This window comes from Triticum aestivum, chromosome 4B (assembly GCF_018294505.1).
Source record: "Triticum aestivum cultivar Chinese Spring chromosome 4B, IWGSC CS RefSeq v2.1, whole genome shotgun sequence".
Classification (NCBI taxonomy): Eukaryota; Viridiplantae; Streptophyta; class Magnoliopsida; order Poales; family Poaceae; genus Triticum; species Triticum aestivum.
Genome location: NC_057804.1, coordinates 94,322,030 through 94,394,118, shown reverse-complemented (window position 1 = coordinate 94,394,118; position 72,089 = coordinate 94,322,030). Strand labels below are relative to the sequence as shown.

General features: G+C 46.6%; 2 protein-coding genes across 3 annotated transcripts; one reads left to right on the top strand and one right to left on the bottom strand.

Annotated features, from left to right (window-relative positions):
* The first annotated feature begins 42,525 nt into the window (after nt 1-42,525).
* Nucleotides 42,526-52,826, top strand: LOC123091231 (protein STICHEL). Of its 2 annotated transcripts, XM_044512680.1 has the most exons (10): nt 42,526-42,809; nt 42,935-43,006; nt 43,246-43,342; nt 44,223-44,427; nt 44,968-46,931; nt 48,222-48,438; nt 49,657-50,217; nt 50,541-51,261; nt 52,145-52,220; nt 52,312-52,826. In XM_044512680.1, exons 5-10 carry the CDS (start codon nt 45,015-45,017, stop codon nt 52,342-52,344), a joined length of 3,525 nt encoding a protein of 1,174 aa, XP_044368615.1. In that variant the 5' UTR covers nt 42,526-42,809; nt 42,935-43,006; nt 43,246-43,342; nt 44,223-44,427; nt 44,968-45,014; the 3' UTR covers nt 52,345-52,826. The 2 variants fall into 2 exon arrangements, with proteins under 2 accessions (XP_044368615.1, XP_044368614.1); XM_044512679.1 differs by lacking the exon at nt 44,223-44,427.
* LOC123091233 (uncharacterized) lies at nt 52,807-54,245 on the bottom strand. The gene has a single exon (XM_044512681.1). The coding sequence runs from the start codon at nt 54,071-54,073 to the stop codon at nt 52,928-52,930; it is 1,146 nt and encodes a 381-aa protein (XP_044368616.1). The 5' UTR covers nt 54,074-54,245; the 3' UTR covers nt 52,807-52,927.
* Nucleotides 54,246-72,089: the final 17,844 nt, after the last annotated feature.

The window sequence follows — 72,089 nt, the reverse complement described above, 5'->3', positions numbered from 1 at the left end:
GCTACCCTGGATCTCACTACTATCATTGCTATGCTAGTTGCTTCGTTCTATCGCTATGCTGCGCTACCTATCACCTGTTTATCAAGCCATCCCAAATTGCCATGAACCTCTAACCTTTGACACCTTTCCTATGCAAACCGTTGTTTGGCTATGTTACCGCTTTGCTCAGCCCCTCTTATAGCGTTGCTAGTTGCAGGTGAAGTTGAAGATTTCTCCATGGTGGACAGGATTTTGGTTGGGATATCACAATATCTCTTATATTATTAATGCATCTATATACTTGGTAAAGGGTGGAAGACTCGGCCTTTTGCCTAGTGTTTTGTTCCACTCTTGCCGCCCTAGTTTCCGTCATACCGGTGTTATGTTCCCGGATTTTGCGTTCCTTACGCGGTCGGGTGATTTATGGGACCCCCTTGACAGTTCGCTTTGAATAAAACTCCTCCAGCAAGGCCCAACCTTGGTTTTACCATTTGCCTCACCACCACCTACCCTTTCCCTTGGGTCGGCCAACCCGAGGGTCATCTTTATTTTAGCCCCCCCCCCGGGCCAGTGCTTGTCTAAGTGTTGGTCCGAACCGAGCAGACTGCGGGGCCACCTCGGGGCAACTCGAGGGCTGGTTTTACTCGTAGGCTGACTCATCCGGTGTTGCCCTGAGAACGAGATATGTGCAGCTCCTATCGGGATTGTCGGCGCATCGGGCGGCTTTGCTGGTCTTGTTTTACCATTGTCGAAATGTCTTGTAAACCGGGATTCCGAGTCTGATCGGGTCTTCCTGGGAGAAGGTCTATTCCTTCGTTGATCGCGAGAGCTTGTCATGGGCTAAGTTGGGACACCCCTGCAGGGTATAATCTTTCGAAAGCCGTGCCTGCGGTTATAGGCAGATGGGAATTTGTTAATGTCCGGTTGTAGATAACTTGACACCAGATCCGAATTAAAACGCATCAACCGTGTGTGTAGCCGTGATGGTCTCTTCTCGGCGGAGTCCGGGAAGTGAACACGGTTTCTGGGTTATGTTTGACGTAAGTAGGAGTTCAGGATCACTTCTTGATCATTGCTAGTTGACGACCGTTCCGCTTGCTCTCTTCTCGCTCTTATTTGCGTATGTTAGCCACCATATATGCTTAGTCGCTGCTGCAGCCTCACCACTTTACCCCTTCCTTTCCCTTTAAGCTTTGCTAGTCTTGATACCCATGGTAATGGGATTGCTGAGTCCTCGTGGCTCACAGATTACTACAACAACAGTTGCAGGTACAGGTTTGCGATGATCATGACGCGAGAGCGATGCTTGCTTGCGTTGAGTTCTTCTTCTGCTTCTTCTTCGATCAGGGATAGGTTCCGGGTCGGCAGCTTGGGCTAGCAGGGTGGATGTCGTTTGAGTTTCTGTTTGTGTTTCATCCGTAGGCGGATGATGCTCTGATGTATTGTGATGTTGTATTCGTGTGGCATGGTATGCCTCTTGTATGTATCCCCGTCTATTATGTAATGTTGATGTAATGATATCCACCTTGCAAAAGCGTTTCAATATGCGGGTCTATCCTTAGTGGGACCTTCGAGTTCCTTTTGGATAGGGTCGCATATTGGGCGTGACAGGGTTCCTTTCCCTGGGAGGCATGCCCTAAAGTGCATGTCCGAACTGCGAGGAAAAAGCAGAAAAGCATCTAGGGGCAGATAAATAAACAAGAAAAATCATCTTTTAGTTCACCGACCGAATATTCCCTTAAGAACGCTAGCTTTCGGCTTCACCTAGTCTGACGTACACATCCGGCTGACCCGGTAGTAACAATCACAGAGGTGCTCCCTTTACCACCTAGCTGAACAAACGGGAACGTAGGGGTAAGCACAGGAGCCAGGCAACCCAGCTTGGCCAAAACTTAAGTCATATCGATGCATATAATGGTGTATGAAAGGTTCATGCGGAAGTGTCACACATGTTTTGGGCATGAGGCCCGTTTATATAAACTTCTGATAAAGAAGCCCCCAGGTATAATGAGCGCGAGTGGCGCATCAAGTATGTGCGAACAACGCGCAGGCAAGCCCCTAAGGGCTTGGGAGAAAAAGGTAGGGAGAAGGAGAGAAATACCAGGCAGCTAATTTGAAAAAAATAAAAAAGGGGACAGAGGAAGGAGACGAACACGAAGTCCGGCGCTAGGCGTAGAATCTTCGTAGGCGTGCTGTATTCCATGGGTTCGGCTCGAGTCGGTTGTCCGATGCGTTTCACAGACAGTACGCTCCACCAGTCAGGACTTGGTCGATTATGAAGGGACCCTCCCATTTGGGCTTTAGTTTGTCCTTTTTCTTGTCCGGCAGGCATAGAACTAGTTCGCCAACGTTATAAGTTTTGGCTCGTACTTCTCTGCTTTGATATCTTCGAGCCTGCTGTTGATAGAATGTGGAACGGGCTTTTTCCACGTCGCGCTCCTCCTCCAATCCGTCCAAGCTGTCCTGCCGATCGAGCTCGGCTTCTCTTTCTTCGTAAATGTGCACGCGAGGTGAGTCATGAATTATGTCGCAGGGCAGGACTGCCTCTGTGCTGTATACCATAAAAAATGGTGCGAATCCAGTAGTGTGATTCGGCGTGGTCCGCAGCCCCCAGAGTATGGAGTCAAGCTCCTCTACCCAGTGTGTGTTAGATTCCTTGAGGGATCGCACTAGTTTGGGTTTGATGTCGCTCATGATGAGATCGTTGGCTCGCTCGACTTGACCGTTGGTTTGTGGGTGATAGACTGAAGCGTAGTCGAGCTTAATGCCCATGTTTTTGCACCAGAGTTTAACTTCGTCGGCCGTAAAGTTTGTGCCGTTGTCAGTGATCATGCTGTGGGGGACGCCGTAACGGTGTACAACCCCGGATATGAAGTCTATCACTGGTCCGGATTCTGCCGTCTTTACAGGCTTGGCCTCTATCCATTTGGCGAATTTATCCACCATGACCAGCAGGTATTTTTGCTTGTGGGTTCCTCCTTTAAGGGGTCCAACCATGTCAAGCCCCCAGACCGCAAAAGGCTAGGTTATGGGTATGGTTTGTAGGGCGGTAGGCGGCATGTGGCTTTGATTAGCGAATAATTGGCAAGCGACGCATCGCTGGACTAAGTGCTGAGCGTCTGCCCGGGCCGTTGGCCAATAAAATCTAGTACGGAAGGCCTTGCTTACAAGGGCTCGGGCTGCGGTGTGGTGCCCGCCGAGTCCGGCGTGAATTTCCGCCAGAAGGTTCCGCCCTTCCTCTTCGGAGATACACCTTTGAAGGACTCCGGTGGTGCTTTTCTTATAAAGCTCTCCTTCGTGGACTTTATAGGCTTTAGATCGTCGCACTATGCAGCGTGCCTCATTTTGGTCCTCGGGGAGTTCCTGCCTAGTTAAGTAGGCTAAGAATGGTTCTGTCCACGGGGCAATTACTACCATTATTACATGGGCTGAGGGTGTGACTTCATTGACGGAGTCTTCCGTTGTGTCATGGTGTTCGGGGTCAGGTAATGCGGCCTGGTCCGGTTTGTTAATTCCGGATTCCCCTTCCCACTGTACGGATGGCTTGAATAACCTTTCCAGGAAAATGTTGGGGGGGCTGCATCGCGCTTTGCGCCGATGCGTGCCAGGACGTCTGCTGCCTGATTATTTTCCCGGGCTATATGGTGGAATTCCAGCCCTTCGAACCGAGCTGACATATTTAGGACGGCATTGCGGTAAGCTGCCATTTTCGGATCTTTGGCGTCAAAGTCTCCGTTTATTTGGGATATCGTGAGGTTCGAATCCCCACGCACCTCTAGGCGTTGAATGCCCATGGAGACTGTCATCCGGAGGCCATGTAGAAGGGCCTCGTATTCGGCTGCATTGTTGGAGTCCGTATACATTATCTGGAGTACATATTGGACTATATCTCCTGTTGGGGACGTCAGGACAACGCCAGCCCCCAGACCTGCCAGCATTTTGGAGCCGTCAAAGTGCATGATCCAGTTGGAATATGTGTCGTACTCTTTAGGGAGTTCGGCTTTAGTCCATTCCGCGACAAAGTTGGCCAAGGCTTGCAACTTGATGGCTCGTCGTGGCTTATATGCTATGTCGAACGGGAGGAGCTCAATGGCCCATTTGGCAATCCGGCCTATTGCGTTGCGGTTGTTTATGATATCGTTAAGAGGTACTTCGGAGGCTACTATTATCGAACACTCTTGAAAGTAGTGTTGTAGCTTCCGGGATGCCATGAACACTGCGTATGCTATTTTTTGGTAATGCGGGTACCGGGACTTGCATGGAGTGAGGACAGTGGACACGTAGTACACTGGTTTCTGGACAGGGAATTTGTGTCCGTCCGTTTCTCGTTCGACGACGAGGACTGCTCTTACAACTTGGTGAGTTGTCGCGATGTATAACAACATTGGTTCGCCGATGTTTGGCGCGGCCAGGACAGGGTTTGTTGCCAGTATGGCTTTTATTTCTTCGAGTCCGGCCATGGCGGCATCCGTCCACTCGAAGTGTTCGGTGCGCCGGAGGAGGCGGTAAAGGGGTAATGCCTTTGCCCCCAAGCGGGAGATGAAGCAGCTTAGAGCCGCCACGCATCCAGTCATTTTTTGTATTTGCTTGAGATCTTTTGGGATATCCAATTGTGACAGAGCTCGGATCTTGGCTGGGTTTGCTTCAATTCCCCTACCGGATACAATGAAGCCCAAGAGCTTTCCGGCCGGTACGCCGAAAACGCATTTTTCCGGGTTAAGCCTAATGTCATATGTTCGGAGGTTATCGAACGTGAGCCTCAAGTCGTCTATTAGAGTTTCGGCATGTTTGATTTTGACGACCACATCATCCACGTATGCTTCAACCGTTTTGCCGATCTGGTTGGCCAGACATGTCTGAATCATGCGCTGATATGTTGTGCCGGCGTTTTTGAGCCTGAAGGGCATTGTGTTGAAGCAGAATGGGCCATATGGGGTGATGAATGCCGTTGCGGCTTGGTCTGACTCTGCCATCTTGATTTGGTGGTAGCCAGAGTATGCGTTGAGTAAACACAACGAATCGTGTCCTGCAGTGGCGTCGATGATTTGATCAATGCGGGGGAGGGGGAAGGGATCCTTTGGGCAAGCCTTATTTAGGTCTTTAAAATCGACGCATAGGCGCCAGGATTTGTCCTTCTTTGGTACCATCACCAGGTTTGCTAGCCAGTCCGGATGTTTTATATCTCTGATGAATCCGACTTCCAGTAGTTTGGCTAGCTCCTCTCCCATGGCTTATCTCTTGGGTTCGGAGAAACGCCGAAGAGTCTGCTTAATGGGCTTGAATCCTTTTAGGATGTTCAGGCTGTGCTCGGCCAGCCTGCGTGGGATTCCTGGCATGTCTGAAGGGTGCCAGGCAAAAATGTCCCAATTTGCTCGTAGGAATTCTCTGAGTGCGGCGTCTACATCTGGGTTTAGTTGTGCCCCGATGGAGGCCGTTTTTGTAGTGTCCGTTGGATGGACTTGGAACTTGACTATTTCGTCTGTCGGCTTGAAGGAGGTGGACTTGGATCTTTTGTCGAGTATCACGTCATCCCTGTCCACCGTGGAGCGCAACACAGTTAGTTCCTCGGCCGCTAGGGCTTCGGATAATGCCTCGAGGGCCAGTGCGGCTATCTTGTTTTTGGCGCGGGGCACTGTGTCCGGATCACTAGCCAGAGTGATGATTCCGTTGGGTCTGGGCATTTTGAGCTTCATGTACCCGTAATGGGGTATAGCTTGAAAAATTGTGAATGATTCTCGCCCTAACAGAGCGTGGTATCCGCTATTAAACGGGGCCACTTGAAATGTGACCTCCTCGGATCTGTAATTATCCGGCGTGCCGAACACCACATCCAGTGTGATTTTCCCTGAACAGCACGCTTCCCGGCTGGGGATTATTCCTCTAAAGGTTGTGTTGCTTCGCTCAATGCGGCTCCAGTCTATTTCCATTTTTCGCAGGGTTTCCGCATAGATGAGGTTCAGTCCGCTGCCACCGTCCATGAGTACCTTTGTAAGCCGGAAGCCATCCCCTATCGGACTGAGGACCAGTGTGGCTGGTGCTCGGTGTCGGTGTCAAAACCGGCGGATCTCGGGTAGGGGGTCCTGAACTGTGCTTCTAGGCGGATGGTAACAGGAGACAAGGGACACGATGTTTTACCCAGGTTCGGGCCCTCTCGATGGAGGTAAAACCCTATGTCCTGCTTGGTTAATATTGATGATGTGTGTTACAAGAGTAGATCTACCACGAGATCAAGGAGGCTAAACCCTAGAAGCTAGCCTATGGTATGATTGTCGTTCGTCCTACGGACTAAAGCCATCTGGTTTATATAGACACCGGAGAGGGCTAGGGTTACACAGAGTTGGTTACAATGGTAGGAGATCTACATATCCGTATCGCCAAGCTTGCCTTCCACGCCAAGGAAAGTCCCATACGGACACGGGGCGAAGTCTTCAATCTTGTATCTTCATAGTCTTGGAGTCCGGCCGATGATGATAGTCCGGCTATCCGGACACCCCCTAGTCCAGGACTCCCTCAGTAGCCCCCGAACCAGGCTTCAATGACAACGAGTCCAGTGCGTATGTTGTCTTCGGCATTTGCAAGGCGGGTTCTCCTTCGTGCTTCATGTGTTTGTCGGATAGTGTCCGGTTGCTTCATAAATGTTGCGCTCCTTGGCTTCTACGTCCAATAATGGCCTTCTTCCACGTGTCGTACGAATGCAAAAAGCCAGGGTATTCTTATGTTTTACCCCTTAGCTGCGCGAATAAGCTGCCTATAAGAAAGGCGTGGATCCAGATCCAAATCACACCATCCTCCTCCCGCAAGTACTCATCGAGGCGCCTCTAACAAGAAATCCATTCCAACATGGACAGTCGACGCGGCTCCTCTTTTCGCGCTCCCAGTCCCCAGCCAGGAGATTGGAGGAGATGCTCAGTCCCGCATAGCGAGTTAGTGACGCTCCAAGCAGAGGGATACCTTCCCCCGGCCTTTATGGTTCTGGTTCGAGCCGGACTGGTCACCTATAAGGGTGGGAAGCAGGCGGAGAGCATCCCCAATCCCTCCAAAGGAGAGCGGGTATGCTTCATCCCCTACTTAATAAGGGGACTCGGATTTCCTATACATCCGTTTCTCCGGGGGCTCCTGGAGTTTTATGGACTCCAACTTCACCACCTCACGCCTGCCTCCATTTTGCACATCACGGGTTTTGTAGCTCTTTGCGATCTGTTCTTGGGCATAGAGCCCCATTTTGCACTACGGAAGAGGCTATTTTACCTCGTACCCCGTTCTTACGAGGGGTCGATATATCAAGTGGGCGGAGCCGAAATATGGCGCATCGCCGGGACCGGATATCTATCCGGAACCCCGAAGAAGGCGTCCGAAGACTGGCCTTCGGAGTGGTTTTATATGGAAGACGCTCCGCTGCCGGATCCAGTTCGGATCGGCCTCCCGGAGTTTAGAAACACTCCTCTGAAGAAACGCCTGAGTTGGCGCCCATGGAGCCCTCAACAGGAAGATGACAGGAGCGTCCACTATCTGATGGGCCGGATACGGTTACTAGCCCATTCCGGATTAACCATGATTGGAGTCATGGCCACATGCATTATGCGAGGGGTGCAGCCGCTCCAATATAGGGGCCACCCCATGTGGGATTTCAACGGGGATAACGACGCCACCCATCATGGCCGCACGGGGCCGGGATCGGCCGCCGATCTGGTGAAGATTCTATCCGGCTTGTACAAGGGGGAGGAGCAGGACTTCCTCCGCACGAATCCATTGAATGGATTCTCCATGAATAACCCTCGGAGCTGGGTAAGCAGACGCTTATATATCTGATCCGTGCTATCAAAGATAAGTGTCTTACTTCATGATTTCGACGCAGGAACTACGCTAGGATGTGGAGGGCATAGAAAGCCCAGCTCCACAACCCGAGGATCCGGAAAGATCCCTTGATCTGGCCTCTGAAGAGGATCTAGACATAAAGGTGGATTTGATTGACGGGGTGTTCCACCAGCTCGGCATAGACAATGCTTTAGTTGCCATTACGGCTGACTACCCCGGCTTATATCCGCCTTCCCAGGTGAGTACGACCGAAGTCCTGACACTGTTACTTTTTTAGTGTTTATTCCTGACCACCGTGTACCAATGGCTCCTCGTAGGAGGTGCCTTCACAGCGGGAAGCCGAGCCCGCGGCGGCTAACCAAACGAGGTCAGTGCGGCCTAGCAGGCGAAAGAGGAGTGCGGCGTGAATCGAAACGTCGCCGCAAAGGTATGATGCACCTTTGTCTTTTAAGGGAAAGACTCCTGGGAGGCATATTAATGCTCATGATTCTTCCAGGAGAAAGAGCGCTCGCTGGACTGAGTCCGGAGAAGGTGCCCACCAAGCCTCCGCCAGCCAAGCTCCAACGCCTGGTCCGGAGGGGGAGGCGAGCGCAAGGCGCGAGCCGGATGCTCCTCCAACGGAGGATGCCGACAGGTTGTCTGCCACCAGGTCTGAGGTGGGGAGCGCCATGAATCACAGGCGTCGTCGGACAGTTCTTCGTGACGCGTGTTTCTCCCCTGAGGCGTTAAATGCCTTTAATGCGGGAGACGCGCACCTCCGTGCTGCTCAAGATGGTTTAACCAGAGCCACGGAGCAGTATGTAAAGGACATACGGGTGAGGAATTTTAATAGGTATATATGCCAGTAGCCCCCGAGACTTAAAATAGTTAAACTAACTGATTTAAGGATCATTTGTTATGCAGGATCTTACTGAGAAGAATACCCACCTGTCTCAGGAGCTTCAAGAATGCAAGGCCCAACTTGAGGCCGCACTAGCCGCTGCCGGGGGAGCCACGGAGACCCCCTCTGGTAATTCATATTTTGAAAAAGAAGTAGTTTATGAAGTGCGGCGTGTGTGTATAGTCTGACAATAATATTGCAGAGGGTGCCGGACTAGATCCGGACAAGCAATAGCTGCTGCGCCAGTTGAAGGCCGGCAAGAGGGTGCTTATGAGGGTGCAGCAGGAGAGGACAAACTCCAAGATGCCAACACCCAGCTGGGCGAAGAACTAAAAGGTGTTCGGGTCCAGCTGTCTAACTCCGTAAAGGAGAATCGGCGGCTTCATCGCGGCATTTATAGTAAGTGCTTGAGCAAACTCTTTTGAACAGAAGAGTTCGGCGAGGAAATCGATTGACAAAAATGTGTCTGTAGGTGTGCTCACGGGTCGTCCGGCGGAGGGGATGCCTAGTTCCACGGGAGACCCTCTTCCCGAGCTGCTGCAACTACACGAACGTGTTCGGCAAGCGATGAGCGGCGTTGTCCAGGCTTTATGGCCTTCCGTCTCCCTACCTGAGGGCCTTGGAGGGCTTTCCGAGAAGCTTCAGGGAGTACGGAGACGTTTCCGTCTATGGAAGATATCGGCCTGCCGTCAAGGCGCCAGGGAGGCCTGGGCCATGGTGAAGACGCGGTACCCGAAGGCTGACCCAAACCACATGGCCGAGGTCGGACCTGCGGGGCCCGATGGGAAGGAGATCCCTGTGAGCTTGATGTACGGCCAAGTAGAGTTGGCCGCGAAATATTCCCAACAGGACTGTAAATTAGACAGCCTGTTAGATGGGATTGAAGAGGAGTACAATCAGTCAGCTTGACGATGTAATTTTAAAATGACATGTAAAATGCCTTCTAGCCGGATTGTAGATCGTTTGTCTTTGCGGACCTTTTCGCTTCGACCTCGGGACCCGACAGTCCGGAGTGTGTCCGAATACCCTTACAGTTATAAAAGAACCGGGGCATGCATGGAGACAAGGCGTAGGGGTCATAATTGCTTTATCAGACAAGTGCCCAACTAGCTATGTTATATTACCTGGTTAGTAAGAAACATCTTCCAGGGAGAATAGTTTCGTTAGGGGTTCCTTTCCCTGGGAGGCATGCCCTAAAGTGCATGTCCGGACTGCAAAAATAGCAGAAAAAGCATGTGGGGGCAGATAGATAAGTAAGTAATAAATCATCTTTCAGGTCACCGACCGAATATTCCCTTAAGAACGCTAGCCTTCGGCTTCACCCAGTCTGAGGTACACATCCGGCTGACCCGGTAGTAACAATCGCAGAGGTGCTCCCTTTACCTCCTAGCCGAACAATCGGGAACGTTGGGGTAGCACAGGAGCCAGGCAACCCGGCTTGGCCAAAACTTAAGTCATATCGATGCATATAATGGTGATCAAAAGGTACATGCGGAAGTGTGACACATGTGTTGGGCATGAAGCCCATATAAATAAGCTTCTGTTAAAGAAGCCCCCAGGTATAACGAGTGCGAGTAGCACATCGAGTGAGTGCGAACAAAGCGCAGATCAGCCCTAAAGAGGTTTTGTACTGAAAGAGGGAGGAAGAGGGAGGGAAAACAAAGACAGTGAAAAAATATGAAAGGTGGACGGAGGAAGGAGACGAACCCTGAGTCCGGCGCTAGGCGTAAAATCTTCGGAGACGGGCTGCGTTCCATGGGTTTGGCTCGAGTCTGTTGTCAGATGCGTTGCGTAGACGGTATGCACCGCCGGTAAGGACTTGGTCGATGATGAAGGGACCTTCCCATTTGGGCTTAAGTTTGTCCTTTTTCTTGTCCGACAGGCGTAGAACTAGCTCGCCAACATTGTAAGTTTTGGCCCGTACTTCTCTGCTTTGATATCTTCGAGCCTGCTGCTGATAGAATGCGGAACGGGATTTTGCCACGTCGCGCTCCTCCTCTAAAGCGTCCAAACTGTCCTGCCGATCCAACTCGGCTTCTCTTTCCTCGTACATGCGCACGCGAGGTGAGTCATGAATTATATCGCAGGGCAAAACTGCCTTAGTGCCGTATACCATAAAAAATGGTGTGAATCTGGTTGTGCGGTTTGGCGTGGTCCGCAGCCCCCAGAGTACGGAGTCGAGCTCCTCTACCCAGTGCGTGTTAGATTCCGTGAGGGACCGCACTAATTTGGGTTTGATGCCGCTCATTATTAGACCATTTGCTTGTTCCACTTGACCGTTAGTTTGAGGGTGGTAGACTGAAGCGTAGTCGAGCTTGATACCCATGTTTTTGCACCAGAGTTTAACCTCGTCGGCCGTGAATTTGTGCCGTTATCAGTGATGATGTTGTGGGGGACGCCGAAATGGTGTACTACCCCGGATATAAAGTCTATCACAGGTCCGGATTCTGCCGTTTTAACCGGCTTGGCCTCTATCCATTTGGTGAATTTGTCCACCATGACCAATAAGTATTTGTGCTTGTGGGTTCCCCCTTTAAGGGGTCCAACCATGTCAAGCCCCCAGACTGCGAATGGCCAAGTGATGGGTATAGTTTTGAGGGCGGTGGGTGGCATGTGGCTCTGATTATCAAAGAGCTGGCAACCGACGCATCGTTGGACTAAGTCATGAGCGTCTGCCCGGGCGGTCGGCTAATAAAATCCTGTATGGAAGGCCTTGCCTACAAGGGCCCGGGCGGCGGCGTGGTGCCCGCCGAGTCCGGCGTGAATTTCAGCCAGGAGATTTCGCCCTTCCTCTTTGGAGATACACCTTTGAAGGACTCCGGTTGTGCTTTTCTTATAAAGTTCTCCCTCATGGACCTTGTAGGCTTTAGATCGCCGAACTATGCAGCGGGCCTCATTTTGGTCTTCGGGCAGTTCTTGCCTGATTAAGTAGGCTAGGAATGGTTCCGTCCACGGGGCAATGACTGCCATTATTTCGTGGGCTGAATCTGTTATTTCATTGGCTGAGCCACCGATTGTGTCAGAATGTTCTGTGTTAGGCGATGCAGTTGGTTCCGGATTGTTATTTCCGGACTCCTCTTCCCATAATACGGATGGCTTAAAGAGCCGCTCCAGGAAGATGTTTGGAGGGACGGCGTCGCGTTTTGCGCCGATGCGTGCCAACACGTCTGCTGCCTGGTTATTATCCCGGGCTACATGGTGGAATTCGAGTCCTTCGAACCGGGCTGACATTTTTAGGACGGCGTTACGGTAGGCTGCCATTTTCGGATCCTTGGCGTCAAAGTCTCCATTTACTTGGGATATTGCGAGGTTTGAATCCCCGCGCACCTCTAGGCGTTGAACACCCATGGAGATTGCCATCCGGAGGCCATGTAGAAGGGCCTCGTATTCGGCTGCATTGTTGGAGTCCGTGTACATTATTTGAAGCACGTATTGGACTGTGTCTCCGGTTGGGGACGTCAAGACGACGCCAGCCCCCAAGCCAGCCAACATTTTGGAGCCATCGAAATGCATGATCCAATTGGAGTATGCGTCGTACTCTTTAGGGAGTTCGGCTTCGGTCCATTCGGCGATGAAGTCAGCCAAAACTTGCGATTTTATAGCTCGCCGTGGTTTGTAGGTTATGTCAAATGGTAAGAGCTCGATGGCCCATTTTGCAATCCTGCCCGTCGCGTCGCGATTGTTTATAATGTCGTTGAGAGGTACTTTGGAGGCCACCATTATGGAACACTCTTGAAAGTAGTGTCGCAGCTTCCGGGATGCCATGAACACCGCGTACGCTATCTTTTGATAGTGTGGGTACCGGGACTTGCATGGGGTTAAGACAGTGGATACGTAGTACACTGGTTTTTGAAGAGGGAATTTGTGCCCTTCTGTTTCTCGTTCGACGACTAGTACCGAGCTGACAACTTGATGTGTTGCTGCGATATATAATAACATTGCTTCGCCCAGGTTGGGCGCGGCCAGGACCGGATTTGTTGCCAATACGGCTTTGATTTCTTTGAGTCCGTCCGTGGCAGCATCCATCCATTCGAAATGTTTGGTGCGCCGGAGGAGGCGGTAGAGGGGCAGTGCCTTTTCTCCAAACGGGATATGAAGCGGCTTAGAGCCGCCACGCATCCAGTTAGTTTTTGTATTTGCTTGAGGTATTTTGGGATATCCAATTGTGACAGAGCTCGGATCTTGGCTGGGTTTGCTTCAATACCTCTACCGGATACAATGAAGCCCAAGAGCTTTCCGGCTGGTACGCCGAAGACACATTTTTCCGGGTTGAGCTTAATGTCGTATGCTCGGAGGTTGTCGAATGTCACCCTCAAGTCGTCTACTAGAGTTTTGATATGTTTGGTCTTGATGACCAGATCGTCTACGTATGCCTCGACTGTTTTGCCTATCTGGGTGGCCAGACATGTCTGAATCATGCGCTGATATGTCGCGCCGGCGTTTTTAAGTCCGAAGGGCATTGTGTTGAAGCAGAATGGTCCGTATGGAGTAATAAATGCCGTTGCGGCCTGGTATTTTTCCGCCATCTTGATTTGATGGTATCCGGAGTATGCGTCGAGGAAGCACAATGAATCGTGCCCTGCGGTAGCATCGATGATTTGGTCGATGCGAGGGAGAGGGAAGGAGTCCTTTGGACAGGCCTTGTTAAGGTCTTTAAAATCGACACAGAGGCGCCAGGATTTGTCCTTTTTGGGTACCATTACCAGGTTGGCTAGCCAGTCCGGATGTTTGATATCTCTGATGAATCCGGCTTCTAAGAGTTTGGCTAGCTCCTCTCTCATTGCCTGTCTTTTGGGTTCGAAAAATCGCCGAAGAGCTTGTTTGACTGGCTTGAATCCTTTTAGGATATTTAGGCTGTGCTCTGCCAGCCTGTGTGGGATTCCTGGCATGTCTGAAGGGTGCCAGGCAAAAATGTCCCAATTTTCCCGAAGGATTCTAGTAGTGCGGCTTCTACATCAGGGTTTAATTGTGCCCCAATGGAGGCCGTCTTTGTGGGGTCCGTTGGATGGACTTGGAATTTGACTATTTCGTCTGCTGGTTTAAAAGAGGTGGACTTGGACCTCTTATCGAGTATCACATCGCCCCTATCCACTGTGGAGCGCAGCGCAGTTAGTTCCTCTGCCGCTAGGGCTTTGGATAATGCCTCTAGGGCTAGTGCGGCTGTCTTATTTTCAGCGCGGAGTGCTGTATCTGGATCACTGGCGAGAGTGATTATTCCATTGGGTCCGGGCATTTTGAGCTTCATGTACCCGTAATGGGGTATAGCTTGGAAGATTGTGAATGCCTCTCGCCCTAACAAGGCGTGATATCCGCTGCCGAATGGGGCCACTTGGAACGTGACCTCTTCGTACCTGTAATTGTCCGGCGAGCCGAACACTACATCTAGTGTGATTTTTCCTGTGCAGCGTACTTCTCGACTAGGGATTATTCCCCTGAAGGTTGTGCTGCTTCGCTCAATGCGGCTCCAGTCAATTTCCATTTTTTGAAGGGTTTCCTTCGTAGATGAGGTTTAATCCGCTGCCGCCATCCATGAGTACCTTGGTAAGACGAAAGCCGTCCACTATCGGACTGAGGACCCTGGTGCTCGAGCTGTTCGGAATTTAGGTTCGTCGCTGGCATTGAAGGTGATAGCCGTGTCGCTCCATGGATTTGTTGTTGCTACTTGGTAGACTTCAGCGAGGCTGCGGATTGTTCGTTTCCACATGTTATTTGATGCGAAAGTCTCGAAGACTGTTAATACCGTACTGGTACTGCTGGGCTGGTTGCTCGGGGCTAAAAAGCCTTAGCCACTTTTGGCCACCTGCCGTAGTATCCAACATGCTCGAAGGCTATGTGTTGGAGTGGCGCCCTCCGTGCTGTGGATTTTGTAGGGTCCGTTGAGCCATCCCTCCAGTACGGTTCCGTATCCTTTAGGGGTTTTTTGCTTTTTGGTTTTTAACCCAGGTGCTTGAGTATGACGCACTCTTTTATTTTGGACTGGGGTTGTATTCAGGGCCGGATTGTCCCAAAACCTAGTTTCGGTTTTCCAGGCACTCTCCATCGCGCAGTATTATTGTACAATGGTCGCTAGGTCGGCGAAGCGTGTAACTTCGCGACGACTGATGGCGTTTATGATTCCCTTGTCCGTGCAATTGTTGCAGAAAATTGAAATCACGATTTCTTCATGGCAGTCCTTTATCCTGTTCATAACCAGGAGGAATCTGGCCCAGTAATGATGTACTGTTTCATCGGGCTCTTGCCGTATTTGAGATAGATCGCTTATGTTTGGGTGGGCGGGTGGAATTAAGTTCGGAACCCCGCCCGATCTGAGGCTCAAAGGCCAAGAAGCTTCCGGATTTGGAAGCTTGATTTGTTGGATGCTTTCCAACGAATCTGGTCTGATGCCTGACTTTAGGTTCAGTATTTGATTGGCGTCCGTACCTCCGCGGGAATCCGTCATGGAGGGATCGGGAATCCGGACATAGTTGGTTTTCAACATAGAAGAAGAGTCGCCGCATTGTTCCTCTACCACAACAACGTGGTGGGTAGCCTGGGGAGAGTTAATTTCTCTCAGATCGGTTTTAAGCCCAATCTGATCGTAGTCGGTAGCGACTCCCAGGGCGGCGATGCGATCCAAGAGCTCGTTTATGGAGGAGAGCTCCATCGGATCTAGCTCCTCGGCGAATTCCGAGCTGACGTGAAGATCGCTTTTGATGACCTGAGAGGTCATCATCGGAGCGGTGGCCGTACAGGTGGTCATAAGAAAACCACCTAGCCGGATAGTTTGGCCGGCGGCCAAGGCTCCCTTGGCGACGGCACCGTCTTTAAAGACGGGAAAAGGCATCCTTCCTGATTGCGACGGCACAGAGGAACTCTCAATGAAAGCACCAATGTCGGTGTCAAAACCGGCGGATCTCGGGTAGGGGGTCCTGAACTGTGCGTCTAGGCGGATGGTAACAGGAGACAAGGGACACGATGTTTTACCCAGGTTCGGGCCCTCTCGATGGAGGTAAAACCCTACGTCCTGCTTGATTAATATTGATGATGTGTGTTACAAGAGTAGATCTACCACGAGATCAAGGAGGCTAAACCCTAGAAGCTAGCCTATGGTATGATTGTCGTTTGTCCTACGGACTAAAGCCATCCGGTTTATATAGACACCGGAGAGGGCTAGGGTTACACAGAGTCGGTTACAATGGTAGGAGATCTACATATCCGTATCGCCAAGCTTGCCTTCCATGCCAAGGAAAGTCCCATCTGGACACGGGACGAAGTCTTCAATCTTGTATCTTCATAGTCTTGGAGTCCGGCCGATGATGATAGTCCGGCTATCCGGACACCCCCTAGTCCAGGACTCCCTCACTCGGGCTGTTCGAAATTTAGGTTCGTCACTGGCATTAAAGGTAATAGCCGTGTCACTCCATGGGTTTATTGTTGCTACTTGGTAGACTTCGGTAAGGCTGCGGAGCGTTTGTTTCCTCGCATTGTTTGATGCGAAAGTCTTGAAGACTGTTGACATCGTACTGGCGTTTCTGGGGTGGTGCTCTGCGGATTCTGGAGTTAAAAGCTCCTCGCCACTTCTGGCCACCTGCTGGAGTATCCAACATGCTCTAAGGCTATGAGTTGGTGTGACTTCCCCTGAACTATGAATTTTACAGGGTCCATTGATCCATCCCTCCAGTACGGTTCCATACCCTATAGAGGGTTTTTGTTTTTTGCTTTTTGTCCCAGGTGCCTGGCGATAATGCGCCCTTTTGTTTTGGACTGGGATTGTATTCAGGGTCAGATTGTCCCAGAATTTTGTTTCGGTTTTTTGAACGCTTTCTGTTGCACAGTACTTTCGTACTATGGATGTCAAGTCGGCGAAGCGTGTAATTTTGCGATGACTTATAGCGTTGAGGATTCCGATGTCCATGCAGTTGTTATAGAAGAATGAAATTGCATCCCTCTCATGACAGTCCTTTATCATGTTCCTAACCAAGAGGAATCTGGCCCAGTAATGGTGTACTGTTTCCCCGGGCTCTTGCCAAATTTGGGATAGATCCCTTGTATTTGGGTGGGCGGGGGGATTTAAATCCGGAACCTCGCCCGATCTAAGACTCAGGGGCCAAGAAACTTCCGAATTCAGAATCTTGTTTTCTTGGACGTTATTCAATGAATCAGGCCTGCTGCCTGACTTTAGGTTCAGGGCTTGGGCGACGTCCTCCCCTCCGCGGATGTCCGGCTCGGAGGGATCAGGAATCCGGACACATCTGGTCCTTAGGATGGGCGAAGATTCGCCGCATTGTTCTTCCACCACTTCAACGTGGTGGGTGACCTGGGGAGAGTCAATCTCTCTCCGATCGGGTTTAAGCCCAACCTGGTCGTAATCTGTAGTGACTCCCAGGGCGGCGATGCGATCCAAGAGCTCATTTAAGGAAGAGAGCTCCATCGGATCTAACTGCTCGGCGAGTTCCGAGCTGATGTGGAGATTGCTTTCGATGGCCCGAGAGGTCATTGTCGGCGCGGCGGCCGAACAGGCGGTCATCAAAAAACTGCCTAGCCGGAGAGTTTGGCCGACAACCAAAGCTCCTTTAGCGACAGTGCCGTCTTTAAAGACGGGGTGCGGCATCCTTCCTGACGGTGATGACACAGAGGAACTCTCAATGAAAGCACCAATGTCGGTGTCAAAACCGGCGGATCTCGGGTAGGGGGTCCCGAACTGTGCGTCTAGGCGGATGGTAACAGGAAACAAGGGACACGATGTTTTTACCCAGGTTGGGGCCCTCTCGATGGAGGTAAAACCCTACTCCTGCTTGATTAATATTGATGATATGGGTAGTACAAGAGTTGATCTACCACGAGATCAGAGAGGCTAAACCCTAGAAGCTAGCCTATGGTATGATTGTTGTTGGTCCTACGGACTAAAACTCTCCGGTTTATATAGACACCAGAGAGGGCTAGGGTTACACAGAGTCGGTTACAATGGGGGGGGGAGATCTTCATATCCTATCGCCAAGCTTGCCTTCCACGCGAAGGAAAGTCCTATCCGGACACGGGACGAAGTCTTCAATCTTGTATCTTCATAGTCCGGGAGTCCGGCCAAAGGTCATAGTCCGGCCATCCGAACACCCCCTAATCCAGGACTCCCTCACCCGCCGTTTGGGCTATTGTGTGTATTGGCTTGCAAGGTGAATTCTTTGATGGGAGAGAACTAAACCGTGAAGCTACCGTGGAAGAGCTGAAGATGCTGCAATACAATGCTCAAGCTTGTGATATCCTCTTCAACGGATTGTGCCCCGAAGAATTCAACAAAATTAGTCGTCTTGAGAATGCAAAGGAAATTTGGGATACTTTGATTGATATGCATGAAGGGACCGACTCCGTCAAGGAATCCAAGTTGGATGTGCTTCAAAGTTAGCTTGACAAGTTCAAAATGAAGGATGGTGAAGGTGACGCTGAAATGTACTCTAGGCTTGCTCTTATCACAAATGAGATTGTCGGCTTAGGAAGTGAAGAGATGACCGACAAATTCATCATCAAGAAGATCCTAAGAGCTTTGGACGGAAAATATGATGACGTGTGCACATTGATCCAAATGATGCCCAATTACAAAGATCTCAAGCCAATGGAAGTCAATGGAAGAATTGTTGCTCATGAGATGTCACTCAAGGATAAGGAGGAGCTCCACAACAAGTCAAGTGGTGCTTACAAAGTCTCATGTGTAGCTCCCACATCATCAAGTGAGAAACAAACTTTCAATGAAGAATTGAGCCTAATGGTGAAGAACTTCAACAAGTTCTACAAGAGTAGAAGCAAGGAAGGAAGTTCCAAGTCAAGGTCCTACAATGACAAAAGATCTTCTAGTCGTGAGCATAATTGCTACAATTTTGGGAGACCCAGACACTATTCCAATGAGTGTACGACACTCTACAAAAGAAGAGAAGATTCTCCAAAAAGAAGAAGTAGAAGAGAAGAATCACCATCAAGAGAAAGCAGGAGTAGAGATGATCGTTATGAACGAAGAACATCCCGGAGAAGCAAGGATTCGGAAAGGAAGGACAAGTCATCAAGGAGCTACACAGAACAAAGACATCAAGCTCATGTTGGTGAATGGGTCTCCGGCTCTGACTCCGACAATCACTTCGAGAGAAGCTATCACTCCGACTCCGAATATACTCAATATGAAGGTGTTCCCGGTCAAGCACTTGTGTCAACCAACTCCTACGACATATTTGATTCACCAAATGAAGTACTTGGAAGATGCTTCATGGCTAAAGGTCCAAAGGTATCACAACCCGAGTATGTTGATTTCAATAGTCATGAAGATGACTTGTTAGGTGATGATGATTTACTTGTTGACAACTCTAGTGATAAATACTATGATGAAACGTCAATTAATCATGCTAATCAAGATAAAATGAATGACAATGAAAAGGAGAAGATTGAGCTCCTAACTAAAGAACTAAACACTCTTAAGTTAGCTCATGAAACTATCTTAGGAGATCATGAGAAGTTACGCTTTGAAAAACTCAACCTTGAGCAAGAACATGAGTTCTTAAAAGCAACCAATGATGATATTCGCAAGAAAAGTTCTTCTTACATTGCCAAGCGTTTACTCTTATCTACTTACATGCCTCAAGTCAAGTCTAGTAACAAGAACAAGAAAGATTCTTCCTCTAGTAGTAACAATAATCATGCTAAATCCAATGTTGTTGCTTCTAGTAGTTCTCTTGATTCCACTAATGATTCTCTTAGCCAAGTTACACTTGAGCAAGAAAATAGCTTATTGAAGGGAATTATAGAGAAAGGTGTTTACAAGAGCCTTGCCGGGAGTAAGCAATTCGAGGAAATTGTACGCAAGCAAGGAAGGCACCGGAAGAACCAAGGTGTTTGTTTTGAACGAAAGTTCAATGCCAATGGAGTTGAGTGGGAAGAAGATCAATACCCCAAGACAAAGTTTGTTCCTCAACAAGAGAAGTATGATCCTACTTATTTTAAGGGACACAAGCTCAAGATGATCTTACACCACAAGACCACAAGCAAAAAGGCAAGGATAAGCTTCAAGAGGAGATTGATGCATTTGAAGAAGCTCCTAAGGCCTTGGTCAAGTGGGTTCCCAAGACTACATCAAGTTCTACTTCATCAAGTATGACTACAACTCCAAGGATTCCCATCAAGATGATGTGGATCCCGAAGAAGAAGAACTAGAGAGTTCTTGAGGGTGACTCCGCCAACATATTTCACTCTTATCATTTGGCAAGGACAAGTCAATCAACTTCCACATCTTGCACTAGTTCAAGGAGTCACAACCCCTCTTGTTGGTAAGACAAGGGACAAGGTAACCATAATGCTTTCATAGACATCATCCTGTGTGTGTGCATCATTCTATGTCTATGGATATCCTTGTTTGTTCCTTGTGGGACTAACCCGTGTAGGTATTGAAAGTGCAACCCACTCCAATGGATTGCTCTAAATGATCTACATCAACATTGAGCATCCACATCTTCAACACCTACATGAAGTCATCATCAACAAAACCCAAGGTTAGTTCATCCCGCTTAGGGGGAATCTCACATCTAGGGGGAGCTTTACTCAAAGAATTGAGCCAAAGCAACTCTAATGGTGTGAACACAACAATGCTTTATGTAAAGTGGTAAGCCCACTTGTGCTTACACAATGAGTATGACCTATGATCAAATGTTCTCATTTGACTCCTAAGTCAATATACTCATATATGCTAGTATTGGTTGTGCATGCTTTGCCACATATTTCATTTTCTTGATAGATGCTAGTATTGGTTGTGCATGCTTTGCCACATATTTCATTTTCCATTTTATTGCGTGAGCATGTTGGTTGCTGATGTCTACTACACAACCTTCTTCTTGTAGACGTTGTTGGGCCTGCAAGTGCACAGGTTTGTAGGACAGTAGCAAATTTCCCTCAAGTGGATGACCTAAGGTTTATCAATCCGTGGGAGGCGTAGGATGAAGATGGTCTCTCACAAACAACCCTGCAACCAAATAACAAAGAGTCTCTTGTGTCCCCAACACACCCAATACAATGGTAAATTGTATAGGTGCACTAGTTTGGCGAAGAGATGGTGATACAAGTGCAATATGGATGGTAGATAAAGGTATTTGTAATCTGAAATTATAAAAACAGCAAGGTAACAAGTGGTAAAAGTGAGCGTAAACGGTATTGCAATGCTAGGAAACAAGGCATAAGGTTCATACTTTCACTAGTGCAAGTTCTCTCAACAATAATAACATAGATAGATCATATAACAATCCCTCAACATGCAACAAAGAGTCACTCCAAAGACACTAATAGCGGAGAACAAACGAAGAGATTATGGTAGGGTACGAAACCACCTCAAAGTTATTCTTTCGGATCGATCTATTCAAGAGTTCGTACTAGAATAACACCTTAAGACACAAATCAACCAAAATCCTAATGTCACCTAGATACTCCATTGTCACCTCAAGTATCCGTGGGCATGATTATACAATAAGCATCACACAATCTCAGATTCATCTATTCAACCAACACAAAGTACTTCAAAGAGTGCCCCAAAGTTTCTACCGGAGAGTCAAGACGAAAACGTGTGCCAACCCCTATGCATATATAGGTTCATGGGCGGAACCCACAAGTTGGTCACCAAAACATACATCAAGTGGCACATGATATCCCATTGTCACCACAGATAAGCACGGCAAGACATACATCAAGTGTTCTCAAATCCTTAAAGACTCAATCCGATAAGATAACTTCAAAGGGAAAACTCAATTCATTACAAGAGAGTAGAGGGGGAGAAACATCATAAGATCCAACTATAATAGCAAAGCTCACGATACATCAAGATCGTGCCATAGAGAGAACACGAGAGAGAGAGAGAGAGATCAAACACATAGCTGCTGGTACATACCCTTAGCCCCGAGGGTGAACTACTCCCTCCTCGTCATGGGGAGCGTCGGGATGATGAAGATGGCCACCGGTGATGGGTTCCCCCTCCGGCAGGGTGCCGGAACGGGCTCCCAAGAGGTTTTTGGTGGCTACAAAGGCTTGCGGCGGCGGAACTCCCGATCTATCTTCTGTTCTGATGTTTTTAGGGTACGTAGGCTTATATAGGCGAAAAAAGTCGGTCGAGGGAGCCTCGAGGGGCCCACGAGAGGGTAGGGCACGCCCAGGGAGGTGGGTGCGCCCCCCTATCTTGTGGCTTCCTTGATGCTCTTCTGACGTGAACTCCAAGTCTCCCGGATCATATTCTTCCTAAAAATCACGCTCTCGAAGGTTTCATTCCGTTTGGACTCCGTTTGATATTCCTTTTCTTCGAAATACTGAAACAGGCAATAAAACAGCAATATGGGCTGGGCCTCCGGTTAATAGGTTAGTCCCGAAAGTAATATAAAAGTGTATAATAAAGCCCATAATCATTCAAAACAGATAATAAAATAGCATGAATGCTTCAGAAATTATAGATACGTTGGAGACGTATCAGTTGCATAGTTTACTCATTCGAGGACATCCACTTGTAGTTTTGATTGTTTGGTTTCTTTTCTTTTGCCAAGTGGATGGACAAGAATGCCTAAGAACCTTCTCTAGCTATCTATGATTTTCTTGTCTCAAACTCTTTTCATGCTACATCACAAAGTTTGATCAAGTCAGATTCGAACCACTCTGTGTGAGGAGCACTCGGAGTCCCCGATTCGTCATAGACTTCAATGTCCAAAACCTCTTTGTGCGTTTCGATCTGACCGATTCATCCATTTCGGTCATATCGAGATCACTAAGTTGATCTAGGTTTTCAATCTCGGTGCAACCGATTTGAACTTTTCGGTCACACTGAGTTGCAGTAACTGCTTGCAGTAATGCATCTCGGTGCCACCGAGTTGTTCCACTCGGTCACACCGACAGGGTCAGGCTATATATACCCCCGGGCCAAAATATGGAAACTTTTTTGAACCTCTTTGCCCGCGCACAGCCTGCTCTGCCTCCTCGGGTCTCCAGATCGTCCTCCTCGTCGCCAGCGACCTCCCGCCGCTGGTCTCCGCCGCCATCAACAAGATTCTGCTCCGCCATTGTCGTTGTAGCAAATCCATCACCGAAATAGGGTATGGATTTGAACTTTGTGCTATTCCTAACTCCGATTCCTAGCTCATTGCATTGCCATGAATCTTGCCAGATTTGAAATCACTCTATCCAGCGAAATCACTCCCTATATTAGTTTTGGATTGAAAATTTAGGGTTAGGTTTCCGCCGAACTCATCTCGGACCGACCAAGTTGTAGAAATCGGTTCACCGATTTGGCTTAGGCCATTGCACATGTGATTCTCGGTCTGACCGAGAATTGCAAATCGGTGTGACCGAGTTCGATTCTTTGTGAAACCCTAGCAGTCTCAGTGCCACCGAACTATGACTCGGTCTGACCGAGTTCACTAGTTTAGGTTCCAAAAGCTGCTTCGGTATCACCGAGTTTACAAATCGGTAGCTCCGAAATGCTTTCTGTCGAAAACTAAAACTAAGTTTTTGACTCAATTTTTTGCAAAAACCTCTGTGCTTTGGGATACTCATCTACTCTACCTCATCTACATCTATTCACAGGGTCTGCTGTCAGAGTTTGCATCATGTCAGATCAGAGTGATAGTCAGAACAAGTCTGAGGAGCAAGTTCAGATGAGTGAGGGCACTAGTCCCTCTAGCAGTTATGATGATGGCAGCAGGAGCACACCCAACAATTTGCCCAAGGCAGCCACCAGGACCAGAAAGAAGAATACCTCCGATTCTGAAGATGAGGACTATGTGGCTGTTGAGGATGAGGCCACATCGAAGAAGAAGGTGCTGAAAAAGGAATATGGCACAACTGCATCCACTAAGCCAAGAATGCAAAAGAAGGCACCGGCAAGGAGAATTCCAACTTCCAAACCTAGGAAGGTTGCCACTGGTGAAACCATGAAGTTCACCATTGAGCCTGATGATGAAGCTGTTGGCCAAGATAAGAAGAAGAAGAGAGTCATAACTACTACTGCCAAAGTACTTGGCAAGCCCTCTATGAGGAGAGACTCTGAAGAAGAAGAGGAAGAGGTTGCTGCACCAGCACCCAAAGCCCAAAAGCTGATGGGAGATGCTATAAGATCAGGGGCTGCTCCATCTAAGCCCAAAGATGCTCCTAAGGCTGCCGCTAAAGCCAAGTCTGCACCTAATAGGAGCACTAGGAGTACTTGCTGCAGAGAAGAACAAGGCCCCAGTGCCTGAAGCTGCTAAAGAAGAAGATGAAGGCTCACTTGTCTTGAGAAAGTTGAAGCCCAAGATTCCTGATCATAATGATGCTCATCCAGTTGCAGAAGATATGAAGCTCAATAAGGATGCAGGTCTGAGACTCTGGAGATAGAGTGATCCCTATGCTGTCAGAAGAAGAACTGTTGTGGACTACAGGTTCCACACTAAGGAACAACAGGATTTCTATGAGACAGTGTTGCTTGACAAGAAGCCTATAGTTTGTGACATGAGATGGGTTGACTGGGATTACATCAAGAAAAATGAAGAGCACTATCCAGGAGTTTATGACTGTTTCAAGTCTTGTGGATTAGAAGACTTTGTTGGCCAGAATCTTACAAAGTGGAATGATGAGCTCATTATGTAGTTTTACTCCACAGCTCATTTCTACCCAGATGGGAAGATAGTCTGGATGTCTGAGGGTACTAGGTACCAATCAACAGTTGAAGAATGGTCTGAATTGATAAATGCTCCAAAGGAGAATGAGGATGACTTGGATGTCTATGCCAAGAAGAAGAAAGACCACAACTCCATGGCTCACATGTACAGAGAGATCCCAGATGCTGCACTAGAGACACATAAGTTTGGATCTGTACATTATCTATTGTCAGGACTGCCTACTATCAACTGGATCTTAAGGTACACTTTGCTGCCCAAGTCAGGTGATCACAAGATGATCAGAGGCCATGCAATCAACTTTCTATATATTTTTGATGTGCCTCAGAAATTCAAAGTCACGAGCCTGATTGTGGAAACAATCAAAAGGACTGCTGCTGATCAGAAGAGGAGTTGTGGGTATGCCCCACACATTCAGGAGCTTATAAACTCCAAGATGGGCACTGGCACATATCTTTTGGACAAGGAGCACCTGTCCATCTACCCTGATTTTGAGGACAACACCATTGTGATGGATCAAAATGAACCATCATCTGTGCAAGCACAAGAGAAGAAAGAGAAAGCAAGGGCTGAGAAGGCTGCAAAGATGCCAACTGCCGAAGAGGCATCTCAGATTTTCCTGAAGAGCAAGCAAGAGGAGCTTGACTACTTGATTGCCTCCACCTTGAGGATTGAGAAGGGCTTGGCCACCCTGACTCAAAACTAGGAGAGCTTGGAGAGAATCATAGAGCAGAAGTTTTGTGCTCTTGATGTCAAAGTGACTGAGATCCAAACTGCAGTTGAGCAACTTCAGGAGGATGTGGAGGAGAAAAAGGGCAAGTCTACTACTGATGCTTTTGCTAGAGTGCCCAGAGGACAGAGACCTGTTGCAGTGCGTGTTCCAGACACCAGAGCTACATCATCTGCACCAGCTACAGCTTCAGTACCTCCAGCTCCAGCACCCACTCCACCAGCTCCAACTACATTAACAGAAGACTTCGTCAATGGAGCCATCTCTACACCATCACATGAAGACCAAGCCTGAGAGTTGTTTAGCACTATGCATTTTTTATGAACTTTTTGGTAACTTGTTGCTAAAGGGGGAGAAAAATGTATAGATCATAGGCTTCGAGAGAGAGTGTTGCTTTTGATCTCTCTTGTCTTTTTGGTGGTTGAACTTTGTTTATTTTGTGTGTTTGCTTAATACTTGGATGATCATGTGTTTGATCATATGCTATGCTACATTAATGCTTATTGGATGATATTATCTCTTATATTCTCATATGATCATTCACTTTGCTTGGTGATGAGTGCATGTGTTTAATTATTATCATTTTGAGCGCTCCACCAAGATGTATGTGACATGGAAGAGTAACCCATGGTCCTAACTCATTGTGCATTTGCAGTCCAAAGCAAATTTTAAATAATGCACAAATTTAGGGGGAGCTCTTACTTTTGACATACTTCTCAAAGCAACAATGTTTTTTCAATCTTATAATCATTTGTCGAAGCTTTGATCTATATGTTGTCATCAATTACCAAAAAGGGGGAGATTGAAAGTGCAACTATCCCTGGGTGGTTTTGGTAATTCCTAACAACATATAGCTCATTGAGCTAATACCATTTCAAGATAAATATTTCAGGAAAGCTCAATGATTGGCATGGCATGGATGAGAAAAGTGGATCCCTCAAAATGCTAAGGACAAAAGGATTGGCTCAAGCTCAAAGCTCAAGACTCTACATTTTCTATTTTAGTGATCCAAGATCACATTGAGTCTATAGGAAAATCCAATACTATCAAGGAGGGATGAGGTGTTGCTTAATGGCTTACTTGCTCAAAATGCTTAGTGATATGCTCCAAAGCCATCAACTACTTTCTCATATCCACATATGGCCTAAACCAAAAGTCCAACTCGGCCCCACCAATTCTTCCTATCCGGCGCCATCGAGTTCTGATGTCATAGCCACTACCACAAACCCTAGGCAAATCGGTCTCACCGATAGGGATCTCGGTCTCACCGAGATGGGATTGTAATCTCTTTGTTTCCCTTCGTAATGTTTCGCTCTAACCGAGATGAGCGATCGGTCCCACCGAGATTGCAATGCAAACTCTCTGTTTTCCTTTCATAATGTTTCGGTCTAACCAAGATGAGCGAATCGGTCCCACCGAGTTTGCCTGACCAACCCTCTGTGTGTCCATTACCAAAATCGGTCTCACCGAATTTGTGTAATCGGTCTCACCAAGATTATGTTATGCCCTAACCCTAACCATATCGGTCTTACCAAGTTGCATGTCAGTCCCACCGAAAATCCTAATGGTCACATGATTTGCTAAATCGGTCTGACCGAGTTTCACGATTCGGTCCCACCGAGATTGGCAAGTTGTGTGTAACGGTTAGATTTTGTGTGGAGGCTATATATACCCCTCCACCCACTCTTCATTCGTGGAGAGAGCCATCAGAATATGCCTACACTTCCAACATACATTTTCTGAGAGAGAACCACCTACACTTGTGTTGAGGCCAAGATATTCCATTCCTACCATATGTATCTTGATTTCTAGCCTTCCCCAAGTTGCTTTCCACTCAAATCTTCTTTCCACCAAATCCAAATCCTGTGAGAGAGAGTTGAGTGTTGGGGAGACTATCATTTGAAGCACAAGAGCAAGGAGTCCATCATCAACACACCATTTGTTACTTCTTGGAGAGTGGTGTCTCCTAGATTGGCTAGGTGTCACTTGGGAGCCTCCGACAAGATTGTGGAGTTGAACCAAGGAGTTTGTAAGGGAAAGGAGATCGCCTACTTCGTGAAGATCTACCCTAGTGAGGCAAGTCCTTCGTGGGCGACGGCCATGGTGGGATAGACAAGGTTGCTTCTTCGTGGACCCTTCGTGGGTGGAGCCCTCCATGGACTCGCGCAGCCGTTACCCTTCGTGTTGAAGTCTCCATCAACGTGGATGTACGATAGCACCACCTATCGGAACCATGACAAAAACATCCGTGTCTCCTATTATGTTTGCACTCTCCAAACCCTTCCCTTTACATTCTTGCAAGTTGCATGCTTTACTTTCCGCTGCTCATATACTCTTTGCATGCTTGCTTGAATTGTGTTAAGATTGCTTGAATTGTGCTAAGTTGCTGAAATTTGCCAAGAACTAAAATTGGGAAAAGGCTAGATTTTTATTTGGTCAAGTAGTCTAATCACCCCCCCCCCCTCTAGACATACTTTCGATCCTACACCATTCAGCATCTTGGAGCCATCGAAGAACATGGTCCAATGCTCCGAGTGAACTTGAGTCAGCAATTGCTGCTCAATCCACTCGGCAAGGGAGTCTGCAATTGTTTGGGACTTGATAGCTTTCTTTGCCTCAAACTTGATATCCAATGGAAGGAGTTTAATCGCCCATTTTGCCACTTAACCAGTTGCATCTCTGTTGTTCAACATTTCAGATAATGGTGCATCACTGACGACTGTAATGGAGTGATCAGAAAAATAGTGTGCAACCTTCTTCATGGTCATGTAGATTCCATAAACAAGCTTCTGATAATGCGGATATCTCTGCTTGGATGGAGTCAAAACTTCAGAAAGATAATACACTGGGCGCTGAACTTTATAAGTTTTTCCTTCTTCTTCCCGCTCGACCATGAGTACTGTACTAACAACTTGTCCAGTGGCTGCAATGTAAAGCAGTAAAGGATTTTTTTTCAAAACTATGTTATTTTTTGTACCAATTTCGGAAACTATTGCGTAGAATGAAAAAAACGCAAAACTAGTAGCCCGTCGGCCAGGAGTGGGCCGAAAAGGCAGTTTCGGCCAGGGTGTGGCCGAAGTAGGCTTTTCGGCCGCGGTTGGGCCGAAAACTCGTTGTTGGCGGGGGCCCGGCCGAAAATAGTAGCTTCGGGTGCCAGGAGGCCGAACTGGGCCGTTTTCGGCCCACCGGTGACCGAAGCTGGCCTTTTCGGCCAGGCTTCGACCGAAGAGGTTTTTGGCCAGGTGTAGGCCGAAAAGGTGCGGATAAGCACCGTTCGCCCCTGCGCTGCTGTTCTTCGTTTCCCTTTCTCTCTCTCTCAGTTCTTCTCTGTAGAACTCCCCCCTGCGCCGATCTCCTCCATTTGCCACACATTTGCAAATCCAACCCACAGAATCGGTAGATCATAGCAATCTCCACCGGCCTACGGTGTTATTTTTTGCTATGGGATAGTTTTTGATGTGTAGAGGAGCAGCCATGGTGGGGAGGAGGAGCCATGGTGGAGAGGAGGACGGGTAGTAGGTGGTGGTGACTAGTAGCAGCAGCTGCAGAGGAGGAGGTGGTGAGGAGGAGGAGCAGGTTGGGGGCTGACCGGAGTTGAACCTCCGGTCGTCGGGGGCGGCGTTGTCGTTCTCCGGTGGTGCAAGTACTTCGCGAGGTGGCCGGTGCCGCTGAGTCAAAGAGAGAAGCAAGAAGCGGACACACACTTCGAAGGTATAATCACGTCGTCACAAATATTATGTAAATATTAGCGCATAGTTCGTGTAGCGGATAATATTAGTGTTCGTTGTGAATTTCAGTGTTAATTTAATTTAGGAGGCATTTTAGCGCATAGTTCGTGTAGCGGATAATATTAGTGTATATCATGAATTTTAGTGTTAATATATTTTTGGAGGCATTTTAGCGCATAGTTCGTGTAGCGGATAATATTAGTGTATATTGTGAATTTTAGTGTTAATATATTTCTGGAGGCATTTTAACGCATAGTTCGTGTAGCGGATAATATTAGTGTATATTGTGATTAATATAGTTTAGTTAGTGTATATAAGTCATATTATGAATTTTAGTGTTAATATATTTTTGGAGGCATTTTAGCGCATAGTTCGTTGTGATTAATGAGAAGATGGCAATGTCTGACAGGTGAAAATGTCTGAATCAGTAAATCTGAATGTTTACTACGGCGCTGGTAATGTTCGATATAATGAGTTGGGGGTTGATCTTAGCGAGTTTAAAAATGGCGTTATGACACTAGCTGACCCGGACAGACTGGACATTAGACAGTTGAAGTACTGGTTGACAACTAGTTTCGGTCTGGATCCTGAAGTATGTTCCGTCAGTATTCATGCATTGTGGACCAAATCTTGTAAAAATGTCAAGTGGGAGTTGATGCCGGTAGATAGGAGCCAGCATTGGTTGTCCCTGTTAAGACGCTGCCGAGACCGAAGAATCCACCCATATGCACTTGTGCAACCTGTGCCGAAGAAGGAGAATACCGTACAACTCCACAGGGGGTATGAACCCGGCCAAGGCAGTGAAGTGGCTAACGAGATTGTTTTATCCGGGTCATAGCCACAAGATGTGGATGCTAGCCAACCGGAGAAAGAGTCAGACTACGTGCCACACAATGTTTGTGGTCTTGATACTGGGCAGAGTAGCCAGTCGATAATATTAGCTGTTTCTGGTTTTGCTGATGGGGATGAGGAAGGGGATGAAATGCAGAGGGTGATGGAGTAAGAGGACGAGGATGTATTGGTGGAGAAACTGGATTCTGAAAATTCTGAGGATGAAGTTGAGGTACCGATTCCTTCTGCATGGGAGCAGGACATATCCACCGGCCTTACGGTGAACGATGGCCATGAGACTCCATGGCAGTATAATCTGAACCAAGTACAAATAGGGGCTATGTTTGATACAAAGAAAAAAATTGAAGTATGCGGTGATAAAGTGGGCTATGTCTACGCAGAGGGTTTTCAAGACACACATATCAAGTCCAACAAACTATACCGTGAAATGTGTTGTAACAGGTTGTCCTGGGAAGGTGCACGGTCACGTGCCGAAGTAAGACACACATATCAAGGCCAAGTTGGTGTTCGATGTGACGGTTGAGGAGATGTCTCTTCATAGGGTGATGAGACAGTTCGGTCTATATCAAGAGCCTGCGATTCCAGATATTCCACACTTGCCAGACCACGTGCACAAGTAAGTACTAATACTATTTTAGTTGGCAGCTCTGCATTCATAATATACCTAATCATGTATCGCGCATGTCAATCTCAGGGACAGTCGCCTAGGAGGAAAGAAGTCCATGACTTATTGGCTTGAGAGCATTACCCCTTACGTTGACGAATGGACTACCGCTGCGACAAATATCTAGGGTGAGGTTCGGCCCTTTAACTGGGAAATGTTTGGGTTGTATCTGCAGCGTTACTGGCATACAACGAGGATCTACTTGGTTCCATCAGCTGCTACTGATCAGATCGAAGCCCCTCTCACCAGCGATATGTACCCAACTGCCTCTGTTGTGGGAACCAGACACCACGCGGTAAATGCCTTGGTTCTCATATGTTAAGTCTTTTGTTAATCTGGACATATTCGCTTGGTTGTCTATTCGTGGTGTCTATCATACAACGAGCATATAATTGGTTCATTCTTTGTGTACAGGGTGACTTGACAGTACAGGCGCGAGAGGAGGTTTCCGCTTTAATGCGGCGCTTTCAAAGGGGAGAAACTATCCCACCGTGAGAGGGCGTCTCATGGCTGAGGCGTCTTGATGACAAGCTACGCGGGATTTACGCAGCTGTTACGTGTAGATGGACTTCGGATGTTGCACTTCCTCCTCCAGCACATCGTCCGCCACGTCCCTCTGTACAACATTCAGAACCACGACCCTCTGTGCACCGTTCAGAACCACGACCCTTTGTGCACCGTGCAGAACCTCATCCTTCACAGCCAGGGAGATCTTCCTGGCATGAGCCACCTCCTTCACAGCCAGGGAGATCTTCCTGGCATGAGCCACCTCCTTCACAGCCAGGGAGATCTTCCTGGCATGAGCCACCTCCTTCACATCCAGGGAGCTCTTCCTGGCATGAGCCACCTCCTTCACAGCCAGGGAGCTCTTCCTGGCATGAGCCACCTCCTTCACAGCCAGGGAGCTCTTCCTGGCATGAGCCACCTCCTTCACAGCTAGGGAGCGCTTACTGGCATCAGCAGATGAATCTAGGTAACACTACTCACTACATTCTTTTGAACAGTGTAGTAATCATTCTTGCATTCTCAGCAGTCACTGATGCTTACTGGTGGTGCTTCGTTCATGCATTTGTATTAATTTTACTTTACCGCAGGCGGCAACCAGTCGCAACCGTTCATGCATTCAGAGCAGTCACCGATCCTTAGTGGTGGTGCTTCATACTTTGAGGGCGACCGCGAGGATGATGACCAAGCTACAAACATTTATGGCTTCTCACAGACAGTGTTTCACACTCCACCACCACCACCGACACAGGAGACACAGACCGTGACAGACGAGGTTAACTATGGTCGTGGTTATCGCGAGCCTCGTCCACCGCCTCAGCGCTTATCGCCTTCGGGTCCTCGCCCGAGGAAGACCCAGACTCGTCGTCGTCCCCCGCAGTGATATGCTTATCTATCTATGTATGACTCATTATCTATGTTAGTTTCAGACTATTCGCAGCTGTGTGTCAGTATTTATGTATGAGACATGCTTCATGTATGTGTTACTATCGCACTTGCTTCTATGTGATCAGGAGACATATATTGTTTTATGTATGCGAGACACATATTACTATTAATTCGCATTCTTATTTCAGTTACATTTCCAAATAGACTACAACCGATAATTAAGATACAAGTACATCTGAATTAAACGGTGCGGCTGAACTTGTGCAATACATCTTACATACTACAAAATGAAATTCAGATAGAACATAATGCCCTACAATAATACAATACAAACTAATAATGCAAATACATCTGAATGAAACGGTACAACTGGAATACATCTTACATACTACATGAAGTCATCATCGTCATCCTCGTTGATGCAGCCCTCTTGCCCTTCGACGATGCGCTCTTCTTGCCTTTCGTCGATGCAGAACTCTTGCCCTTGGTCGATACAGAACTCTTGCCCTTCGCGGATGCATAACTCTTTCCTTTGGACGATGCAGAACTCTTGCCCTTCGACGATGCAGAACCCGGAAGCGGCGGCATGAAGATATCATCGTCGTCCTCGCTCTCCTCAGTCCATAAAAATGGATGCTTTTCTGCAGTCCTTCTGAAAGTTTCACTCTTCGGCTCCACCACCTTCTTCCACCTTTCATGCAACCTAAGAAGTTCTTGACGTACCTCCTCATAGGTCCTTTCAGGCCACCCAGACCTACGTAGTTGGTGAGCCAACTCATTCATTATGGTGTCACTACCGGTGAGTTTGTCCCATGGAACTATCCTATTGTCCATCCTGAAATCGGTAGCTAGACTCAGCAGAGTGCTACTCATCTTAGGGTGAAAACTACGATCGAATGGATAATGGGACATCTCGACTACACTACACTGGAATGCTTATCCACCTCCGCCTGAAGGGGGTTTTATAGATACAGAGGAGAAAATGGCGGGAAAGAATAACTGCGGTATGGCGGGAAAGGGTTGGCGGGAAAGGGTTGGCGGGAAGGGATTGGCGGGCAAATAAGGCGGGAAGGGATTGGCGGGAAAATAAGGCGGGAACGGATTGGCGGGAAAATAAGGTGGGAAGGGATTGGCGGGGAGGGGTTGGCGAGAAACGGGTGGCGGAAACATATGACGGGAAGGGGTTGGCGGGAAACGGGTGGCGGGAAGGGGTGGGCGGGAAACGGGTGGCGACAAAATACAATTCAGCATGAGCCATGCAACTTCGGCCTAGGGTTGACCAAAAAGTGACTTTTCGGCCTAGACTTGACCAAAAAGTCTATTTCGGTCTAAGTGTGGCCGAAAAGTACTACTTCGGCCTAAGTGTGGCCGAAAAGTACTACTTCGGCCTAAGTGTGGCCGAAAAGTACTACTTCGGCCTAGCTATGGCCGAAAAGTTCTATTTCGGCCTAGTTGTGGCCGAAAAGTACTACTTCGGCCAAAGATTGGCTGACGGGCTATTAGTTTTGGTTTTTTTTCATTCTACGCTATAGTTTCCGAAATTGCTACAAAAAATAACATAGTTTTGAAAAAAAATCGCAGTAAAGGCTCTTTGCTGATTTGTGCAGCAAGCACCGGCTAGGTGGAAAGCAGGGCTTTGAGCTATGCAAACGCTGCGTCAGCTTCATCAGTCCACTCGAACTTATCATATTTCTTCATCAATCGGTAAAGAGGTAAGGCCTTTTCACCAAGACGAGAAATGAATCGACTCAAGGCGGCCAAACAACCAGTAAGCTTCTGAACGTCATGCACACGCACAGGGCATTTCATTCAGAGGATGGTACCGACTTTTTCTGGGTTCGCGTCGATCCCCCGTCCGGAAACGAGGAAACCAAGTAGTTTTCCACCTAGGACTCCGAATGTGCACTTCGACGGATTAAGCTTGATATCATACCTTCTTAGGTTGGCAAAGGTTTCTGTGAGGTCGGTTAGCAAGTCGGAACCCTTACGTGATTTGACCACAATGTCATCCATGTATTCTTCCACATTCTGACTGATTTGAGTGAGTAGGCACTTCTGAATCATCCTCATGAATGTGGCGCCAGCATTTTTGAGCCCAAATGGCATGGTGACATAACAAAAGCACCCGAATGGGGTGATGAAAGCCGTTTTTATTTCATCGGGACCATACAGTCGGATCTGATGATACCCGGAATATGCATCTAGAAAAGACAAGCGCTCACACCCCACAGTCGAGTCGACAATCTGATCGATGCGGGGGAGAGGGAAATGATCTTTCGGGCAGGACCAATTGATATGCTTGAAATCGATGCACATATGAAGTGAATCGTCCTTCTTAGGGACCATGACCACATTGGCAAGCCACTTGAAGTGGTAGATCTCTTGGATGAACTCCGCTGCTAGGAGTCGAGCCACTTCCTCACCAACTGCCTTTCTCTTCTGTACGGCGGACCGTCGAAGATGCTCTTTGAAAGGTTTTGCCTTCGGATCAACACACAAACGGTGCTCAGCCAGTCCCCTGGGTACACCCGACATGTTAGAAGGTTTCCATGCGAAGATGTCCCAGTTCTCATGGAGGAACTCGACGAGCGCTTCTTCCTATTTGCTGTCGAGTGTTGTTGAGATATGAGTCGGTGCAGCATTGGGATCGGTCGGGTGAATATGAACCAGCTTCGTTTCTCCAGATGACTGAAATGCAGAATTTGGGGCAGGCTTCTTAGCTCGGAGCAAATCACTCGGATCTGCATTCTTCTGATACTCTTGGAGTTCAACTGCTACCATTTGTGCATCGACAATTTTAGAACCCTTCTGGAAGCATTCTTCTGCCTTCTGCCGATTACCAGTGATTGTGATCACTCCTCTGGGGCCAGGCATCTTCAGCTTGAGGTATATGTAACATGGCCGAGCCATAAAACATGCATAAGCAGGCCTACCCAGAATAGCATGATAAGCACTCTGGAAATCCACTACTTCAAATGTCAACTTTTCCTTGCGGTAATTCTTGGAATCACCGAAAACCACGTCAAGGGCGATCTGGCCGAGTGATTCGGCTTTCTTTCCAGGGATAACGCCATGAAAACTCATATTGCTTTCGCTAAGCTTGGACATCGGAATGCCCATCCCCTTCAAGGTTTCAGCATAAAGGATATTCAGGCTGCTACCACCATCCATTAGCACTTTGGCCAGTCGAGGGTCTTCAACCACTGGGTCAACCACCAATGCTTGCCTCCCAGGAGTGGCTACACGTGCCAGGTGATCTGACTGGTCGAATGTGATGGCTGTTTGCGACCATTTCAGGTACGTGGTCGTTGTTGTTGGGGCAACCATATTTACTTCTCTGTTGATAACTTTCAATCGACTTTTGCTCTCAACATCAGCAAAAATCACCAGGGTGGAATTGACCTTAGGATAACCATCATATTCCTCTTCGTCCTCGTCCTTGTCTGACTCCTTTTCCTTCTCACTGAGCTGTTTCTCTCGGAATTGCTGGATCAGGCGTCGACATTGCCGAGTGGTGTGCTTAGGATAAATCAGATTACCCTCTTCATCCTTCTTTGTATGAATGTGACATGGTAAATCCAACACATCATTTCCTGCTTGATCTTTTACCTTATTAGGGGTCCAAGGCCTCTTAGGTTTTCCTTTAAACTTTCCTTGAACTACTGCCGTAATTTCACCAGGCGCTGCAGGTTCAGCCTTACATTTCTGTTTCCGATTGGAATTGCCTCCGCCGGCGTCCTGGACGACTGGTTTACCCTTGCCGCTGCAGAGTCAATCCTCTTCTTCCCCATTAGCGTACCGGGTGGCTATTTCCATCATCCGAGTCAGGGACATATCCCCAATCCGACCGAACTTCAGGACCAGCTCTCGATATTTAATGCCTTCCTTGAAGGCGCACACTGCTTGGTGCTCAGATACATTTTCCACTGTGTGATGCAAAGTGGTCCACCTCTGAATGTAATCCCTTAGAGTCTCACTCGGTTTCTGCATGCAATGCTGCAATTCTGTTAATCCTGTTGGCCGCTTGCAAGTACCCTCAAAGGTTCTGACAAATACTCGAGCAAGCTCCTCCCAACTGAATATACTGCCCAGGGCTAACTGAGTCAACCACGCTCTGGCTGACCCATCCAACATCAGGGGAAGATGCTTCATGTCCACTTCATCATTTCCGCCACCAATCTGCATAGCCACTCGGTAATCTTCAAGCCAAGTTTCAGGCTTGGATTCTCCAGTGAACTTGCTGACTCCAGTCGCCAACCTAAAGTTGGGAGGAATCACTGCAGCCCTGATGGCTCTGCTAAAACATTCTGGACCCGAAACTTGAACTCTACTGCCAGTCGGACGATCTCTGCCGAGGTCCTCCCTATGCGCTCTGTTCCGGTCGACTAGACCTTGAACGAGAATAGACCTCGCATCAAAGCCTGGCTCTCTTGGGTCGACCGGTACTCTGCGCTCGCCACTAAGAAGGCGTCTGTCATCGTAGTGCCGAGGCACATATGACGCACTCCTCAGAGGAGGTGTGGGCAGTCGACGACGGTCGTCATGACCGAGTCGGTGATCATGCTGCCTATGGTTCCTGTACTTCCTGCTGATGCCCACGACCTTCACGCCGCAGGGGCGATCTTGGGCTGTGGGCCTACTGAACTGTATCCTCCACCATGGACCTACTATGAATCCTATTCCGCGACTGAGACACCGTTGTGTTCTATTCTCCTGTTGCCCGGAGTAAGGCCCGGATCTGCATCAAACCTCTGCTAGCCTCCGACTAGGAAGGCTGAATTGACTCTGCTATACGGGCTGCAGCTGTGAGATTTTGAGTCGGAGTGTGGTATACCTTAGGTTGAGGCGAAAAAAGTTGATGTCAACTGGACTCGGGGATCCGCTCCCGAGCACACTCGTCGAGTGCGTGCTGAAGGTTCTCCAGTCGAGTGCGCTCAGCCAAATTGGCCAGGTGCACCTCTTCCAAGGCCCGAGCCTCCGAGGTTTCTCCCACGATGGGCGTGTGGGGTGCATCCATGTTGCGGCGACGAAGTTCTTCTCTATGCTGTGAAGAGTCCTCGTGAACGCGCGACGGATCGCCGCCACCATCACCGCCGTTGTCGTGGCGGAAGCCAAGCGGACTGCATGGCCCGTCGACCATCAAAACTTCAGCCGCAGGGTCACTGCTATCGCACTCGGATGCGGTCTCGATGGAGCCAGTCGACAGGCCGAACAAGCCGTAGAGAGTTTCGTCGGGCTCGATTGCCGCGACTTGATGGGTGGCCGAATGACGAGCCACCACATGCTTCACCCACCGCTGAAGCCGCGACCGACCGGATTGCTTGCGACGACGGACAGCAAGGAGAGAAGGTGCCACGGGAGCCAAACGATACTGGGTCGACGGCTGCCGGAGAAGGACGCCGCGTACGCACGCGCGAAAGTGCATTGCCCCTCGGACGGGGAGCGCCTCGATGTCAAGGGGAGCTTCCTGAAGCTAGGCGGAGTCGACGGCGACGAAGACGAGCGCGCCGAGACGTCTCGCGGCCCTCAGCCAATGCACCACCGGAAATCATGATGATGGGATCGGAAAAATCGCAACTTCACGAACAAGTCGCTAAGACACCTGCCCCACGGTGGGCGCAAACTGTCGTGGTCCTAAGACTGATAGTAGAAAGGGGGGTAGGTATGGAGAGGCAAGATCTCAGCTATGGTGGAGTTGTACACACAGGATTTACGAGTTTAGGCCCTTCACGGTGGAAGTAAAAGCCCTACGTCTCGGAGCCCGGAGGCGGTCGACTGGATTATATGTGTGTGGTGTTACAGGGGGTGCAAACCCTTGTGCCAGAGGAGGGGGTGGCTTATATAGAGTGTGCTAGGACCCTATCCATCCTCTATTACATGGGGTTCAATGTACACAAAGATGGGGCATTATTGATAACGCCAACAATAAGTGCTATTAATGACCTTAAAGACTACGGAGTGAACGCCTGACCGTTGCAGTGCTGAGTGACTCCTGGTCTTCAATAGGTCGAGTGGTTCCTTGTATGGTCGAGTGACCTCAGATAAGAGGGATACCCGAGTGATATGGTTGGTCGAGTGAATTGCACTCGACGCCTTCCTTGGGTACTCCTTGTTGTCTCTTGGATTTCTTTGCTTCTAGGGTAGTGACCTTGGGTAGGGCATATAGGTCAGGCCTATGACCCTACCCTAGGTCTGTATCCTCGTCACCCGGTACCCGTACTCAATTGAGCCGGCCTCGGGGCCCCAGCCTGCATCGTCGATGTAGAGCTTGCCACAATGACTCTTGGTCATCCGGCCCACAGCGTATCCCTTGATCCCTTCGAAGCTGCCATTTAAGAACTCGAAACCACCATGCACTGGCCCCACAGTGGGCGCCAACTGTCGTGGAATAGTCACGACAGATGTCCTAGTGCGAGGACTTAGTCGTGGAGCCATCGCAACTAGGTTAGCTTAAAGGGGTTAAACGGGGCAAAGGACACATGAGTTTATACTGGTTCGGCCCCTTGCGGTGACAGTAAAGGCCTAATCCAGTTTGAGGTGGTATTGCTTATGTCTCGATTACCAGGTGAAAGATCGAGGATGTCGCCTAGAGGGGGGTGAATAGGCGCTTTAAAATAATTACGATTTAGGCTTGAACAAATGCGGAATAAACCTAGCGGTTAATTTGTCAAGCACAAAACCTAAAACAACTAGGCTCACCTATGTGCACCAACAACTTATGCTAAGCAATATAAGCAACTATGTGATAGCAAGATATATGACAAAGAACAATATGGCTATCGCAAAGTAAAGTGCATAAGTAAAGGGCTCGGGTAGGAGATAACCGAGGCACGCAGAGACGACGATGTATCCCGAAGTTCACACCCTTGCGGATGCTAATCTCCGTTTGGAGCGGTGTGGAGGCACAATGCTCCCCAAGAAGCCACTAGGGCCACCGTAATCTCCTCACGCCCTCGCATAATGCAAGATGCCGTGATTCCACTAAGGGACCCTTGAGGGCGGTCACCGAACCCGTACAAATGGCGACCCTTGGGGGCGGTCACCGGACCCGTACACTTTGGCAACCCTTGGGGGCGGTCACCGGTACCCGTCAAAATGCTCGGGGCGATCCCCACAACCTAATTGGAGACCCTGACGCTTGCCCGGAGCTTTACACCACAATGATTGAGCTCTGAACACCACCAACCGTCTAGGGCGCCCAAGCACCCAAGAGGAACAAGCTCAAGGGCACCAAGCACCCAAGAGTAATAAGCTTCTCAACTTGTAACTTCCACGTATCACGTGGAGAACTCAAACCGATGCACCAAATGCAATGGCAAGGGCACACGGAGTGCCCAAGTCCTTCTCTCCCAAATCCCACCAAAGCAACTAATGCTAGGGAGGAAAATGAGAGGAAGAACAAGAAGGAGAACACCAAGAACTCCAAGATCTAGATCCAAGGGGTTCCCCTCACATAGAGGAGAAAGTGATTGGTGGAAATGTGGATCTAGATCTCCTCTCTCTTTTCCCTCAAAAACTAGCAAGAATCCATGGAGGGATTGAGAGTTAGCAAGCTCGAAGAAGGTCAACAATGGGGGAAGAACATGAGCTCAAAGGATAAGGTTCATTGGGGAAGAAGACCCCTTTAAATAGTGGGGGAACCAATCCAACCGTTACCCCACTGAACAGCCACGCACAGAGCGGTACTACCGCTTGGGCAGGGCGGTACTACCGCTAAGGGCGGTACTACCGCTCTCACCCAGCGGTACTGCCACACTGACGAGGAGGTCACGGCCCTGGCCCCAGAGCGGTACTACCGTGGGAGTAGGCGCGGTACTACCGCTTGGAGTGGTACTACCGCCACTACTACCGCACTTAGTACCGTAAAACCCGACACGAAAAACAATGGTCTCGAATCAAGGCGGTAGTAGCCCGGAACCACTGTGGTACTACGGCCGAAGACCACAAGCGGTACTACCGCTCGGAGAGCGGTACTACCGCTGTGGGAGCGGTACTACCGCTTGAGTGCTTCGGCGGTACTACCGTTGTGGACCGCGGTACTACCGCTGGCGCCATCCTTAATCCACTACCGCAAAAACAAAGTATACTCCAAGGAAACCAGAACTGTCATAACTTCTACAAATGAGCTCCGAATTGAGCAAACTCAAGCTTGTTTGAAACAAGACAACGAGTAGCATCAAAACAGCGACTGGTTATAGTAAGACGAGGCAAGGGAGGTATGCTTAGCAAACAAAGGAGTGACACCTCCAACAGAGAAGAACCGGCATACCCTCCAACATTGAAAACATCATAGAAGATGCATGTGAACTCCGTTTCCGATGAACTCGAGCTTGTCATGAACATGATCAAAAGCTCCAAATCTCACAAGGAGAAGAACCAAACAAGAACGAATAAAGATGATGCAAGGATGCAATGGTTTGAGCTCTCTACGAACGATACGATCAAGCAACTCATCGAGAGCCCCCCTTGATAGTACGGCAAACGATCCTATAACCCGGTCTCCCACAACTACCATGAGATCGGTAAAATAGAAAACCTATCAAGGGCAAACCTTTGCCTTGCACATGGTCCACTTGAGCTAGATGATGACGATCTTGACTCCCTCAAGTTGGACCACCTTTCTTGATTGCGTTGGCTTGATGAAGACTAGTTGATTGCTCCCCCATACTCCACTGTGGGTGAGCCTCTCTTCCGCTCATCTTCACAAGTCCATTGTCACCACAATGGACGACAAGCTTCAAGCACTTGATCTCTTCGTGATGCATCACTTGAACTTGCACACCGCAACCTAACCCCTCAAAGAACTCTCACGAAGACCATGGGTTAGCACACAAAGCGTATTGGACAATGCTTACCATACCATGGGATCACTTGATCCCTCGGTACATCTTGTGCGCTTTATGTGTTGAATCTTTCCAACTCTCTTCATTTGAATGATGTCTTGAAGGTGGACATGAATGATCACACAATCTTATTCTTCAAGACATGCTTGTAATAAGCTCAACACTCACATGACCAATCTTTGGATAATTCCTTAATAGCACCTTGGTCAACTCCTAAACTCCTTGAAACCAACACATGGAATTCAAGAAAAGCCTATAGACAGATCCTTCAAATATAACTCGAGACAACCATTAGTCCATAGAGATTGTCATCAATTACCAAAACCAAACATGGGGGCACCGCATGTTCTTTCACCGGGGAGCGAATCTGCTTGACCTAGCTTTCGTTCTGTTGTTTTTTGCCTTGAACCACTGCCGGGTCGTCCCTTTATATACACAAGTTGACGCACATCGGCTCACGGAGTCCCGACCGGCTCATAGACAACGTGTCCGGCTCGGTGACTATCTATACATGCCTTATAATACAAGTCTTACACATATGGCGGTTTACTTCTACGGGCCTTAAGTCGCCCTTGGGCCCCTGTGAACCGCCATCTTCAATATCCCCGTGGGCTTCATATCATGAATCGCCATAGGTATAACCCGGCCCCACCTGGGCGGGTCATACCTAATAGTTATATCCCCAACAGGAGTAGATTGAGCACCCAAGTTTGATATCCGTAGATTCCCTTTTTTGTATTTTTCTTATTTTTAAATTAAATTTTCTTATGTGTGTGTGTTGGGGGGGGGGGGAGGGGGTAGAGCACCCAAGTGCTATTGTGTATTTCCCATTTCCAAAGCATCTATCTAGTCTAAGCTAGTCACTCACCCTCTTTTACCTATTGTCGTTCCAAATAAATGGATATAACTTGAAAAACCGAGGTCTCGTAAACCACAAACTCTACACATCCCCTGAACGTTGTATGTATGCACGATCTCTATCATTAGGCCCCCACTGCTCATGTGCCCTTAAGATTTCATTAGAATCTCTTCCACATTACCATGGGCAAATCATATTAGGCATCAAGGTATTGTAGAACGTTCTAGGTTTTGTCACAAAGTTCAGTCCGTGGTTCACCATATATGCCAGGGAATCTCCATGTTCCCTCATCTCCTAACCATGTACCTTTAGATGGTATCAGAGGTAAGTCCGCACCTCCACAACAATTCCATTTCTCCAACAAATAATAAGGCCACCACTCTTTCGTCTACAATTATTCATGCTACGTCTCAGCCTTTTCATTATTGACCCCCTCTTCTTTGTTTCGCAGAGGAACACCAAGCCAGGATTACTCCGCTCACTAACTATTAAGGTCAACCCTAAGTCCTAATAGTTCCAGATGAAGATCTTTATGGCTTCTGTTGCGCATGTATCACACATGCAGACTTCTCCGAGGTTGAAAAATTTAGCACCGTAATTAGCCATCACCACCATCTACCTTTTTTGTTTTGCCCCTTCCTCCTAACCCCCCAAATCCAGCCGACCCCTACACTTCCGTAGGGATCACTCATTTCCATGATATCACATACACCCGACCCACAACGCCGCCCAAGAAACCCTAGAATCGTCCCCAAATCGCCTTAAAGGAGGGGAACTATCCTTCATTCGTTTTAAATCACGTAAGTTTACGTAGTTTGTGTTTCAAATTGGCAAAAATATTTTGTTGAAAAACACAGACCTTTTTTCTTCTGCTTATAATCCATCGTCCCCAAATTGCCTATATATATCTAGATCCATCCGCGAGGGCACACGCTACTATGAGTCAACACCAGACACTGGCCATGCGATCAGACGCCAACCACCGAGTACTATTCCGTGATTTCTGTCGAGTGAAGACCATATCATGGCATGATAATTGATGAAGCACGCCACGGGCAAAAAAGAAACATAATCATACGTGGTGGAGGATAGAGGAGCTCCGGCGGGCCTGAAATGAAGCCGGTCTTCTTGGACCAAAGCGTGCGTTTTCTAGGGCAAATCTTCCCACCCCCCGCCCCACCACCTTGTCCCAACCCCCTCCCATGGGGTCTCATGTGTGTCCAGCTCAAACCCAGATTAAAATACTCCCTGAAAAGAAGAAGCACACAGATTAAACTAAACCATTCTCGCAGGACACGAGCGAGAAGGAGAGAAGAGTGGCGCTGCCCGATCCGGCCTCCACACAGCAGCGGTGGCGAGGGAGATCTTTCAAATCTCCCCGGAAATCCGCCGCATTGCTCGAGACCCGCGGCCTTGCCGCCCCGCCTGCCGGACTCCGGTAGGTTCCAGCCCTAAAGGCGCCGCCTTTTTTGAAACTTGTCGATCTGCTCGTCATACCATTGTAGGGCCAACCTCTGACGCCTCCCGGCTTTCTTTTCTCGTCTCTCGCTGCCCGCTTCGTAGGCGCAGATTTGGGGCGCATTCGATCCGGATTGGCGCTCCTCCTCCTCCTCCTCCTGCTTCTGCTTTGCCTCGGTGAGTGGTTTATTTGACGAAATCTTGGGCCATTAGTGGGGGGACTGGGGATGAAATGCTGGTACTGTTCTAGCACGTTCTTGATTTGTTCTGAGATTTGCGCGTAGATTAATGAAATGTGGCCTTCGTTTACCTTGCCCTGGATCATGCTAGGGTAACGCGTGCTCCTGATTCGGTCCCTTGTCCAGTAATTTCATAAAATTTCCTCGACTCAGCCACCTTCCCCCTGTTGATCTCAGGTGTACCCTCGCCGGAGCGTAGCTGATCTGCCTGCCAGCCGTGGCCCGCTCCAGAGAATGCCGGCAGTCGACTTCCGTTGAGAGGGAAACCCAGACGGTGAGACATTTCCTTACTGTCTTTTGTCTGAACTTGTCTGTCTTGGCTATCACCTGAAACTTGCCTGAGCCTGCTTAGGCTGAGCAGTGAGCACCATTTTTGTAATTTGAGGGAATGACTGGTGTCTAACCTTTGGGTTGCATGCTTACTTGATTTAGTTTTTTGCGGGCAAGTGGGTGATTCAAGCTTGTGCACTCTGATACTGATGTTACTTATACCCTTTTTTTGTCGATTAGCGCCTTTCCTATTCAGTTATCTTCCTCACATGTGTGGCGTATACATAATTGCTTGGAAGGGACAATTTAAATAGTGCATGTTTTACATTGGTGCATGCACATTTCATTTCATCTTATTACAAGGAATACATGATCTCAATGCTCCATTCAGACAGACTAATAGATACAATATAAAATTTCAGAGAAGAGAATAGACAAACAGAATTACTAAAACATATTCCCTCCGTTCAAATTTGAACTAAAACCACAACAATAATTATGGACGGAGGGAGTAGAGCAGAAAATAAAGGCATTCTATTCTTCTGTTTTGTTGATTTTAGTCCGGAATATCTATGAACATTGTAGCAAAGGAAGTTAGAAAATGGCAATCAATGCTTCAATATTTGGTTTACTCTCCAGACTCCAGCTAATAGACGGGAAAATAATTTCAATGGGGCTTAATTTATCCAGTTGTCCTGCTGTGTCTCCTAAAAACACCATCATTTGGTTGGGGTAGTTTATGTACTTATTATAGATCATTCTTTCTCTAAGCACAGCTTCTTCCTGAGATTACATTTTTGCAAATTCTTGCTTCTAATAATTGTATCTGAACTGTTGAGTTTTGGATCCATTGAACCCATTGTTTTTTTTATTATTTGTCCAAGGTTCGGTTTTTAAAGGTTCCATCAGTCGAGAAACAGATAAATTATCTGCTGGGTTTCTTTAGGAAATGCAGTTACGACTTGAGAGGCAATAAAAGTACTCAGGGAATTGTTGGTGTGTGGTTGGCTGACTCATTCTGATAAGCAATCTTGGTGATGTTGGGTCTTTAGAACCTATTTGTATCGAGCAAACCAGAAGGATTAATTGGTAACCTTCTATCTATCATGTTATTTGACATGCTGGCTAGTTGGTACCTCACATTACGAAGAAAATTAGGTTCTACCTGTAAATTTCTCAGTTTGATTGTAGTGTTGGTTTGCTCTGTATCACCTTTTCTGTGCTATAGATTCTCGAATAAGAATTCACAGAAACAGGAAACCTGCCTTTTCTATCTGTATTAATATTTTATACACCATATTAACATCACTAGCTGTATATATCTCTAGATTAGTAGATTTAATGGCATACCATGTCAAAGTTTCCCTTTTCTGGAAATAGGAATTGCCATTCACATATTAACATTCAATCATCTGCCTAGTTTTATCTGTACGTTACTCCACAAGTTTCAATATTTTACTCCTTGATATTGAATTGCAATTTACCTCTCTTTGTCAACTCATGGGTCTGTTTGTGCACATTATCTGCCAGGTATAAATCTAGTGTTAATGCTATTAATTGTTTATTTTTTTCTTAGATCATGCTATTCAGATATCCAGACTTTGATACTATGGTTCTTGATTACTGCAGGTTGGTGCTTCTTTTTAGTCTGCCACTACGTCTCTGGTTCTTCAATTATGACAGCCATGGCTGAAGGGTGTGTTGGTCCTAGTGAGCTTCACTTGAAGAAAGAACTTACTGCCTTGCGAAAGGCACGGTTCCTGCGTGATCCTGAAACATGCTCATCCTGGAGGGGGCCATTGAGTTCTAGATCATGCATGACAAGTTCTAGCATTATAAATCACAATGAGTTTGTCGGTAATTTGACACAAAAGGACACTGGGCCATCCGTCGGGCCTCTGAAAAGTGAAAAGAAAAGGAAAAATGTTTATCTTTACAATTGGAGGCATCACTCTAACAAATCCAGTGAAAGTGGGATAAATTTTGATCAGGATGACAGGAGCCTGGAAAGCCCATGCATTTCTAATGTTATGGACTCTAGGAGTGACACATGTCTGGAGGTTCCTGTTAGCATATACAGTGTCCAAGGCTCAAACTCAGGCACTCCTGTTAAAAGAACTATTAGGAGGGTGAGGAGGAGTTCATTCTCAAAGAAGGGAGCAATGCGAAACTCAACAGTTTCAAAGCTGCTAGATCTCCACTCTGGTGAGCAGTCTGAGGATACTGAGACTTATAACTCAGAGAATCATGAGCTGCTTCAGAAGGGCGGCTACTTTTCTCGATCAACATCACCTTTGTTTGCTGCTTCTGGATGTCTCAGCTCATCAAATCCCTCTAAGCTGTTGAAAATGGCAAGAAGAGAAGGATCTTCCTTTTCTTGCACTCCGGTCTCCACTAGCTCTTATTACAGGTACAGAGGCAGGAATCCCAGCACTGTCGGTTCATGGGATGCAACAACTGCTGCTTCACTTGATGACGATGGGCTGAACCAACAAGCACCGCTGAGAAGTCAAAGGTGTGGTATTCCATATTGGTCAAAGGGGAGTAAACAAAGAAGCTGTTCTCCTTCACTATCTGATACACTTAGACGAAAAGGAAGCAGCCTATTGTGTGGAAGTCAGACAATGCACAGAAGGAAGAGATCATCTGGCTCCAACAAATGTGGATATCTTAAAAAATCTTCCCAAGGCGAGCCACTCTTGGGTGATAGTTGCCATTTTTCTTACTCGTCATTTGATTCAGCAAGCGAGGGAGTTTCAACCATATTTGGAGAACTAGATTTAGAAGCTTTGAGCCGGCTGGATGGCAGAAGGTGGTCAAGCTGTAAAAGCCAGGATGGGATTGCTGTGCCTTTGAGTGGAGCTGATCATGCAGTTTCAGACCAGAGAAGCTTGAGCCAGAAGTACCGTCCAAGATCATATCATGAAATCGTTGGTCAAAACTTTGTGGTACAATCACTTAGTAATGCCATCATAAGGGAGAGAATAGCCCCAGCATACCTGTTTCATGGGCCTCGTGGAACAGGAAAGACTTCTGCTGCGAGAATCTTTTCAGCAGCTTTAAGTTGCACTGCTGATGGAGAGAATAAGCCCTGTGGGGTTTGTATGGAGTGTAATGACTTTTTCTCTGGAAATGGAATTAATCTAATTGAAGTTGATGCTAGCAATAGAAAAGGTATAAACAGAATTAGGCACTTGATTGAAAATATACCAGCATCAGCAACTTCTTCACGATACAAGGTGTTTGTTGTTGATGAATGCCATATGGTATCTTCTAAAGTCTGGTCAGCATTCATGAAATTTCTTGATGAACCATTACCTCATGTTGTATTTATATTCATAACCATAGACCCTGAAAACCTTCCTCGTGCTGTCATATCACGTTGTCAGAAATACATGTTTTCAAAGATCAAAGATATTGACATAGTCTGCCGGTTGAGGAAAATTGCTGTGAAGGAAACTCTTGATATCGAATTGGCAGCTTTAGATTTGATAGCACTAAATTCAGATGGATCGCTAAGAGATGCAGAGACAATGTTAGATCAGCTGAGTTTGCTAGGGAAGAAGATTACACCGTCACTTGTAAATGATCTGGTGAGTTATTTTTAGGTCATCTGCTATTTATTTTTTTGAGTGTCACCCATTCTTTATTATTAGTACTGTTTTGTTGTGGTTTTCTTTGAGACTTATACATGTCTAAAACTCTAAATGGAGACTTTTATGTATGCATAAGTTATTGTGTTTAAGTTCCACTGACAGATCATGAATGCACTTGGATAATTACCATGCAACATGTCATCACATATATGTCCTGCACAAGTGTCTTGTTTGACTATGTTTTCTTTGCTCAAGGTTATACTCTTCCCTACAGTTTCGTGAGTGTTAGGTTTATGTTTTGTCTGGCATAAACAGTTTTTTGAAACCATGCGAGCGAACTGCATGTGATCATATATTAGAAGAATAAAAGAAAAGGTCCAAATATAATATAAGAATGACCGATCGACCATCAAAAAACAAAATATCTGCTAGGACCTAAAAAAGAACGACCACTCCTGAAACACTTTTTTCGAACTATGCAAGCTAACTGCATGTGATCATATACTAGAATAACAAAAGAACAGGTCCAAATATAATATAATAACGACCGATCGATCATCAAAAAACACAATATCCACTAGGACCTAAAAAAGAGCGACCACTCCTGAACAAAATTAAACAGTCCTAGGCTCTAGCAGAAGCAGGCCTGAGCCAGTAGCTAGCATTGGCTTTAATCTGACTAATGACATAGAGAATAGGAGAGAAAATGCTTTCAAAGACACGATTGTTTCTCTCCCACCAAATAGCCCAGACGACCAAGATGTAAAGTCTATTGTGCTTCTTTCTTTCGTCTCCCTGAAGAGTTCTTCTAGCAGCGATCTATGAAGATGTAATGTTTGGTATAGCACAAACACCGGCAAATCTTTCAATCAGACTGTTAATGAACTTATCTTTTCCAAATAGCACACTATTTTTTTACTGGACCATGTATGATGCTTTTCATGGAGCTCACTTTATCAAACAATACTCCAACTCTTGCTTGTCCAAACAAAATTTCAAAGAAATTAGCATATAATAATGATCAAGATTACCTTCAGAGGCTGCACGAATTCTGTGATTTAGCATATAATAATGGCAGATTCTCTGTAGCCGATCGAAATCCAGAATGATAACCTCAGCAACAAAATCACCTAGCAGCTAGCTCATATCAAATTTAACTGAATTTCTTGATCTGTTAAACAAACCCAACATGAATATAATTTCTGTTCTTTTCTTGTTTGCAATTTAAAATATGAACAGTTTCCCTATTCAAATTAGTCACACAAAGGTTGAAATTATATTTTACAGGTTGGGGTTGTTTCAGAGGAGAATTTGCTTGATCTTCTAGAGATAGCCATGTCATCAGACACTGCTGAAACAGTCAAAAGGTCAAGAGAACTGATGGATTCTGGGGTTGATCCGATGGCATTAATGTCTCAATTAGCTGGGCTCATAATGGACATCATTGCTGGGACCTATAGATTAGCTGACCCTACGTGCGGTGAAGGAATTGGTGGTCGAAATAGTAAGTATTTCAACTGATGGGTGCAATTCTTTCAAGCCATATTTATTGAATTATTATCATTTATGCTTCATTTGTTATGCAGCAAGAATCATTCAGTGTCATATTGAGTAGATCAAACCACTCTGTTCTCTTATCTTTTATTCTGGGAGTGTGCATTGCTCCTTTTGGAATTTGACGTCCTTTATTTTGGGAAAATGTCAATTTTCGTCCCTCGAATCTGTCCAGTTTGATAGTTGAATGCGTGATTTTTCTGGTTTTAAAGAGAGAAAGAGAGAGCTGGGGAGAGGGGGGATTTGAGTATGGTCTTTATCTATTATTATTTTTAGACTAAAAGGGGGTCTTTTTTCCTTGTTCTGAAAGACATCGCATCATATTGACGATCTAATAATTTTGTTTATTTTTGAAAGTGCAATGGTCTTTTTTTTGCAGGGTGAAATTTCACTAGTCCTATTATGGATAATAGTTAATGACATTCTCAAACAAAGTCTACTGATACAGTGATACTTTTGTGTTATACTGCATGCATCAGTAGTCATGCTCAACTGATCTAGTGATGTTTTGAAGTTTTAACATGTATACAGATATATCAAATGAAGTAAGCTAGGGAAGTACTTAATTTCTTGCTTATGAGATGACGAATTTCACTCTAGTTATGAAGGAAAACATATATTGATCTACCTGAATCATATTTGACGGGTATCATGTTCTCTTATTTATAATCTAACATCCATTTTTCTCCTGCGCCTGACTTTCACCAGTAATGACTTTAAAATGTGTAGTCCCTTATCAAATGTTATTTAACATTAAGTATATGACAAGACTAGGTTTGAAAACAATAGACTAATAAGTGTCTCACTCAGTGAGCTGTATTTCTTCTGAATAACTTGAGAAACGTAAAATTGATGTGGTTTTCCCATGACGTACTACTACAGAAATAAATTGGTCATGTACTGTATTTTTTTCAGGAAAGTTGAGTATTTCAGTTGTGTGTGCCATTATTATTAATTGCTGCTATCATACAAATACCAATCAAAGTGTTAAATTACCCATGTGCAAAATACCTTGGTGCTGAAAAACATATACAAATTTATATCAACCACTTGCCTACAAGGCTTATGTTAAAAAATAAAGAAATGTATATGATATAGTGCACTACCTCCTATCATTATTTATTTTGTTGCTTATCTAATGTTTTAAGCACATTTTTTCCTTCTGTAGTAACTGATGCCGAGTTAGAAAGATTACAACAAGCATTGAAGATTCTTTCTGATGCTGAAAAGCAGATAAGACTTTCCAGTGAGCGTTCAACATGGTTCACTGCTGCTCTGCTCCAGCTTGGTTCTGGACATGATTCAGAAATAACCCATTCAAGAAGCAGCAGTAAACAAAGTGCTAAAGCAGCCAGTGAGACAATGTTGGAAGCAGTAAGAGAATCCTCTGCAAGCAGGAGTGTGTCTCATCCTCTATTTACTATTCGCGGTTCAAGGAAAACATTGGACCACAGAACAGCCAGTGGGCACTCCAGTCCTCATGATCTTGCTTCACTATCTTCCCGGATGAGGCCCAGTGACAACTTAAGTTATGGAGAATGTAGATCTGTTGATAGAGTTCTACTGGATTCTGCTCAAGCAAGTAATTCTACTGAGCAAAAGCCTATAATTAATGGAAGCTCAGACCTTGTCCAAATTTGGCGAAAATGCATAGATAATTGTCACTCAAAGACGTTGCAGCAGCTACTCTCTGATCATGGGAAACTAACATCCATCAAAGAATTTGAAGGTGTGTTTTCTTTCTTGTGTTTGCATCATTATGCATTTTTGGTCCTTCACCATCCATGCTCTTTTTAGGGTTGGTCCAAATCAGGCCTACTGTAGTGGTCCTGTAACTTATCAGATTCAGCACATTTTTGATACTAAATTTGGACTAAACCTGTAATTTGAGCATTTCAAAGGATTTAGAAATTTAGGTTCAATAATGAACTTCCATGAAAGTTGATGGACGAAAAAGGGAGATTTCTTTTTCTTTATTCTATGTATTCGTAGTGTTTGACTAACGTAAAATAAAGCTGTTCACATACCCTATTTGATGAACTTCCATTGCAGGCTATTTAGTTGCTTTCATATCATTTGAGGACAGCAAAATAATGTCTCGTGCCCAAAGATTTGTGAGTAGCATCAGAAATTCGATGGAGACAGCACTGAGATGCAACGTGGAAGTCAGAGTTGGTTTAATGTCTGAATTTCTTGCTGGACGACTCAAGCTTGAGGTGGACCTGGAAGAAAGAGCTGAGCCTGATGTCTTGAGTTGCTCAACAAACAGTGACCGATTAAAGGGAATTCTGAACGCCCCAAGAAGCTTAGGTTATTCTGAAGAGATCGAAAAAAACCCGGAGAAATACGGCAATACTTCAGCTGCTGGTGGAGGGGTGCAGTCAGACGTCACTGAAGGAAATGCAGGAATGCATAGGGCTAGAGGGCAAGGAGTCCCCGCTGATCGGTCAAAAGCAGTAACTGTTGAGGAGCAAAGGTTAGAGAGTGCATGGCTCCAAGCTGTTGAAAAACACACACCCGGGGCGAGACCTGAGAAATATCAAGTTGTGCCACAAACTGGTGGTGGTCAGTACCACAAGAAGTCCTCACTGGCCACTGTTGTGCCCTCAAGGAATATTGACAAGGATTTGAGTAATGGATTGAAAGCTTTAAAGATCAGTGAGAGTCATGGTTCCCAGAAGGGTCAGAATGTAGGAATGGAGAATGGATTTGTGATTTCACCAAGCCTCTTGCACAGTAATAATGAATTGGCAAATTGCGACAATGAGAGTGTGTAAGTAAAAACTAACTTATTTATGTGTTCTCTACATGAATCTAGCATTTGTCTTGTCTTTAGAACAGTAAGATTATTACTAGAAAGAAGAAACAACTGCAATTAACCTTTATACAAGACAATACAACTTTATAAAGTTTAGTTTGCAAATGAAGTTCTTTTTTCTTCTGTTGGTCCCAACAGCTGATGCAACTCAAGAAATTGACACTGAAGGCTGTTAAAGATATTTGAGCTCGACTCGTTATAGGCTCGTCTTGAGACCTAAACAGGTCGAACTCAAGCCTAGCTGCAGGCTCACGTGCTTGCCAAGCTCGAACTTAAATAGTTCAGTAAGGCTCGGTAGATGGTGTACTCTGCAGTGCACCATCACTTTCCTTCAAAATATCATAGGATCTTCGCCTGCTCAGCAGTTCTAGCACACCTGTTCTCCCTACCTAATAAAACATGTGGAAGCACATATGAAGTTTTTTCATGCGCCATGGAAGTTCAGGCCCAAACGACCATGCAACTCATTCGGCCTTTTCTATCTGCGCGGTAGCACAAGCATTCATGAGCCCATCTTTATTGCTCATGCATCATATCATTCAGCCTCACGAGCATCTACTAAATGTAATTTGCTTGACGAGCCTAGCCCGAGCTTACTTCTAAGCTCAAGGTGTAAATTGACCTCAGGCCGAGCTGGGATGTATTCACTCGAGCTTGGCTCGTTTAGAGCCCTACACTGAAGCGTTCTATTCGACCCCCAGTTTGGACAAAGTACTGTGTTTTGTTAAATTAATTTTGGTAGTATCCACAACTTAGCTTACGTCTAGTAGATGCTCCTTTTCGAATTATGATGCATATTGTTAGCACTTTGTGTGATTGACCTACATGTAACTTGCAGGGTCTCCGAGTCTGGAGCACCAGGTTGTCATGGCCTCTTCCCCTGCTGGAAAACTGAAAAATCAAAAAGAAGAAAGGTGCATTGATCGTAATCCCTATGTGGATATTTCTTTTGGTCGTCTCACCTCACAACTTCATCCGATTTGGCGATTTCTCTTTGCATTTCAGGCAAAACGGCAGACTCGTTTGAAGCCATCTTAATCTGGGAAGTTATAAAATGACCACTGTCATTCGAGCTGCGGAAAACAGTTGCTAATACCAAGAGAACGCAAGGAACCAGTTGTCATATTAGGTCGCGGCTGTGACCTCGCCTGATGCTCTCTGCTGATGTAAGATGGCTGCATTTTCGTCACAACGACTTGGTAGAGCTCAAAGTAGAAGAACTGTGGACGGGAATGCAAATTTCAGAAAACTGAAGGGTAGTTGATTGTTTACACCCTTCTTGTCGATGCACCCTTCTTGTATTGTTTACAGAACATTTTGATTTGCCCAGTGTTGCTCGCAAGCATAGGATAGTCGATTGAAGAAGCTCAGTCTAGGTTTCTAGTGCATTGTTTCTTGATGATAGTTGCTTTTAATTCAATGTATTTGACTGCATTTCAGTACACACCCCTTTAGTTATTGTCGCAACTTTCTGTTAATAAGAAAGAACCAAGAGAATACAAAGTGCTTTGTTCTAACAATTTGTGATGATGTACAAGGCAGTGTATGCATCATGTATGTACACTTCAAAGCTACTACTGATTCCCAGCAAAAAGAGAGAACAAAAACTACTAGTCACCGGCTACGGGTAAGGGTCTGTCCAGGAGGCGTCGTCCGCCGCGGCCTCCTTCCATCTCCTGTTGAATATCTGCATCTCGGCGAACGATCGCCGCCTCACGGCGACCCGGAACGCGGCGGCCTTGCCCTCGGTGCCGCCGAGGGTGGGGACTCCCCTGTGGAGGACGTACTCGCTGTCGACGACGCCGACCTTGAGCGTCCTGTCGCCCTGCGCGCAGTGGCCGAGCTTGTAGTCGAGGCCCCAGGCGTGTACCAGGTCGTTCTGCACCATGCCCCAGCTGCAGCGCCACGCCGCGCGGGAGAACACCGGGACCATGATCTCCACCCACCCGGCGCACGGCGGCCCCGTGCTGCTGTCGTCGCACCCTCCACCTCCCCAGCCGGCCGCCGGCTTGTAGAACCGCCTGTGCACGTCGCCCCCTCCTTCGGCTCCGGGCCTCAGCAGCGCGCGCGTCGTGATGCCGTGGTGGATCTCCGACCGGCGGTCCAGCGCCGGCTGCGATATCTCGAGCCCTTCCCTCTTGACGATGTCGAGGTACCTGAGCGGGTCGAAGGCGTCCACCTCGACGTCCTCGTCCCAGAGGAAGACGTAGTCGTACGCCGCGACGACGTCGGGGTGCAGGAACCTCTTGGCGAACCACCACTTGGTCTGGCCGAGCGCCGAGACGTGCACCGCGCGGCGCGACCACTCGAGGTCGCCCCACTGCTCCTCGCCGGCCCCGTCGTAGTGGAACAGCATCACGGTGAACCGGTCGGCGGGGAACTTGGAGACGAGTTTGTCGACGGCCGCCTTGTTCTTGATACCCACCGGGATCGCGAGGAGGCTCTTGGACGGCCTGCTGCCGCCCTGCTGCTCAGGGTCGCCGACCATGGACACCATCTCGAGGTCGGACGTGGCTTGCACGATGCCCCTCGGCAGAGCCGAGCCGCCCGACGACGGCTTGTCGGATTCTCGTGCTTCCGTTCGGTGGACGGCTACGCGCAACAGTTTGCGGGGCATGGACCTGGAATCCTCGGACAGTTCGCTCGCGCGTGACACCGACGGGTTACAATCCTTGTGATGAAGCTTGAAGCCTGCGCCGGCGACGAATAGCAGCACGAGGAGGAACACGAGCGCCACCGGCAGCGAGAAGCGCTTCTGCGACGCCATGGAGTGCTTGGAACAGATCCACGCGAGGTGAGGCAAGCGATCTACAAGACTATGACGTGTTCGAGCTTGTGCTGAGGCAAGCGATCTATATATGCTGGAGTTGCACGTACATCAAACCGATACTGATCTACAGTCGGCGCTGGAAACATGACACAATCTGTTCAGGAATCGGACAGGCGATGTAAATCTCGGACGTCCGTCGACAATCCGTGTGTCTGTCGCTATAAGCTTCGTGCATGCGATCTGATTATTATTTTTTGGTATCTAAGAACACTTGCCTTATTAATCAAGTAATGTTCACGGGAATACAATGAAGATCTGGTGGGTTTTTAGAAGTCACACATGGAAAACGAAATTAAATAAAAAGAAAAACAACTGAAAATGAAAAAAAAAAGAAAAACCAAAACAAAAAATGACTTATAAAAAAAAGAAAAAAGTCCATTTACTACCCTAAGGCCCCGCTTGGATTGTCATATTTCTAACAGATACACCCGTAAAAAAATACACGCTTCTGCACGTCTGTATCGTTTCCGGCCGAAAATCACTCTAATCGAGTAAGGTACACTTGTAAAATTGATAAACCCGTATTAACTTACGGTCAATCCAAGCGTGGCCTAAACAAAATGGATGGTTCAAACTCACCCCTATGAACGCACACACGCACACCCTAGCCCTATGACTTTAGGGGATTATGTGAACCACCCATTTTATTCAGTGGAGTAAAATGAACTTTTTTCTAATAAAAAGGAGAAAGTAAAAGAAAAAGAGATTGCTGAAAACTGAAGAAATGAAGAAGTTGGAGTGCATGCATGCATACATTTGTTCTTCAATTCAATTTAATTTTAAGAAATCCATGTTAGGCTTTTGACGTGAGGCAGGTTGATACCGGGCCTCACGATGTCCGAGCAGGCCATGCGAAAGCTATTTGTCCTCGGCCTTTTGTTCTATTTGTTAGTCTTCTCGAGACCCCCTATTCGAGGAGTCCTCGTAGGGGCGCTGATATGTCTCGCCTACAGCCAGACAAGAGGAAGTCTCGTTGAAGGCGAGCTCCATATTGGGCCAGCCCATCATGCCAATGGCCACAGGCCATATACTCATTTTTATTCTTTCCTTTTTTACTTGTTTTATTTTTTATTTTTGGTTTTATTTATTTTAATTATTTTTCCGGGTACTCTATATTACAAAAAAATTACATTAAAATTCAAAATATATTAAATGTGCTAGGAAAAATGTTTATCATGTATACGAGACACACACAACGTGAAATGTGTGTAGAAAAATGTTGGCCATTTTATTTAAAAAATGTTAATCCAAGCATTTAAAAAAATGTTGAACAAAGTGTTTGAAAAATGTTAAATTTGTATTTGAAAAATGTTAACTGTGTTTATAAAAAAGGTTGACCATGTATCCACAAAATTTTAAACTTGTATTTGGAAAATGTTAAATCTGTTTAGAAAAAAATTAACCAAGTATTAAAAAAAATTTAAAGTTGTCTTTCAAAAATGATAAATCTGTATAGAACAAATATTGACCATGTATTTGAAGAATGTTAAACTTGTATTTGAAAAATGTTAAATGTGTATAGGAAAATATTGACCATGTATTTTAAAAATGTTAAACTTATCTTTGAAAAATATTAAATGTGTATAGAATAAATATTGACAATGTATACAAAAAATGTTAAACTTGTATTTGAAAAATGTTAAATGTGTATAGAAAAAATCTTGACCATGTATTAAAAAAATGTTAAACTAGTCTTGAATTTTTTAAATGTGTATATAAAAAAATGTTGCCCATCTATTAAAAAAGTGTTAAACTTGTCTTTCAAAAATGTCAAATGTATATAGAAAAAATATTGACCATGTATACAAAAAATGTTAAACTTGTCTTTGAAAATGTTAAATGTGTATAGAAAAAATGTTGATTATGTATTCAAAGAATGTTAAACTTGTCTTTGAAAAGTGTTAAATGTGTATAGAAAAAATGTTGACCATGTATTCAATTTTTTTAAACTTGTCTCTGAAAAATGTTAAATGTGTATAGAAAAAGTTGTTGACCTTGTATACAAAAATGTTAACATTGTATTTGGAAAATGTTAAATGTGTATAAAAAAAGTTTGATCATGTAATAAACAATATTAAACTAGTCTTTGAAAACTTTTAAATGTGTATATAAAAAATGTTGACCATATTAAAAAAAGGTTAAACTTTTATTTGAAAAATGTCAGTAAACCATTTGAAAAAAATTGTTCGATGCGTATAGAAAAAAGTTGACCATGTATTAATTTCTTTAATTTGTTATTTGTAAAATATAATAAAGCATTTGAAAATTGTATAAATGTGTTAAAATGTTAAACATTTATTCAATAAATGTGAATCTTACATTAGAAAAATGTTAAATGTGTATTAGAAAAATGAATTAGATATATATCAAAAGTGTGTATAGAATAACAATGAAACCCAGAGAGAAAACAACCCATAGTCCGTTGAAAAACGAGAAATAAGCAAACAAAACCAGGGGGTAAAGAATAGAAAAAAGCTAGTGAAAACCGAGAAAAAACAAAGACCGAACAAAATATAGAAAAACAAAAAAAGCCAATAGAAAACCGAGAAAGAAACGGAGAAAAGAAAAGGAAATAAAAGAGATAAAGAGACGAAGAAAAACTGCTAAAAATAAAAAAGAAAATAAAAACAAAGAACCCGGAAAACCAATAGAAACCTGCCTTATTTCCTTTCAGTAGTTCGCGCCCTAGTGAGAGAACACGAACTTGCAACCTGACATAGTTTCTCCAATTTTTCTATCTTTAACCTTTAACCATTCTATATATTGGGTCGGCCCAATTTGCTAACTTTTTTATACGTCTCCAACGTATCTATAATTTTCATCATTCTATGCTATAATATTATCCATCTTAGATGTTTTATATGCATTATAATGCTATTTTGTATCCGTTTTTGGGACTAACCTATTAATCTAGTGCCGAGTGCCAGTTGCTGTTTTTTCCTTTACAGAAAATTAATACCTAACGGAGTCCAAATGAAACGAAACTTTTGACAAATTTTCTTGGCCAACAAGACACCCAGGAACCTTCAGGAGGAGGTCAGAGGGGCCACAGAATGGCGACAAGCTCGGAGGGCGCGCCCTAGAGGGGCGCTCCCAGGCTTGTGGGCTCCCTGTGGCACTTCCAACCCTATTTTTTCTTCTATAAATACCCAAGTATTCCCCGAAGACCAAAGGGCACACTAAAAATACTTTTCCACCGTCGCAAGCTTCTATTCTCGTGAGATCTCATCTTGGGGCCTTTTCCGGCACTCTGCCGAAGGGGCATTAGATCACGGAGGGCTTCTACATCAACCTTGGTGCCTTTTTGATGATGTGTGAGTAGTTTACCAAGGACCTATGGGTCCATAGCTGGTAGCTAGATGACTTCTTCTCTCTCCTTGATCTTCAATACAATGTTCTCCACGATGTTCTTGGAGATCTATTCGATTTAATCTTGTTTTGCGGTGCGTTTGTTGGGTTTATGTTCAGATTATCTATGGATATTATTTGAGTCTTCTCTGAACTCTTTTATGCATGATTTATATGAACTTTGTATTTCTCTCCGATCTATTGATTTGGTTTGGCCAACTAGATTGATTTTTCTTGCAATGGGAGAGGTGCTTTGTAATGGGTACAATCTTGCGGTGCTCAATCCAGTGACAAAAGGGGGCATGACACGTATTTTTATTGTTGCCATTGAATATAAAAAGATGGGGTTTATTCATATTGATTGGATCTATCCCTCTACATTATGTCATCTTGCTTAAGGCGTTACTCCGTCCTTGTTAACTTAATATACTAGATGCATGTTGGATAGCGGTCGATGTGTGGAGTAATAGTAGTAGATGCAGGAAGGAGTTGGTCTACTTGTCTCGGACGTGATGCCTATATACATGATCATTCCCTTGGATATCTTCATAATTATTCGCTTTTCTATCAATTGTTCAACAATAATTTGTGTACCCACCGTATGCTTTCTTTCAAGAGAGAAGCCTCTAGTGAAAACTATGGCCCCGGGGTCTATCTTTTATCATATTATTTCCAGGTCTACAAAATAAAAAACACAAAAATACCTTGCTGCAATTTATTTACATCTATTTTGGAGTTTTATCAACAATTTGCTTGTGTAGGTGGGGACCTGGTATTTTCGGAGTCCTTATGCAAGGAATTACAATAGAAATTTTTTCAACAAAAATGTGAATTAGGAAGGATTGGTCGACGAAATATGAATCGGTTTATCTTATTTTACACTTTTACTTATCTTTTATATCTATCACTATCAGATCTCATCATTGCAAGTAACCGTGAAGGGATTGACAACCCCTTTATTGTTGGGGAACGCGGTAATTTCATAAATTTTCCTATGATCACGCAAGATCTATCTAAGTGACGCATAGCAACGAGAGGGGAGAGTGTGTCCACGTACACTCGTAGACCGAAAGCGGAAGCGTTTAGTTAACGCGGTTGATGTAGTCGAACGTCTTCGCAATCCAACCGATCCAAGCACCGAACGTACAGCACCTCCGCGTTCAGCACACGTTCAGCTCGGAGACGTCCCTCGTACTCTTGATCCAGTTGAGGCCGAGGGAGAGTTTCGTCAGCACGATGGCGTGGTGACGGTGATGATGAAGTTACCTGCGCAGGGCTTTGCCTAAGCACTATGACGATATGACCGATGTGTGTAACTGTGGAGGGGGGCACCGCACACGGCTAAAACAGTTGTCAACTTGTATGTCCTAGGGTGCCCCTGCCCCCGTATATAAAGGAGCAAGGGGGAGGCAGGCCGACCCTCTATGGCGCGCCAAGGGGGGAGGAATCCTCCTCCTAGGAGGAGTAGGACTCCCCCCTTTCCTAGTCCTACTAGGAGAAGATGGAAGGAGGGGGAGGAGAAGGAAGGAGGGGGCACCGCCCCTCCCCCTAGTCCAATTCGGACTAGGCCCATGGGGGGGGGCAGCCCTGGCCGCCCCTCTCTCTCTCTCCCCTAGGCCCAATAAGGCCCATTACTTCTCCGGTGGTTCTGATAACCCTTCCGGCACTCCGGGTATATCCGAAACTTCTCCGGAACACTTCCGGTGTCTGAATATAGTCGTCCAATATATCAATCTTTATGTCTCGACCATTTCGAGACTCCTCGTCATGTCCATGATCACATCCGGGACTCCGAACAATCTTCGGTACATCATATCACATAAACTCATAATACCAATCGTCATCAAACATTAAGCGTGCGGACCCTATGGGTTCGAGAACTATGTAGACATGACCGAGACACGTCTCCGGTCAATAACCAATAGCGGAACCTGGATGCTCATATTGGTTCCTACATATTCTATGAAGATCTTTATTGGTCAAACCGCATAAGAACATACGTTGTTCCCTTTGTCATTGGTATGTTACTTGCCCGAGATCGATCGTCGGTATCTCAATACCTAGTTCAATCTCGTTACCGGCAAGTCTCTTTACTCGTTCCGTAATACTTCATCCCGCAACTAACTCATTAGTCACAATGCTTGCAAGGCTTATAGTGATGAGTATTACCGAGAGGGCCCAGAGACACCTCTCCAAAACACGGAGTGACAAATCCTAATCTCGATCTATGCCAACCCAACAAACACCTTTGGAGACACCTGTAGAGCACCTTTATAATCACCTTTTTACGTTGTGACATTTGGTAGCACACAAAGTGTTCTTCCGGTATTCGGGAGTTGCATAATCTCATAGTCTGAGGAACTTGTATACGTCATGAAGAAAGCAGTAGCAATGAAACTAACACGATCATACTGCTAAGCTAACGGATGGGTCATGTCCATCACATCATTATCCTAATTATGTGATCCCGTTTATCAAATGACAACACATGTCTATGGTTAGGAAACATAACCATCTTTGATTAACGACCTAGTCAAGTAGAGGCATACTAGGGACCATATGTTTTTTCTATGTATTCACACATGTACTAAGTTTTTGGTTAATACAATTCTAGCATGAATAATAAACATTTATCATGAATTAAGGAAATAAATAATAACTTTATTATTGCCTCTAGGACATATTTCCTTCAGTCTCCCACTTGCACTAGAGTCAATAACCTAGATTACATAGTAATTATTCTAACACCCATGGAGCTTTGGTGCTGATCATGTTTTGCTCATGGAAGAGGCTTAGTCAACGGGTCTGCAACATTCAGATCCGTATGTATCTTGCAAATCTCTATGTCCCCTTCTGACACTTGATGACGGATGGAATTGAAGCGTCTCTTGATGTGCTTGGTTCTCTTGTGAAATCTGGATTCCTTTGCCAAGGCAATTGCACCAGTGTTGTCACAAAAGATTTTCATTGGACCCAATGCACTAGGTATGACACCTAGATTGGATACGAACTCCTTCATCCAAACTCCTTCATTTACTACTTCTGAAGCAGCAATGTACTCCGCTTCACACATAGATCCCGCCGCGACGCTCTGCTTGGAATTGCACCAACTGACAGCTCCTCCATTCAATAAAAATACGTATCCGGTTTGCGACTTAGAGTCATACAGATCAGTGTCAAAGCTTGCATCGACGTAACCGTTTATGACGAGCTCTTTTTCACCTCCATAAACGAGAAACATATCCTTAGTCCTTTTTAGGTATTTCAGGATGTTCTTGACCGATGTCCAGTGCTCCACTCCGGGATTACTTTGGTACCCCCCTGCTATGCTTATAGCAAGACATACATCAGGTTTGGTACACAACATTGCATACATGATAGAACCTATGGCTGAAGCATAGAGAATGACTTTGATTTTCTCTCTATCTTCTGTGGTGGTCGGGCTTTGAGTCTGACTCAACTTCACACCTTGTAACACAGGCAAGAACCCTTTCTTTGACTGATCCATTTTGAACTTCTTCAAAACTTTATCAAGGTATGTGCTTTGTGAAAGTCCAATTAAGCGTCTTGATCTATCTCTATAGATCTTGATGCCCAATATGTAAGCACCTTCTCCAAGGTTTTTCATAGAAAAACTCTTATTCAGGTATCCCTTTATGCTATCCAGAAATTCTATATCATTTCTAATCAACAATATGTCATCTACATATAAGATTAGAAATGCTACAGAGCTCCCACTCACTTTCTTGTAAATATAGGCTTCTCCAAAAGTCTATATAAAACCATATGCTTTGATCACACTATCAAAACATATATTCCAACTCCGAGAGGCTTGCACCAGTCCATAAACGGATCGCTGGAGCTTGCACACTTTGTTAGCACCCTTTGGATCGACAAAACCTTCCGGTTGCATCATATACAACTCTTCTTCCAGAAATCCATTCACGAATGCAGTTTTGACATCCATTTGCCAAATTTCATAATCATAAAATGTAGCAATTGCTAACATGATTCGGACAGACTTAAACATCGCTACTGGTGAGAAAGTCTCATCGTAGTCAACTCCTTCAACTTGTCGAAAACCTTTCACAACAAGTCGAGCTTTGTAAACAGTAACATTACCGTCTGCGTCGGTCTTATTCTTAAAGATCCATTTATTTTCTATGGCTTGCCGATCATCGGGAAAGTCCACCAAAGTCCACACATTGTTCTCATACATGGATCCCATCTCTGATTTCATGGCCTCAAGCCATTTCGTGGAATCTGGGCTCATCATTGCTTCCTCAGTTTGTAGGTTTAGCATGGTCTAGTAACATGACTTCCAGAACAGGATTACCGTACCACTCTGGTGCGGATCTTACTCGGGAAGACCTACGAGGTTCCGTAGTAACTTGATCCGAAACTTCATGATCATCCTCATTAGCTTCCTCACTAATTGGTGTAGGAATCACTGGAACTGATTTCTGTGATGAACTACTTTCCAATAAGGGAGAAGGTACAATTACCTCATCAAGTTCCACTTTCCTCCCACTCACTTCTTTCGAGAGAAACTCCTTCTCTAGAAAGGATCCATTCTTAGCAACAAAGATTTTGCCTTTGGATCTGTGATAGAAGGTGTACCCAACAGTTTCCTTTGGGTATCCTATGAAGACGTACTTCTCCAATTTGGGTATGAGCTTATCAGGTTGAAGCTTTTTCACATAAGCATCGCAGCCCCAAACTTTAAGAAACGACAACTTTGGTTTCTTGCCAAACCACAGTTCATAAGGCGTCGTCTCAACGGATTTTGACGGTGCCTTATTTAAAGTGAAGGCAACCGTCTCTAGAGCATAACCCCAAAACGATAGCGGTAAATCAGTAAGAGACATCATAGATCACACCATATCTAATAAGGTACGATTACGACATTCGGACACACCATGTCACTGTGGTGTTCCAGGTGGCATTAATTGTGAAACCATCCCATGTTGTTTCAAATGAAGACCAAACTCATAACTCAAATATTCTCCTCCACGATCAGATCGTAGAAACTTTATTTTCTTGTTACGATGATTTTCCACTTCACTCTGAAATTCTTTGAACTTTTCAAATATTCCAAACTTATGCTTCATTAAGTAGATATAACCATATCTGCTCAAATCATCTGTGAAGGTAAGAAAATAACGATACCCACCATGAGCATCAGTACTCATTGGACCGCATACATTGGTATGTATTATTTCCAACAAGTCAGTAGCTCATTCCATTGTTCCGGAGAACGGAGTTTTAGTCATCTTGCCCATAAGGCACGGTTCGCAAGCACCAAGTGATTCATAATCAAGTGATTCCAAAAGTCCATCAGCATGGAGTTTCTTCATGCGCTTTACATCGATATGACCCAAACGGCAGTGCCACAAATAAGTTGCACTATCATTATTAAACTTCAATCTTTTGGCTTCAACACTATGAATATGTGTATCACTACTATCAAGATTCAACAAAAATAGACCACTCAGCAGGGGTGCATGACCATAAAAGATATTACTCATATAAATATAAAAACCATCATTCTCTGATTTAAATGAATAACCATCTCGCATTAAACAAGATCCAGATATAATGTTCATGCTCAACGCTGGCACCAAATAACAATTATTCAGGTCTAAAACTAATCCCGATGGTAGATGTATAGGTAGCGTGCCGACCGCGATCACATTGACTTTGGAACCATTTCCCATGCGCATCGTCACCTCGTCCTTAGCCAATCTTCGCTTAATCCGTAGCCCCTGTTTCGAGTTGCAAATATGAGCAACAGAACCGGTATCAAATACCCAGGCGCTACTGCGAGCATTAGTTAAGTACACATCAATAACATGTATATCAAATATACCTTCCACTTTGCCATCCTTCTTATCCGCCAAATACTTGGGGTAGTTCCACTTCCAGTAACCAGTCCCTTTGCAGTAGAAGCACTCAGTTTCAGGCTTAGGTTCAGACTTGGGTTTCTTCTCTTGAGCAGCAACCTTTTTGCCGTTCTTCTTGAAGTTCCATTTCTTCCCTTTACCCTTTTTCTTGAAACTAGTGGTCTTATTGACCATCAACACTTGATGCTCCTTTTTGATTTATACCTCCGAGGCCTTTAGCATCGCGAAGAGCTCGGGAATTGTCTTGTTCATCCCTTGCATATTATAGTTCATCATGAAGCCTTTACAGCTTGGTGGCAGTGATTTAAGAACTCTGTCAATGACACAATCAACTGGAAGATCAACTCCCAACTGAGTCAACTGATTATGATACCCAGACATTTTGAGTATGTGTTCACTGACAGAACTATTCTCCTCCGTTTTCCAGCTGTAGAAATTGTTGGAAACTTCATATCTCTCAACTTGGGCATTTTCTTGAAATATTAATTTCAACTCTGGGAACATCTCATATGCTCCATGACGTTCAAAACGTCTTTGAAGTCCCGATTCTAAGCCGTAAAGCATGGCACACTGAACTATCGAGTAGTCATCAGCTTTGCTCTGCCAGACATTCTTAACGTCATCAGTAGCATCTGCAGCAGGCCTGGCACCTAGCGGTGCTTCCAGGACGTAATTCTTCTATCCAGCAATGAGGATAATCCTCAAGTTATGGACCCAGTCCGTGTAGTTGCTGCCATCATCTTTCAACTTAGCTTTCTCTAGGAACGCATTAAAATTCAAAGGAACGGTAGCACGGGCCATTGATCTACAACAACATAGACATGCAAAATACTATCAGGTACTAAGTTCATGATAAATTAAAGTTCAATTAATCATATTACTTAAGAACTCCCACTTAGATAGACATCCCTCTAATCATCTAAGTGATCACGTGATCCAAATCAACTAAACCATGTCCGATCATCATGTGAGATGGAGTAGTTTTCAATGGTGAACATCACTATGTTGATCATATCTACTATATGATTCACGCTCGACCTTTCGGTCTTAGTGTTCCAAGGCCATATCTGCATATGCTAGGCTCGTCAAGTTTAACCCGAGTATTCTGCGTGTGCAAAACTGGCTTGCACCTGTTGTATGTGAACATAGAGCTTTTCACACCCAATCATCACGTGGTGTCTCGGCACGACGAACTGTAGCAACGGTGCATACTCAGGGAGAACACTTGTACCTTGAAATTTAGTAAGGGATCATTAAGGGATTCCTGGATAAGGGGGTATCCGTACTGCCGGACTATGTACTTTGGCTGGACTGTTGGACTATGAAGATACAAGATTTAAGACTTCGTCCCGTGTCCGGATGAGACTCTCCTTTGCGTGGAAGGCAAGCTTGGCGATTCGGATGATAGATCTCCTTCTCTGTAACCAACTTTTTGTAACCCTAGCCCCCTCCGATGTCTATATAAACCGGAGGGTTCAGTCTGTAGAGGAACAACAATCATACCATAGGCTAGCTTCTAGGGTTTATCCTCTCCGATCTCGTGGTAGATCAACTCTGTAATACTCATATCATCAAGATCAATCAAGCAGGAAGTAGGGTATTACCTCCATCGAGAGGGCCCGAACTTGGGTAAAACATCGTGTCCCCAGTCTCCTGTTACCATTAGCCTTAGATGCACAGTTCGGGACCCCCTACCCGAGATCCGTCGGTTTTGACACCGACATTGGTGCTTTCATTGAGAGTTCCTCCATGCCGTCGCTGTAAGGCTCGATGGCTCCCCCAACCTTCAACAACGTAGTCCAGGGTGAGACTTTTCTCCTTGGACAAATCTTCGTGTTCGGCGGCTTTGCACTGCGGGCCAACTCGCTTGGCCATCTGGAGCAGATCGACAGCTACGCCCCTGGCCATCAGGTCAGGTTTGGGAACTTGAATTACACGGACGATATCCGCGGAGATTTGATCTTTGACGGATTCGGGCCTGCATTGGGAGTAGCGAACAGTCACGACGAGCATGACTTAGATCTGCTATCGGATAGTATTCGGGATATCGCCCCTGCAGCCGCTCCGGACCTAAATCCGGGGTAGATCGCGTCGACCTAGGACGGGTGGATAGACCCCGCCATGGAGGCCGCATACTCTTCGGCGGTAGAGCCGAACACAGACTCCGCCATTGAAGGGATCTGTGTCACCGAACCCCCGTACCTGTGTCCGGACGTGGGTTCTGAACCGCGAGCACTCGGGCACATCAAGTCCGATTGGGCTCCAATAATGGAGTTCACCACCGCGGATATCTTTCAGCACTCCCCCTTTGCCGATGTGCTAAATTCATTAAGGTCTCTCTCTCTGTCAGGAGAGTCCTGGCTGAACTATGTTCGGCTCGAGTGGGAAGCAGGCGACGAAGAAATTCGTTACCTACCCACCACCCACTTCATAGCCACGGTTGATGATCTGACCGACGTGCTTAACTTCGACTCCGAAGACATCGACGGTATAGACGACGATGTTGGGGAAGAACAGGAACCACCACCCACAGGTTGCTTTGGTGGACACTCCCAAAGAAAACAATGGCGATGAGGCAACAGATAACCCCTCAGGGAAGAAATCAAAGCATGGGCATCATCGGCGCCGCTCTAATACCCGCCACAGCAACACTGGCACTGGTGAAGAAAACAATCCAGATGACGCCGGAGAGGAATACAATCTTGATCAGCCTACCTTCGAGCAGGCCGAACAAGAACACGGGCAGGTTAGCCCACAGGAACATGCGACAGACGGATACTTGGAGGACGACAACTACATGCCTCCCTCCGAAGACGAGGTGAGCCTCGATGACGACGAATTCGGCATACCGGAGGATCCCATAGAGCAGGAGTGCTTTAAGCACCGGCTTATAGCCACTGCAAGAAGCCTGAAAAAGAAGCAGCAGCAGCTCCAAGCTGATCAAGACCTGCTCGCAGACAGATGGACTGAGGTCCTAGCGACCGAGGAAGAGGTCGTAGAGCCTACACTGCCAGCACAAGACGAGGCTGACCGGCCACCTCGTGGCCCGGATAAAATGACGTACCAGCCCGCACCCCCACGTCAGTTCACTACGGCCCGGGGCAATACGCAGGACCTGCAAGACATATTGGAAAACAATGCAGGACAACCAAGATCGATCTACGGATCACGGGGGCGCACCACCACATGTGACGATGACCGTCATGCCGGATACACTAATAATAAATCCGGCCGGGCTGAATATAGCCGACCAGACTTAGTCGGACTGCGTCGTGACATAGCCCGACACAGAGGCGCCGCACACCCCCTCTGCTTTACTGATGAAGTAATGGATCATGAATTCCCAGAAGGGTTCAAACCTGTCAACATAGAGTCATACATGGCACAACAGACCCCGCGGTGTGGATCAAAGGTTTCCTTCTCCACATTCACATGGCTCGCGGTGATGATCTACATGCCATCAAATATCTCCCCCTCAAGCTTAAAGGGCCAGCCAGACATTGGCTGAATAGCCTGCCAGCGAACTCCATCGGCAGTTGGAAAAATCTTGAGGACGCATTCCTCGACAACTTCCAAGGCACCTACGTGCGACCACCGGATGCTGATGACTTAAGCCACATTACCCAACAGCCCGGAGAGTCAGCCAGAAAATTCTGCTCGGTTCTTAACTAAAAAGAACCAAATTGTCGACTATCCGGACGCCGAGGCCCTGGCGGCTTTTAAGCATAATATCCGCGACGAGTGGCTCGCCCGACACCTCGGCCAAGAAAAACCGAAGTCCATGGCGGCCCTCATGACACTCATGACCCGCTTTTGCGCAGGCAAGGACAGCTGGCTGGCTCGTAGTAACACCACGCCAGGAAACTCCGGCACTTCAGACGTCCGTGATAGTAGCGGAAAGCCACGGCGCAATAGACATAAGCGTCGGAACAATGGCGACAATGCCGAAGACACGACAGTCAATGCCGGATTCAGAAACTCTAAATCCGATCAGCGAAAAAAGCCATTCAAAAGAAACAATCCGGGATCGTCCAGTCTGGACCGCATACTCGACCACTCGTGCCAGATTCACGGCACCCCCGACAAACCCGCCAATCACACTAATAGATTTTGCTGGGTGTTCAAACAGGCTGGCAAGTTGAATGCCGAAAACAAGGACAAGGGGCTACACAACGATGATGACGAGGAGCCCTGGCGTCCGAACACTGGGGGGACAGAAGAAATTTCCACCCAGGAGAAAACGGTAAACATGATCTATGCCACCCACATCCCCAAACGGGAATGAAAGCGTGCACTTAGGGACGTCTATGCGATGGAGCCAGTCACCCCAAAGTTCAACCCGTTGTCATCCTGTCCGATCACCTTTGATCGTAGGGACCATCCTACCAGCATCCATCATGGCGGCTCAGCCGCATTGGTCCTTGACCCAATCATCGACGTATTCCATCTCACGCGAGTACTTATGGACGGTGGCAGTAGCCTGAACCTTCTCTATCAGGACACAGTGCGCAAAATGGGCATCGATCCCTCACGGATCAGACCAACCAAAACCACCTTTAAAGGTGTAATTCCAGGGGTAGAGGCCAGCTGTACGGGCTCAATAACACTGGAAGTGGTCTTCGGATCTCCGGACAATTTCCGAAGCGAGGAATTAATCTTCGATATTGTCCCTTTCCGTAGTGGCTATCATGCACTACTGGGACGAACTGCGTTCGCTCGATTCAATGCGGTACCGCACTATGCATACCTTAAGCTCAAGATGCCAGGACCCCGCGGGTTTATAACAGTCAATTGAAACACAGACCGCTCCCTCCGTACGGAAGAGCACACTGCGGCCCTTGCGGCAGAAGTACAAAGCAGCCTTCTTTGACAGACAGCCCATTCGACAATAACAACCCCGAACACCGTTAAGCGAGTTCAGAGCACCCCGCAGCAGGATGGTCAGGCATGCCAAGAGCTTGATTAGCAATCTGGCCTCTGCCCCAGCCCCATTGAGGATACATTCGTGCCACGCGTACACAACTACGCACTTGAAATACCATGGGCATAGGCGGAGGCGAGTCGACGATGCAGCTCAGAGGGCGGTTTAGCCTCCACGAGGCCCGCACACCTTTCTCCTTTCTTTCTTTTCAGGACCCTACTTTCGGGCAGCCCCTTCAGAGAACCGGACTACTGGACTCATCATTGGAGGGAACACCAAGGAGGCAAGAGGCTTTGCACACAAGGGAATACCCAGGTGGTCTCTTTCACTGATCGTTATACCTGTTTTTTCATACCCGCAGGCAGCCTGCCCTTGGATAGGACATGTCAAATAGTCCTATTTGTTTCTGCTTAATGCATTAATTGTACACATACGCTTTGCCGTATTATCCAAATAACAATGGGAAATAGTATACATCGTCAGCTTCTTATTACTATCTTCTTATTTTCCCTTGAATATTTATTTGATGTTGGATCCGCACACTTCGGTACGATCAGTTCGCCAGGGGCTTCTTATTGAGCCCCATAACATGGCAATAAAAGTCCAAACACTTTCGACAGTGCAGCACCCCGAACTTATAGCATTATATGCATCAGCTCTGAATCATGTCTTGGGTCAATAGTTGGGTTAGCCCGGCTCCCTTGTTTTGGTACCTTACGTTCCGTTATATCGGCTAAGGTAGCGCAGGGAGAACTACTGCGATTGTGTCCCGGTTCTTCCGGACGAGCACCTCAGTAGAGAAAGCCGAAAACTGACTGTCATGATGCAGCAATAGCTGGTCGCTGTTCGAGAGGTACTAAATCCTTAAAGATTTTTTCCGCCTAAGGCGAGGAATCGATCTTGTCTGATTTAGGCATGTATAGCGCCCCAGTTCAGCCTTCCGAATACTAGGGGCTTCGCCGAAATTTAAAATTATAGACTTCTATGGCCAAGTGAGAGTTATAAAGCCGCATAGTCCGATTGCCTCATTCGCTGCGCCAAACACCTCCTTAAAGGACCAAAAACTTGGATAAAGAGTGTTTGGGTTTTCCACGAACACGCCAGTACTAGCTACACGGGGGCGGAAGCCGACGACTGGCCTACTCTCAGAATTTTATAAATGGCCGCATAGAAGGTAATATTTTAAATCAACAAATCGTTATATAGCGTACAAACAAACTCGTTCTCATATTACAAAGATGATACGAGTCCATTCACTCAAAGATTAAGTTCTTGGTGCATTCATCGGCCATAAGGCGAGCGCCTTTCATGATGCCATCATAATATTTCTCAGGGTAGCGATGTTCCTTAGCCTCTGGGGGTCCGTCCTTCACTAGCTTCTCAGCGTCCAGTTTGGCCCAATGCATCTTCGCATGGGCAAAGGCCCGACGGGCACCCTCAATGCAGACGGAATGCTTGATGACTTCAAGCCGCGGACAAGCACTGACCATCCGCTTTATAATGCCAAAGTAGCTATCAGGCAGGGGCTCACCAGGCCACATCCAGACTATGAGGTCCTTCATGGCCAGTTCGGCCGCCCTGTGGAGTTCGACCAATTGCTTCAGTTGGTCACTCAGGGACATTGGGTGTTCGGCTCCAATATACTGGGACCAGAACAACTTCTCCGTAGAGCTTCCCTCTTCAGCACGGTAGAACTCCACGACGTTCGATATGCTGCCTGGCAGATCTGCGAATGCCCCTGGAGAGCTCCGAATGCTGGTAAGTAAAAGAAATGTCTCCTCCACATGCTTGCTTTGCATAACGAATGCCTTACCTGCCGCTATCTTCTCGGCCACCTGGATTTCCTGGAGGGACTTTTGGGCTTCGGCCTTGGCATCTTTCACACTCTCAAGGGCTTTGGCAAGCTCGGACGCTTGCGTCTTGAAGTCATGCTCCAGGGACTCGAACTTCTTGCCGAACTCCTGGAGCTCTTGCTATACCTCCCCCATCCAAGCATCTTGTTTCTCACGCTCGGTGCGCTCTGTGGCTGCCTTGGCCTCGGCTTCGGTCAACGCTTTCTTCAGGGCTGCCACCTCGATCATCGCCCCTATCAAAAATCATAATGCTTTCTGTTAGCATCATCAATTTTCTCCGCTACACGACACACGAACGGGGTATCACTTACCTTTGTTCTCGTCGAGCTGCCTCTTCATGAGGCCGAGCTCCTCTTCGGCCTGCCCCAAGTCCTGCCTGAGTCCGGCAATCTCAGCCGTGCGCACAGCAGCGGTCAGCTCATTAACATAGACAAATACTGTCAGACTCCGATGGATTAAAAATTGACCCTCGGTTTGGCTTTTTTCCTTTCGAACACCAAACAGAGTATCATGGGCTACTGTCTATTGGGTGATATTTTCTCACACTTTTCATTACTTACCTCAAAGCCTGTTAAGAGGCTGGTGCAGGCTTTGTCAATCCGCTTTTGGCAGACCGGACCTTCTCAATCACCATACCCATGAGAGTACGGTGCTCGTCATCGATGGAAGCGCTACGAAGCACTTCCAGCAAATTATCCAATGCCTCCGGCTGGGCAGAGGTCATCGGCACAGCTGGCTCGCCCTCCTTAGCGAGAGGCTGCTCACTTGAATCCGGAACCTGTGAAGGCTCTGGCACAGTAACCGGCGGAGAGCCAGACTTGCTGCGGCTCCCATCCGCATAATCCATGGGGATCTTACCCCTCATGTGCCCGGCGTCTAGGATTTCGCCTTGGGACGTCTCTGGGGCCGCCGCCCCCTGCTCTGGTATCCTCTAGGACAACACCTCGGTGTCGTCCGCAGGTCGCGGGGAGGTGGCCGTCGGGAGTGAATCCATCTCCGACACACTCAAGGACCCATCCGAAGAGGATGCCCCGAGATTGGACCTGGCCGAACTGCATACACGTGTTCGGTGTTATTACGAGCCAGGAAGTAAGAATCGCACGAAAGGTATTACAGAGTGCGGATACTTACGACTTCGCCTGGGGCCTCCCCTGGGCAGCCACTCCTCCTTGCTGTAGGCGGTTGTGGTGGAGTGGTCCGGAAGGGATACATTTCCCTTCTTCGGCGTCCTAGCCTCCCCCTATGGGGCGACTTTCCTTTTCTTCTCCTCCCCCGTGTGAGGAGGGGGCATTTCTTCGTGTTTCTCCCCGTCTCCGTGGGAGGAATCTGCCTCAGCGTCTTCTTACAACAAGTCTATTACGGCCTGGCGCCGGGGACCCTTCCTGGTCCCCGCGGCCGCTTTCTTGGACCCTTCAGCCTCCCTGGATGGGGCGGCCCTCTTCCTCTTCTTCTCCTCCCCTTCGTGGGAGGAGTGCGCCTCATCGTTTTCAGGCGAGGCGTCCGGTGCAACCTCACACCGGAGACCCTTCCTGGTCCCCGCGGCCTCTTTTCGGCCTTCTTCTCCGGCACCTTGTAAGGCGCCGGAGCCAGCATCTCCATCAGGAGTGCGGTCACCGGATCTTCGGGCAGCGGAGCCGGATAGTCGATCTGCTCCGCCATCTCCACATAACCCTATTTTGTCAACATGGTGACTTAAAATCCTCCCGCGAATATGCTGAGAAAGGTACATCTTGTGATGGTTGGAGGACTTACCAAATTGGCGAGGCGCTTTGCGCTGAGCCCGCGGTCCTCAGAAATGGGAGGAGGAACTTCGCCGGTCTTGAGCAACACCTTCCAGGCGTCCTTATGCGTCGTGTCGAAGAGCTCATGCAGCATCTGGTGTTCGGCCGGATCGAACTCCCACATATTGAACGCTCGTCTTTGACATG

What these genes read in the sequence shown, in the direction of transcription:
- LOC123091233 (XM_044512681.1), bottom strand. Translation starts at nt 54,073, where the DNA reads ATGGCGTCGCAGAAGCGCTTCTCGCTGCCGGTGGCGCTCGTGTTCCTC.
- LOC123091231 (XM_044512679.1), top strand. Translation starts at nt 45,015, where the DNA reads ATGACAGCCATGGCTGAAGGGTGTGTTGGTCCTAGTGAGCTTCACTTG. An exon ending in CGTCACTTGTAAATGATCTG is followed by an intron (nt 46,932 to 48,221) that starts GTGAGTTATTTT and finishes TATATTTTACAG; the next exon opens with GTTGGGGTTGTTTCAGAGGA. An exon ending in AGGAATTGGTGGTCGAAATA is followed by an intron (nt 48,439 to 49,656) that starts GTAAGTATTTCA and finishes TTCCTTCTGTAG; the next exon opens with TAACTGATGCCGAGTTAGAA.